Source organism: Bufo bufo, chromosome 3 (genome assembly GCF_905171765.1).
Source record: "Bufo bufo chromosome 3, aBufBuf1.1, whole genome shotgun sequence".
NCBI lineage: Eukaryota > Metazoa > Chordata > Amphibia > Anura > Bufonidae > Bufo > Bufo bufo.
This window is the reverse complement of record NC_053391.1, coordinates 226,195,135-226,267,223: the sequence shown is the minus strand read 5'-3', so window position 1 is coordinate 226,267,223 and position 72,089 is coordinate 226,195,135. Positions and strand designations below refer to the sequence as shown.

Here is a 72,089-nt window from a genome sequence, read left to right as displayed (position 1 = left end):
TCAATGACTGTGGTGATCACCCCATATAGACTCCCTGATCACCCCCCTGTCATTGATCACCCCCCTGTCATTGATCACCCCCCCCGTCATTGATCACCCCCCCTGTCATTGATCACCCCCCTGTAAGGCTCCATTCAGACATTTTTTTGGCCCAAGTTAGCGGAATTATTTATTTTTTTTCTTACAAAGTCTCATATTCCACTAACTTGTGTCAAAAAATAAAATCTCACATGAACTCACCATACCCCTCACGGAATCCAAATGCGTAAATTTTTTTAGACATTTATATTCCAGACTTCTTCTCACGCTTTAGGGCCCCTAGAATGCCAGGGCAGTATAAATACCCCACATGTGACCCCATTTCGGAAAGAAGACACCCCCAGGTATTCCGTGAGGGGCATATTGAGTCCATGAAAGATTGAAATTTTTGTCCCAAGTTAGCGGAACGGGAGACTTTGTGAGAAAAAAATTAAAAATATCAATTTCCGCTAACTTGTGCCAAAAAAAAAAAATTTCTATGAACTCGCCATGCCCCTCATTGAATACCTTGGGGTGTATTCTTTCCAAAATGGGGTCACATGTGGGGTATTTATACTGCCCTGGCATTCTAGGGGCCCCAAAGCGTGAGAAGAAGTCTGGTATCCAAATGTCTAAAAATGCCCTCCTAAAAGGACTTTGGGCACCTTTGCGCATCTAGGCTGCAAAAAAGTGTCACACATCTGGTATCGCCGTACTCAGGAGAAGTTGGGGAATGTGTTTTGGGGTGTCATTTTACATATACCCATGCTGGGTGAGAGAAATATCTTGGTCAAATGCCAACTTTGTATAAAAAAATGGGAAAAGTTGTCTTTTGCCAAGATATTTCTCTCACCCAGCATGGGTATATGTAAAATGACACCCCAAAACACATTCCCCAACTTCTCCTGAATACGGCGATACCACATGTGTGACACTTTTTTGCAGCCTAGGTGGGCAAAGGGGCCCATATTCCAAAGAGCACCTTTAGGATTTCACAGGTCATTTACCTACTTACCACACATTAGGGCCCCTGGAAAATGCCAGGGCAGTATAACTACCCCACAAGTGACCCCATTTTGGAAAGAAGACACCCCAAGGTATTCCGTGAGGGGCATGGCGAGTTCCTAGAAATTTTTTTTTTCTGTCACAAGTTAGTGGAAAATGCTGATTTTTTTTTTTTTTTTTCATACAAAGTCTCATATTCCACTAACTTGTGACAAAAAATAAAAACTTCCATGAACTCACTATGCCCATCAGCGAATACCTTGGGGTCTCTTCTTTCCAAAATGGGGTCACTTGTGGGGTAGTTATACTGCCCTGGCATTCTAGGGGCCCAAATGTGTGGTAAGGAGTTTGAAATCAAATTCTGTAAAAAATGACCTGTGAAATCCGAAAGGTGCTCTTTGGAATATGGGCCCCTTTGCCCACCTAGGCTGCAAAAAAGTGTCACACATCTGGTATCTCCGTACTCAGGAGAAGTTGGGGAATGTGTTTTGGGGTGTCATTTTACATATACCCATGCTGGGTGAGAGAAATATCTTGGCAAAAGACAACTTTTCCCATTTTTTTATACAAAGTTGGCATTTGACCAAGATATTTATCTCACCCAGCATCGGTATATGTAAAATGACACCCCAAAACACATTCCTCAACTTCTCCTGAGTACGGAGATACCAGATGTGTGACACTTTTTTGCAGCCTAGGTGGGCAAAGGGGCCCATATTCCAAAGAGCACCTTTCGGATTTCACTCGTCATTTTTTACAGAATTTGATTTCAAACTCCTTACCCCACATTTGGGCCCCTAGAATGCCAGGGCAGTATAACTACCCCACAAGTGACCCCATTTTGGAAAGAAGAGACCCCAAGGTATTTTGTGATGGGCATAGTGAGTTCATAGAAGTTTTTATTTTTTGTCACAAGTTAGTGGAATATGAGACTTTGTAAGAAAAAAAAAAAAAAAATCATCATTTTCCGCTAACTTGTGACAAAAAATAAAAAGTTCTATGAACTCACTATGCCCATCACCGAATACCTTAGGGTGTGTACTTTCCAAAATGGGGTCATTTGTGGGGTGTTTGTACTGTCTGGCCATTGTAGAACCTCAGGAAACATGACAGGTGCTCAGAAAGTCAGAGCTGCTTCAAAAAGCGGAAATTCACATTTTTGTACCATAGTTTGTAAACGCTATAACTTTTACCCAAAGCATTTTTTTTTTTACCCAAACATTTTTTTTTTTATCAAAGACATGTAGAACAATAAATTTAGAGCAAAATTTATATATGGATGTAGTTTTTTTTGCAAAATTTTACAACTGAAAGTGAAAAATGTCATTTTTTTGCAAAAAAATCGTTAAATTTCAATTAATAACAAAAAAAAGTAAAAATGTCAGCAGCAATGAAATACCACCAAATGAAAGCTCTATTAGTGAGAAGAAAAGGAGGTAAAATTCATTTGGGTGGTAAGTTGCATGACCGAGCAATAAACGGTGAAAGTAGTGTAGGTCAGAAGTGTAAAAAGTGGCCTGGTCTTTCAGGGTGTTTAAGCACTGGGGGCTGAGGTGGTTAATAATGGGGATGACAGAGGACGACAGACTGCGTCGATTTCTGGTGGGTGAGTTTGAAGGTCTCCAATATAACATTGTTAGTGTCCTAGAAGCTGGGATTATAAAAATAAAAGGCAGGAAATGCCCAATTAGTAATATGATGCACTTGGTCTGGGTTAATGTCAAAAAATTATTGGGCATAAATTATTCATTAAAGATTACCCCTATCTGGGGAAACATAAATTTAGGTGAGTTTCAGAGACTAGATGATTATGTATTCTGGGGAAAAAATGGCATTAAGTATATCTCACAGATTGAAGTGAAAGGAAAGATAAGGACACTAGAGGAAATGGGGCTTAGTATAGACTTAGACACTCTTACACGGTTTAGATATTTCCGATTAAAACATGCATTTGAGTCAACTAAGAATAAAGAATATTTTGTCACTAAACACTCAGAATTTGCAGAATTCTGTTATCACAGCAATGGGACTAAAATATTAATTTCACAGATATACAAAAAAATAAAAAGGGGGCTAGGGGGTGTGATCAAATTTAAAAGTGAAAGTAAATGGGCACTAGAAGTGGAGTCTGATAATTTCTCTTTATATATTTCCGTTATAAGATATGAAACAAGATAAGGATAGAATTTTGATGTTACTTAACGATAAGTATTTAACACATGTTTGAGTAGATTTTTGTATTTTTATTGTCTACCCTTTTTCTTGTTTTGCATTTTTATATGCTGAAAGTGAAAATAAAAATATGGAATATAAAAAAAAATTATGGGGATCACTATATACAGAAGAAGAAGAGGAAGACATTAGCTTTTGATTAATGTTGGCTAGTTCTAAAAGGGGTTTCCTAGTGTGAATAATGCTTAATATCTATATACAAGCCCTTCAAGAAATGTTGCCTAGTGTTTGCTCAAGTAGCCAGTCCGTAAACGGCAGTATTTCAATATTTAAAAAAATATATGGATAGTCATATGAATAATAATAATAATCATGGGACCCCATCAAACTCCCATACATCCAAATCCCACACTTCTCCATTATGTCTCCCCCAGGATGCGGCCAACTACCTCACCAGAAGTAAAAGTGGTCAGGGGACTCCCATTCTCTCAATATTTGCGGTCCCACCACACCTAACAGAATATATAACATATCTTTAAAGGGTTCTCCAGCTTTTAAACACAGTTTGCATTTCTTGCACTCCAGTCCCTGCTTGAGAAGATGGAGAACCCCTTTAACCGTTTTATTTAATTTTTAGAAACCCCCATTTTAAAGGTGTTTTTTTTCTGTTTCTCAGTCTACCCTAAAATGTTTTCTCTCTTTTTTGGGACACATGGGGCTTTATTATTATACAAAACTGGAGGGGATATAAATAAATTTTGTACATTTTGCCTTACAGAGGCATCGCCTAAGGCTACTTTCACACCTGCGTTCGGGTGTCCGCTCGTGAGCTCCGTTTGAAGGGGCTCACAAGCGGCCCCGAACGCATCCGTCCAGCCCTAATGCATTCTGAGTGGACGCGGATCCGCTCAGAATGCATCAGTCTGGCGGCGTTCGGGTGTCCGCCTGGCCGTGCGGAGGCAAGCGGATCCGTCCAGACTTACAATGTAAGTCAATGGGGACGGATCCGTTTGAAGATGACACAATATGGCTCAATCTTCAAACGGATCCGCCCCCATTGACTTTCAATGTAAAGTCTGGACGGATCCGTTCAGGCTACTTTCACACTTTGAATTTTTTCTAAGTTATAATGCAGACGGATCCGTTCTGAACGGATACAAACGTCTGCATTATAGGAGCGGATCCGTCTGAGCAGACATCAGACGGACCCGCTCTGAACGCTAGTGTGAAAGTAGCCTAAGTCTTGCAAGAACCTGGGACCCTACCATTGGTTGTTCCAAACATCTTGGAGAACTAATCAGAGATCTTCTGTGGTCTTAGACTTGTTCAGATCCTTCAGTTTCTTCATGTAATCCCTGATAGACTTGACACTGAGATCAGGGCTCTGTGGGGGTAGTTGTCCTGCTGCAGAATAAATGGGATGCCTCCCTGATGGTACTGCATGGAGGATAAGTATCTGTATTTCTCAGCATTCAGCACACCATTAATCCTGACCAAATCTCCAATTTAATTTGCTGTAATGCAGCCCAAAACTTGCACGGAACCTCCACCATGTGCAGGGACCTAGTGGTTCAATGCTAAATGGGTTAAATTGTCTAGTATGTACTTTGTGTCCCACAGGCTATGCATATAGAGGAGATAAGGATCATTAGCCGATCTTAGATACAGGTGCTTCTGCTAGCAGCCAGAGGGAGTAGAGAAGCAGCAGACAAAGATACACCAGACCTTTGAGCCAAGAGCTTCCAGAAATGTAACTGTAATAAGTGCCAGTCTCTTAGAGAGAGAAGTATTGAGCCTAGCAGAAGGTTTTGACTGTAGACTTCACTGCATTTTGGTTGGGGATATAAGTTTCAGGAACCCTACCATAGTAAAGAGACAGATTTGCCATCTGTTAAAGGACTATACCCACAGCTGGGTACTGTACAATTATAGACTGAAGGAGAGAATATATGTACACAGAGAGAATTTGCACCCCTTTGGCCAGATTGGAAAGGTTGCACATTTTAACTGGAAAAGGATTCAGAGGGAACCACTGTACAGTCTATCTCCTACACTGCGTGCAGAATTATTAGGCAAATGAGTATTTTGACCACATCATCCTCTTTATGCATGTTGTCTTACTCCAAGCTGTATAGGCTCGAAAGCCTACTACCAATTAAGCATATTAGGTGATGTGCATCTCTGTAATGAGAAGGGGTGTGGTCTAATGACATCAACACCCTATATTAGGTGTGCATAATTATTAGGCAACTTCCTTTCCTTTGGCAAAATGGGTCAAAAGAAGGACTTGACAGGCTCAGAAAAGTCAAAAATAGCGAGATATCTTGCAGAGGGATGCAGCACTCTTAAAATTGCAAAGCTTCTGAAGCGTGATCATCGAACAATCAAGCGTTTCATTCAAAATAGTCAACAGGGTCGCAAGAAGCGTGTGGAAAAACCAAGGCGCAAAATAACTGCCCATGAACTGAGAAAAGTCAAGCGTGCAGCTGCCAAGATGCCACTTGCCACCAGTTTGGCCATATTTCAGAGCTGCAACATCACTGGAGTGCCCAAAAGCACAAGGTGTGCAATACTCAGAGACATGGCCAAGGTAAGAAAGGCTGAAAGACGACCACCACTGAACAAGACACACAAGCTGAAACGTCAAGACTGGGCCAAGAAATATCTCAAGACTGATTTTTCAAAGGTTTTATGGACTGATGAAATGAGAGTGAGTCTTGATGGGCCAGATGGATGGGCCCGTGGCTGGATTGGTAAAGGGCAGAGAGCTCCAGTCCGACTCAGACGCCAGCAAGGTGGAGGTGGAGTACTGGTTTGGGCTGGTATCATCAAAGATGAGCTTGTGGGGCCTTTTCGGGTTGAGGATGGAGTCAAGCTCAACTCCCAGTCCTACTGCCAGTTTCTGGAAGACACCTTCTTCAAGCAGTGGTACAGGAAGAAGTCTGCATCCTTCAAGAAAAACATGATTTTCATGCAGGACAATGCTCCATCACACGCGTCCAAGTACTCCACAGCGTGGCTGGCAAGAAAGGGTATAAAAGAAGAAAATCTAATGACATGGCCTCCTTGTTCACCTGATCTGAACCCCATTGAGAACCTGTGGTCCATCATCAAATGTGAGATTTACAAGGAGGGAAAACAGTACACCTCTCTGAACAGTGTCTGGGAGGCTGTGGTTGCTGCTGCACGCAATGTTGATGGTGAACAGATCAAAACACTGACAGAATCCATGGATGGCAGGCTTTTGAGTGTCCTTGCAAAGAAAGGTGGCTATATTGGTCACTGATTTGTTTTTGTTTTGTTTTTGAATGTCAGAAATGTATATTTGTGAATGTTGAGATGTTATATTGGTTTCACTGGTAAAAATAAATAATTGAAATGGGTATATATTTGTTTTTTGTTAAGTTGCCTAATAATTATGCACAGTAATAGTCACCTGCACACACAGATATCCCCCTAAAATAGCTAAAACTAAAAACAAACTAAAAACTACTTCCAAAAATATTCAGCTTTGATATTAATGAGTTTTTTGGGTTCATTGAGAACATGGTTGTTGTTCAATAATAAAATTAATCCTCAAAAATACAACTTGCCTAATAATTCTGCACTCCCTGTATATACAGCCTTGGGAAAACTATTCCATGCAATATAGAAAGACTGTACCCATTCTTGCAAGTATGTTTGTGTACCAACTGCTAAATTTCTTTAGTAAAGTTCTGTTTACTGGTTTGCCGAAAACTGGCCTTATTATACAGTGGCGGAAATAATTATTTGACCCCTCACTGATTTTGTAAGTTTGTCCAATGACAAAGAAATGAAAAGTCTCAGAACAGTATCATTTCAATGGTAGGTTTATTGTAACAGTGGCAGATAGCACATCAAAAGGAAAATCGAAAAAATAACTTTAAATAAAAGATAGCAACTGATTTGCATTTCATTGAGTGAAATAAGTATTTGAACCCTCTAACAAAAAAAGACTTAATACTTGGTGGAAAAACCCTTGTTTGCAAGCACAGAGGTCAAACGTTTCTTGTAATTGATGACCAAGTTTGCGCACATTTTAGGAGGAATGTTGGTCCACTCCTCTTTGCAGATCATCTCTAAATCCCTAAGGTTTCGAGGCTGTCTCTGTGCAACTCTGAGCTTGAGCTCCCTCCATAGGTTTTCTTTGTCATTGGACAAACTTACAAAATCAGTGAGGGGTCAAATAATTATTTCCGCCACTGTATCTGTAAACCATCACCTGTATTGTCATAGTATTGCATTGTCCTGTGCACCAAATTAACTCCTGCCTTGCACCATAAAATCCATTAACACCAAGAGCACCCCACCAGGCAAACGTCAAAAAAGGGTGTGCCCAGAGGGGAAGAAAGGGTGCGTTCTTCCCTTAAAGAGGACCTTTCACTAGAATAAAAAATGTAAACTAAGTATACAGACATGGAGAGCGGCGCTCAGGGATCTCCCTGCACTTACTATTATCCCTGGGCGCAGCTCCGTTCTCCCGGTATAGGCTCTGGTATCTTCATATGTTCGGCTCAACTGGGTGGAGCCTGCCGGCGTCTCCTTCTCCCAGGCTGTAGCGCTGGCCAATCGCAGCGCTCAGCTCATAGCCTGAGAGAAAAAAACCCCTCTCAGGCTATGAGCTGAGCGCTGCAATTGGCCAGCGCTACAGCCTGGGAGAAGGAGACGCCGGCAGGCTCCACCCAGTTGAGCCGAACATATGAAGATACCAGAGCGGCACCCAGGGATAATAGTAAGTGCAGGGTGATCCCTGGGCGCTGCTCTCCATGACTGTATGCTTAGTTTACATTTTTTAGTCTAGTGAAAGGTCCTCTTTAAAGAGCCAATGGTGAAAAATGCCTTTCTACTTTAGTGTTACCTTTCACTTGAAATAAGAAACCTATTCCAAACCCAGGAAAACAGCTTCACAGCATTGCTCCTGATCCACCAAATTTTATAAGTAGGTACAGTACTGTACATTCTGCTAGGTAGCATGCTCAGGGCCTGTACTGCAGGGTACAGAAGTCTTTGGTGTTTTTCCTGTCCCTATTTCAGTGCCTGTCTGTGCTCATTACTTACCCTTCCTGTCAGTTTCATTACAAAGCAGTCTATTATTATTATTATTTTATGCACTTATAAGTTCTTTTGTAGGGGGCCCACTAGAAACTGGGCTCTTCAAAGGATCCCCTGGTAAGTCAGTCTGACATTGGGTATGTTCCTTTAATCATATCATATTCATTTGAGAGTATGAGACTAGGATCAGGGATTATAGTCTGTAACCTTGGAGCTGGAGACGCAATACAGTAGAATATACTTTATTCAAATTATTTGTAAAGTGGCTTTATTGTCAATAACAGATATATTGGAGCAATAAAAAATGGTTGCAAAGGTATATATAACCTTAAAGCACATGCAAGACATAAATCTATTCCCTCAAAGTGAAGGTTTCAGCTGGTGGGCCAAGAGTATGTTTTTGCACTGCAATTCACCATGTTTTTATGCAGATCTTGGCTGGAGAGGTTGTACACCAAAACCACACTGAAAAATCCCAGTAATTCAAGTAAACTGCAGGTAGTTTTAGGCCCCTTGCAGACGAGTGTGAGCGGATTAGGTCCAGATGCGTTGCGGATGAGTTCAGTGAAAAATGTGCGATTTTGCAAGCAAGTTAATTCAGTTTTGTCTGCGATCGGGTTCATTTGTTCAGTTTCTATCACGCGGGTGCAATGCACATTGCTGCCTTTTTCACAAGCGTGATAAAAAACTGAAGGTTTACAAACAACATCTCTTAGCAACCATCCGTGAAAAACGCATCGCGTTCACACTTGCTTGCGGATGCGATTTTCACGCAGCCCCATTCACTTCTATAGGGCCAGCTTTGCGTGAAAAACGCAGACTATAGAACATGCTCCAACTCTCATGTACACAGACCCATTGAAATGAATGGGTCCGGATTCAGTGCAGGCGCAATGCATTCAAATCACGCATTGCATCCGTGCGGAATACCTGCTCGTGTGAAAGTGGCCTTACTGTACGTTTTTTGTACAGCTGACAAAGACCAACATCATCTATTAGGCAGGAGAGGAGACTTGTCATTATTTGCAGTAATGCTGGATATTACCAGTGAGCATGTGTTTGTAAAGGAATTGAATCTAATAATGACATTATGGGTGGTGTCACACACAACTTTTTGTGCCATTTTTTTTGTTTTGAGCCAAAGCCAAAATGAACTGAAATGAAGGGAATGAGAAATATAAAAAAAGGCCTTGTACTTTTTATTCCTACTGGATTCAGTTTGGGTACAAAAATGCATGAAAAACTCCCACAAAAAGCTTTGTGTAACAAAACCATATATTATAGAACTAATATCTATGCAGTTGCTCTGTAGAGACGCACTCTGCTGACATAGGGAATGATAACACCAGTGGTGTATCATCAATAAAGGTAGACCACACGACTGCTAAGGGCCAGGGAGAGGAGGGCCAGCACTGAACTCCTCTCTTTCTTTCGTTCTGAGATAAAAAATATTGCAATACTCCCACCACTAGGGGAGCTCAGTGCAAAGACATTATTACAGCTTCTATTGCACTCTATAAACTCCTATGCACAAAGCTCCCCCTAGTGGTAGCTGCAGGCAGACAGCTTTGTAATACGTGGTGAAGATGGAGAATATAACAATGTATGTCAAGCCAGTTGTCTGGTGTAAATACATTAAGACATTTGCTGTTCAGGATGAGTGTTATATTTCTGACGCAACTATTCTACTTCTCCCGACAAAAAAGTCGGATAAAGTGAGTGAGGCTGACGGTGACTTTTTCTTTTGACAATTTTTTAGAAAATCGAATTTCTCCTGCTTAATTAAAAAAAATCATATATTTATCAGAAATATGGGGCATTGTGCCTTTCACATTGTCTTGGAGTGTTTGAAACATGCATACTGGGAAATTGTTGGTGTAGGGGGATCATAAAATTCTTTGTGAGATTTGTGTATGCTCCTGGGGAACGGCACAATGCAGAGTTCTAAGAAAAGATGCTTTAGCATTGTTCTGTCTTCATACACGTTCACACAGTGTGCAGTCCAGGGCCCTCTTTAACGCGGGGAAAAAGGGGCAGCTGACCCAGGCCCAGATGCTCCTGGGGGGCCCAAGGCAGCTGCCTCTTGAGCCCCGCTGGAGACTGCCCAGAAATTCAATGACATATATGATCCGGAGGACTGGCAAGCGGTGGAAGCTCTATACTCACATCTTCCTGGTCCTCGGCTCTCCGCTGTGAAGGCTGCGCACGTGAGGTCGCGCTGTGACCTCACGCTGTGCGCGCCACTTCACAGCACAGCAAACTGAAGAGGAGGAAGACCGACCGCGGGCGGTGAGGAGTGGCGGCATCTGGAGCAGGAAAGGTAAGTGTTTTTTTTGTTATTTTACTTATGAGGCTGATGGAGGCACTGGGGGCTGAAGAGAGGCATATGGGGGCTGAAGAGAGGCATATGGGGGCTGGAAAGAGGCATATGGAGGCTGACGAGAGGCATATGGGGGCTGATATGAGGCATAGTGCATGCGCTACTTTTTTTTGCGGTTCGGAGGCACAGCCAGAAGCACCACGGAAGCACTCTGTAGCACTCATATCCCGGATCCTGGACCCATTGAAGTGAATGGGTCCATGATGCGGGCTGCACACGGCTGTGTGCAGCCCGCATCATGGACCCATTCACTTCAGCATGCGCTACTTTTTTGCGGTGCGGGCAGTCGGATGCGGATCGCGAACCCCATTCATATGATGGGTCCGCGATCCTCATGCAGCTGCCCCATGGTCTGTGTCCGTGCATTGCGGACCGCTATTTGCGGTCCGCAGCACAGGCACGGCGCCCTTACATTCGTGGGCATGAGCCCAGAGTGTGTTTTTACATACTTTTATATGTACTTTCTTTTATTTGGATCTTGAGTATTATTTCATTTTATCTTTATCATTTTTTACTTTTATTAAACTTGTCTGCAGACATTACTTTTGCTGTATAAACACATGCCAAGTAAATGCTGATGCCAAATAATTGAGTCACCTGTAGAAGGAGGTAGAAGGAGGTACACTGACTCTGAAAGGAGGTAGAAGGAGGTACACTGACTCTGACTTGTAGCCTGCAGCGGTGTTCTGTCTCTGGCAGATTTCACTGCCTGGGAAGTTTTCAATACCCCTCGTCACAACGTCTATTAGAAGGTGCGTACTGCCGGCCCTACTGTGATGCGCGTGCGCTAATACTAGTTATCTTGCCTGTGGGACGCATTTGCGTTCCATAAAGCAAGAGAGGGCGTGTCTGCTAACTTGTATTAGCGCACGCGCATCACAGTAGGCCCTACTGTGATGCGCGTGCGCTTGCTTTGTGGAACGCAAATACGTCCCACAGGCAAGATTCGATTCCTCTGTAGTGCAGGATGGGTCGCCGTGGGAAAGAGTCGCATTGAAGGGTCTAAAGAGCCGCTTGTGGCTCGCGAGCCGCACTTTCCCGACCACTGGTCTAGAGTCAAGTTATAAGATTCATTATCCGGAAGGGCATATTTTTCTTTGAAGTCAATTAGTGAAATCAATTTTCCCCTAACCAAAAACCTATGAAGAGAGGAAAACCTATTAGAAATCCACCACTGAAAAGTATCCGCCCGGAGCCCCGGCGGGAAAGGCCGGGTTTCCAAACAGATAGAGAAGAGCCGTGTGTTTGGACTGTAACCCTGACTTAAACCTAACAGACCTCCAGATTTATAGAGAATGGTGAGATAATGGGGAATTGGACCGAATCACCGACGGTAGGGGGATAGAAGTCCAAAGCAGGGCTCTCCAAGACCAAGGGGTGAGGAGAGACTGTTCAGGGGAGACCCATAGAGGGTGTGCTTCTGGTTTTAGGTGAGTCAAGAACAATTGAGCTAGTCCCGCCGCTTTGTAATATCTTACAAAGGCGGGGACTGAGAGGCCACCCTGTGACTTATGTCGACACATTGTAATACGGGAAAAACGGGCACGTTTGTTACCCCAAATGAATCTCATCACATCTATTTGCAAGCTCCAGAGATCTCTACTGGGAATTTGAACTGGAAGGAACTGAAACAGATATAAAAGCCTGGGTAGGACCACCATTCTGACTATGTCTATTCTATCAATCCAGGAAACTGGTAGCGAGCTCCATGTTCTGAGGTCTTCCCTAATTTTGCGATATAATGGGAGGTAATTAAGTTTGTATTACATGCCTAATTGGGAAGGTATCAAGGTGCCCAAATATGGACTGTGGGTAGGCAGGTGTGAGAAGGGGAAGTTCTGTAATAGAAGGGATTTTAGCGGAGGGGGAGTATTACATAACAGGAGTTCCGACTTCCTATGGTTTATATGAAGTCCCGAGGCTGCAGAGAACGACTTCAAAAGTTGTAAAAGGATTGGGAGAGAGATGAGGGGGTTAGTAAGGGACAAAAGGAGGTCATCCGCAAATAAGCTAAGCTTATATTCAGTACCTCCCACCGTAAGGCCTGTAATATTTGGGTTATTCCTAATATGAATGGCGAGGGGCTCCATCGCAAGGGTGAATAAAGCAGGGGAGAGGGGGCAGCCCTGACGTGTACCCCTAAGGATCTGAAAGGGGGCCGGGTGTGTAGACGGGAGTTTAAGGTATGCTACCGGGGTGGAGTAAAAGGAATGGACAGCTTGCAAGAACGGCCTCTTATGCCCATGAAATGCAGAACCTTATAGAGATATTCCCATGTGACGGAATCAAAGGCCTTTTCTATGTCTAGGGCCAAAATCGCTAACGGAGTTGCCTTCTTATTAGCTACCTGTATTATATTAAGAATCTGACCATTCCAGATCAATCCAGTCCCATATTCAAGAGTTCCATGAAATTGCCAATAATATCAAGAAAGATGTTGATTCATCCTCTTGGTGGGACTGGTTATTGAACTGGCTGACGGATTTGAGTTGGTTAAGAACATTATTTATCAGTATTATAATTATAATTGCTTCCATAATTGTCATATGTTGTTGTATCCAATGTATTCCTTCCCTCATACAGATTTTTTGTGTAATGTGTCCAAAACCCACAGACCCTGGACAATCATATGCTACTTACCTCTCTATGAGAGAAAGAAGATAAGTCATATTCATGACTTAAGAGGGGATTGAAGGGTTAAATAGAATAAGCTATATGATCTGTATGAAGGACAGGATGCTGGGTGACATCTTACTAAAGGGAGAATGTGTTTACATTAGCCTTATGTCCATATAGGGAATGGATTCTGCCCAGCAACAGTGTATATGTTCATATCTGTTTTCAATATGTGTGGATGTATGTCTATAAAAGGCTGGATTCTAAGAATTTAATCAGAACTGTTTCAAGGACATAACGTCTGTGTGTATCATTGAAACAAGTTCTCCAGGTGCCTGTCTGTGGAGACAAAGGAGGAACCAGGGTGCATTCAGAAGCAAATTTCTTTTATAAACCTAGGACCCTGAGTCGCCCTGATAATCCCTCAAATAAAGAAAGGGCAGAGACGACCTGTTCATCCCCGACATGGATGAACAGGAGTCCCCACCGGCCTAGCTGCAAGGAAAATGTGGAGACCGTATATAGTAACTGGATCGGCAGGTAAGCACACCATACAACACACTTACCTGCCATAGCAACACTGACTGGAACCAGAGCATGAGTACTGGTGCCAACACACACCATACAGGACACAGGACAAACAACCACACCCAGGTATGTAGCACACCAGTTAATGCCTGGACCCCCATGCAAACAGGACGCATGGCGGCCCCAGGCAGAGCAGCATACAGACTTGTAGTTCCCCCTCCGGGGAACCCTGACACCCCCTTCAGGAGGAAATTTTGATAGACAGGGGAATGTCTAGCAAACATGTTGGACACCAAACACCACCAGACATGTAACCACGACCAGACATAACACCTACCCATACAAACGACACAACACATAAAAAAGGGTAGTGAAGGGAATGAGACACCGGAATGACATAGGAGAGACATAGCTAAGACCTTGATGTTCCACAAGGTGGCCCTCAAACACTGAGCAGATAGAATAAGCTGGACAAGAGCAAAGCTCCAGCACACACCAAGGCTGGAGGACAACTGGCTCCAGCCTGGCAATATAAACACCAAGTGGCCACACCTAGCCAGGAAGTTAACCCCTCCAGCACCAGACAGGGAAGGAACTAAGATGTAAGAGACAGTGCACACACATGCAGACATACCGACACGTTGACCCTGGCAACAGCATGCATGGCTAACGTGTAATGGAGTACAGCAACAAAACCGTGACACAGCCGTGACACTCCCACCCCTGAAAGCCCTCCCCAACTGAAAAGGGGAAACTAAGTGCAACACCCAAAACAAGGGGAGAGAGAGAAAAAAAAATGACAGATCTGCGTCAGCGCAAACAAGTCACACAAAACTGCCTGAACCACAAACTAGGAAACAGGCAGCCAGCCAACAAACAGTCAGGAGTGACCACACTGATCACTGTGTCCAAACTCAGACCCAGTTCAGACACAAGGTCGCTGCCAGCAAGCATCCCCGAACCAGCATACACCACAGCCAGTACAACAGTAATGCAGCCAGCACAAACGACACAAGAGTCCTGAACCACTGAGAAGTGGACGAAGGGAGACACAAACACTAGTAAACCGCACTGTAAACAAGATCTCCCCTTTCATCCTCCCTCCAGAGCACAAGCATGCACGCCACAGGCTGGGATAAGGGGGCAGGTCACCTCCTATTCCATCCCTATTGCTCGCCCTAACTCCTCACCATATGAGCGGACCTGGATGGTAGGACGGGTCATACCCAGGAAACTTAGGATCCTGAGTCGCCCTGATAATCGCTGAAATAAAGAAAGGGCAGAGACGACCTGTTCATCCCAGACACGGATGAACAGGAGTCTCCACCGGCCTAGCTGCAAGGAAAAAGTGGAGATCGTATATAGTAACTGGATCGGCAGGTAAGCACACCATACAACACACTTACCAGCCACAGCAACACCGACTGGAACCCGAGCATGAGTACTGGTGCCAACACACACTATACAGGACACAGTAGTAACAACCACACCCAGGTATCCAGCACACCAGTTACTGCCTGGACCCCCATGCAAACAGGACACATGTGCAATGAGCAGGATATGGGGTTACGCTGACACCACTTATGCAGTGGGCCAGGATATGGGTGGATAATAGTTTATATTTGTTCGTGACGCCAATTGCAGCGTGTGCAGGGTACCATCCCAGGGCTCTTCCAAGGTGTTATAACGCACGTCCCGGATTAGGAATGCCAAAGTGGTGTAATGACCTATAATGTCTCTATAGGGTGGTTATAATTGTGTCAACGGTGTCTCCTACCTGGGTAAGGCTGGACTCCTGGCTCACTTGCAATAAATTTGTGTAGTGATAGTAGGAGTAATAGAGATATTTGGCAGCAAAAATTATGTCCAGACCTTTAGGTGAAGTTAAAATGTTTCTTTACTGAAGATAACTTGTATCCAAGCAGTATTCAGCTTTGGTCTCTGGTCCCAGCAGGTTTTGGCAATCATTGGCAGGAATAAACACTTCAGATTTAAAGTGCAGGAGCTAGCAGGATAATTTGTCTGCTTGGTAGCTCGGTAACTGTGTCAGGAAGTAATCTTCTGCACTTTTCTGTACCTTCTGCTTTGTGGGGACAGACTAGCTGAGGAGGAATGGCTTCTCCTAGGTCTCTGGACTTTACTCACAGATAATTTCTCAGGGGATGCTTTCTTCCTGGAACTCTGGAGGTTGTCTGCTTTCTTCATCCAGCTGAGGCTGAAGGTTCTCAGACTGGGTATTTGATCAGGTCTCAGCCAAGACAAGATCCTTGCTTTCTTCCCTATGCAGGGGATCTCCTGATGGCTATCACACAGCCTTTGCCAAGCAGGGGGGAGGCTACACTGACTCTAACTTCCTTCTCCACCCATGCTGCAGGATGTCGGCACAGCCCACTCTGCTCACAGAGGGGGAGCTAAACTGGAATAATCCATTCCAGCCTAGATATACTAAACTATGACTAGTTCCTGGCCAATGCGTTGCTGCCACCTGCTGGTAAACCTGGAAAATTACAAGGAACAATTACGTTTAACATATTTTTACATGCACAGTTGTGAAGACATAATACAAATTACATTAGATGACAGTGTGAAAGCTCTTAGAAGATAGTAGCGGGGTAGAGGCGTGTAGTAACACAATTCTGGGGAGTTACATTCCCCCTTACTTTGAGTTAAGCCACCCTCGGCTTATGCTTAGGGTGAGAGAACAAGCTCTGGGGTACCCTATTAAGTACAAAGTGCTGCATGAAATACACATAAATACATACAAAGACAAACATAAAATGGCTACCCTGAGGTTCCTGCCCGCATGAGTAGGGTGTCCTAAGCAACAGTTTCCCTCTCGGTATAACCAGTGAACCAAATGTCTGCAGTAAAAGCAATCACTACTGGCTAACTTTGAAGTGTTCTGAGCTCTGTAAACATCAAAGGAAGCATGGGGGTGTCTTTACTCTGTAGTCCCACCATTATGTAATGAAATGCCCGCAAATAGAAGGGTGGCTTTATCCTGTATTCCCTTCCCTGCACCAAAGTCTAAATATAAGACTTATAGCACAATCACTATGGTTACCATGGGTAGCAAAAATGGCTCTAAGGTTGAGGCGCCATACCTTAGGCAAAGGCACAGAAGGGGGAGGTATCAGCTTCTCCATGCGCTTCTGGCAAAGTCACAGGAGGAGGGTATTCTAATCCCATGAAACTCCTGGAAGACACCTCTGGATGGGAGCAATCCTGAACAAATAACAAACGGGAAGGAGGGGTCAAAAACTCCTCTAACCATTCCCGAAGCAGCGGGGTTACACCTGTAGTTACTGGACCTGCCTGGGACTTACCACTTATCTTACTCATGCACTATGAGTAGGCCATTAGTATTTAGCGTCCGCAGAGGCAGTCCGTATAAAGAGAACAGAGCTGTAAGGCAAGGCAAGCAGAAGTAAGGTACTACTGATCTGGCTAAAGGCAAAAATTAGTGAAGTTTCACAAACAGTGCATGAATTCACATTGCGGCATCTGTAAAAGAGTCCATACAATGGGCATATGATACTTGAACGTTGCTTAACCTGTAAACATTAGTGCAAAAATATAGTGCAATTATATTAGTGCAATAATACGCTCAAATATGACTTGAGTCCTTTTTTCTTGAAGTGCTTGATGTAGAATCCTCTGGAAACAGATAAAAGTAACTTGTAATCCACGGAAACAATAGAGTCAATTGTAATCCAATAGGAGGTATATTTGTAATCCAAGGGATGGTATAAAATTTTATATAAAAGCACATATCAAATAGCAGCATGATGAGAACCATAGTCCCATGAGGCTCTCAAGTAACCTGAGAAAGGGGGTAAAACAATGTAAAACTTGGTTGTAAACAGTTAAAGTAGTTGGGGGGAGTCCTGACAAACCATGTCCATCTAGGTGAGGAACAAACAAGGGCAACACACACGGAACAAATGGTCAACAGATCTTCACCCATAAAGTGCAGTCCATGTTGTGGCTCCAAGTAATCTTTATTTTAAGCTGGAAAGACATTTAGAGAAGGATTTGCAGGTCCTCCTTACTGCTGGAGCTGCTGAATCTCATCAGGGGGCGCTCATGCCTTTGGTAGCTCATCTTAGCAGCTGTAGTGGTGCGCCACTGCCCTCTTGTGGTACTTTTAGGTACTGTCTGAGCAGTTAATTAAGAGAATGCAGCTGCAACATGCTGCAAGCCGGAATCCCTTGCCGGTGCAAAGGTGGACAAAACCTCTGGCTGGAGAGGCTCTGGGAGGCAAACTGGTGGTGCCTGTGGTAGCTTCCAGGGCAGGACGTATGGCTGCACCCTGGGATTGAAGGTCAAGACAGAATTGTTGATCTGGCCCACCCGTAGTGTTGGAGGTGCTGCCAGGTCAGGGTTCAGGGGCTCTGGTTCCGGGTGTGCTTGCTCCCTGAATCGCAACCTGCCGTCTGGGGTTTCCTGTAAACATCTGACCCTCCCTGCAGAGCCTGGGTCTTCCTGCCAGGTCTCTGGGGTAAATGCAGGGGATAATGGTTTGGCCAACAAAGTCACTCCTGCGGCAAAGGGGCCTTGAAGGGACCGCATTGGGATATACTAAACCTGGTCGCCCACATACAGGTTGTGGCGGGCCTGCGGCAGATAAGTGCGCTTAACAGAGCGGCAGCCCACAAATACCTTGGCTCCAGAGTAATTGTCTTGGAGAAAGCCAACTTATCACTCCACAGAAAACCAGAGTAGTGTCCCGGTGCGTCTGGTAAGTTTAGGGTCGCCTGGCTGGGGTCATCCAGGACCTGCTTGACCCACTCTTCCACTGCGGTCTTGTACTCCCACGGGCTTTGGGCGTGACCGGTTATCTCCAGTGGGACCTCAGGGTTAAGGTGGTTTGGCCTGGGGCTGTCTTTCCTGGGCGGCGGAGTGGAAATTCCTGCCGCCTCCGCCGTGCCATCGGGCATGCGGAGTGGAGCTTGTTCAGCCCCATCAGAAGTGTCGGGACCCACCGGGTGCGGTGCAGGGGCAGCTACGGGCTGGACGGGGCCTCAGGGAGCAGGACTGCTTCTACCTGATGTTGCGGCCGGTTCCGGTGTCTCCTGCTAGTGCTCAGCGGCGGTCTCTGTGGTTAGTAGTGTAGTCGTGGCTGTCTCCAAAGCTGAAGTCAACTCTGCAGGGGTCGTGGCTTGCTTCTGGGCCGGGACGCTGGGGCACTTGGCGGTGCAGACACTTCCAATGTCTGGACGACTTGGCAGTCTTCCGCGGGAGCAGGTTTAAGTGTGGCGGTCATCTTGGCGGACATCTGGGCTGCTGGTTCGGCAGCCGCGGAGGGATCCACTGCCTCCGGGATCGCGGTAAAGACTGAGGGGTCACTTTTCCTCACCAGCTGGGAGACTTTGATCTCTGGCGGGTGGTCCTCATATACGGGGTCGCCTCTGATGACCATCTGGTCCCATCTTGGCTTTTGGGGTTGCGCCATCTTCTTTGCTTCTTCTGTCACAATCAGTACAGGAAATAAGGGTGGAGCCCACGAGGAGGAGTCCTCGCTCCCTTGGCTCACATTGCAGAGTTCTTGGTGGGCAGTCTTCAGTTTTCCCGCTTCTAGGGGGCGTAGTCATCATTTTCGCGCTCCCGAGAGGGCGTTCCTGCGTTTTCCCGCTTCCAAAGGGCATGAAGAAGCGTCGCCATTACACAAATATGGCAAAATAACCCTTGAAGTGCTGTTGTGCGCTTTCTGGCACGTCTATTTTCGTGGTGTTTACACAGTCTGTAGGCCTTGTAGCAGGGATAGGCACACAATCAGATCCTGTTTTAGCAGGGATAGGCGCACAATTCGATCCTGTTCTAGTGACGCCAAAAAATGCAATGAGCAGGATATGGGGTAACGCTGACACCATTTATTCAGTGGGCCAGGATACGGGTGGATAATAGTTTATGTTTGTTCGTGACGAAAATTGCAGCGTGCGCAGGGTACTATCCCAGGACCCTTCCAAGGTGTTATAATGCACGTCCGAGATTAGGAATGCCAAAGTGGTGTAATGGCCTATAAAGTCTCTATAGGGTGGTTATAATTGTGTCAACGGTGTCTCCTACCTGGGTACAGCTGGACTCCTGGCTCACATGCAATAAATTTGAGTGTAGTGATAGTAGGAGTAATAGAGGAATTTTGCAGCAGAAATGATGTCCAGACCTTTAGGTGAAGTTCAAACATTTCTTTACTGAAGATAACTTGTATCCAAGCAGTATACAGCTTTGGTCTCTGGTCCCAGCAGGTTTTGGCAATCATTGGCATAAATAAACACTTCTGCACTTTAAATATGGAGCTTGCAGGATAATTTGTCAGCTTGGTAGCTCGGTAACTGTGGCAGGAAGTAATCTTCTGCACTTTTCTGTACCTTCTACTTTGTGGGGACAAACTAGCTGAGGAGGAATGCCTTCTCCTAGGTCTCTGAACTTTACTCACAGATAATTTCTCAGGGGATGCTTTCTTCCTGGAACTCTGGAGGTTGTCTGCTTTCTTCATCCAGCTGAGGCTGAAGGTTCTCATACTGGGTATTTGATCAGGTCTCAGCCGAGACAAGATCCTTGCTTTCTTCCCTATGCAGGGGATCTCCTGAAGGCTATCACACAACCTTCCCCAGAGTGTGAAAGCTCTTAGAAGATAGTAGCGGGGTAGAGGCGTGTAGTAACACAACTCTGGGGTGTTACACATGGCAGCCCCAGGCAGAGCAGCATACAGACCTGTAGTTCCCCCTCTGGGGAACCCTGACACCCCCTTCCAGAGGAAACAATGATAGACAGGGGACACAGCCATGACAGTTCCCTAGAGGTTTCCCCTACTGGGGGTTTTTCCTCTCCTGAGTGCTGAAAGCCCGACTTCATGAGTCAAAGGCCCATCAACAGGGCCACATTTAAGACCCGTGCCCTAACTTTTTATGAAAACATCTACTGTACAGTCGTGGCCAAAAGTTTTGAGAATTACATAAATATTGGAAATTGGAACAGTTGCTGCTTAAGTTTTTATAATAGCAATTTGCATATACTCCAGAATGTTATGAAGAGTGATCAGATGAATTGCATAGTCCTTCTTTGCCATGAAAATTAACTTAATCCCCAAAAAACCTTTCCACTGCATTTCATTGCTGTCATTAAAGGACCTGCTGAGAGCATTTCAGTAATCGTCTTGTTAACTCAGGTAAGAATGTTAACGAGCACAAGGCTGGAGATCATTATGTCAGGCTGATTGGGTTAAAATGGCAGACTTGACATGTTAAAAGGAGGGTGATGCTTGAAATCATTGTTCTTCCATTGTTAACCATGGTGACCTGCAAAGAAACGCGTGCAGCCATCATTGCATTGCATAAAAATGGCTTCACAGGCAAGGATATTGTGGCTACTAAGATTGCACCTCAATCAACAATTTATAGGATCATCAAGAACTTCAAGGAAAGAGGTTCAATTCTTGTTAAGAAGGCTTCAGGGCATCCAAGAAAGTCCAGCAAGCGCCAGGGTCGTCTCCTAAAGAGGATTCAGCTGCGGGATTGGAGTGCCACCAGTGCAGAGCTTGCTCAGGAATGGCAGCAGGCAGGTGTGAGCGCATCTGCACGCACAGTGAGGCGAAGACTTTTGAAAGATGGCCTGGTGTCAAGAAGGGCAGCAAAGAAGCCACTTCTCTCCAAAAAAACATCAGGGACAGATTGATCTTCTGCAGAAAGTATGGTGAATGGACTGCTGAGAACTGGGGCAAAGTCATATTCTCCGATGAAGCCTCTTTCCGATTGTTTGGGGCATCTGGAAAAAGGCTTGTCCGGAGAAGAAAAGGTGAGCGCTACCATCAGTCCTGTGTCATGCCAACAGTAAAGCATCCTGAGACCATTCATGTGTGGGGTTGCTTCTCATCCAAGGGAGTGGGCTCACTCACAATTTTGCCCAAAAACACAACCATGAATAAAGAATGGTACCAAAACACCCTCCAACAGCAACTTCTTCCAACAATCCAACAACAGTTTGGTGAAGAACAATGCATTTTCCAGCACGATGGAGCACCAAGCCATAAGGCAAAAGTGATAACTAAGTGGCTCGGGGACCAAAACATTGACATTTTGGGTCCATGGCCTGGAAACTCCCCAGATCTTAATCCCATTGAGAACTTGTGGTCAATCCTCAAGAGGCGGGTGGACAAACAAAAACCCACTAATTCTGACAAACTCCAAGAAGTTATTATGAAAGAATGGGTTGCTATCAGTCAGGAATTGGCCCAGAAGTTGATTGAGAGCATGCCCAGTCGAATTGCAGAGGTCCTGAAAAAGAAGGGCCAACACTGCAAATACTGACTCTTTGCATAAATGTCATGTAATTGTCGATAAAAGCCTTTGAAACGTATGAAGTGCGTTTAATTATATTTCACTACATCACAGAAACAACTGAAACAAAGATCTAAAAGCAGTTCAGCAGCAAGCTTTGTGAAAACTAATATTTGTGTCATTCTCAAAACTTTTGGCCACGACTGTATATTTTATACCTTGCAGAAGTCAAGAAGTTAATGTGTATTAAGTAGTGGTGCGTTTGAGCCTCTTTATGAATCTTCATAGTCAACTGGATGGGGTGCAGGGTCTCGGACCCTTGCTGATCAGATAGTGATGGCCTTTCTTGGTTTTAGGGTGCAGAACGAATCCGGGCACATTCATTCTCTATGGCGCCGAAAGAGATAGGGACAGCACACAGTGTGCTGTCCGCATCCGCATTTCCAGAGCGCGGCCCCGATTTTCCGTTCCGCGGCTCCCGAAAAAAATAGAACATGTCCTATTCTTGTCCGCAATTGCGGACAAGAATAGGCAGTTCTATAGGGGTGCCGGCCGGGTGTATTGCAGATTCGCAATACACTATGGACGTGTGAATGGACCCTTACAGCAAAGCTTATTTTTTTATCCCCCGTGATTTGAAGACTGCAAAATGGATATGGATGTCTGTATGGGGCCTTCTACAGATTATACTGAAAAAAAAATCAAGAGGTACAGTGAGCAGTGTACCTCCAACGGAGGCAGACCACGCAGCTGCTATGTGGCCCCTGGAGGAAAGGGGCCCGGTTTTGGACAAAAGGCCCCGCCTCCTAATTGCAGGCTTGCAGAGCCTGCTGTTGATTGGCTTGCCTAGCATCCAGCAGAGAAACTTTAGTGTCCTGTGCCACGAGAGTCAGGATTTAATTTCTCTGCAAGCAACTTGCAAGTGACAATGTAGAGGATGGTCAGAGTGACTTCTGAGGAAACAATGACTTTAGGTGAGAAGTGACTTTGCTGTCAGTAACATGTGTTTTGGGTGTGAAGTGAACCCCTCATTTCCAGTGCTGAACCCCCAGTTCTGACACAGAGTTCTACTCTCTCAGCGTTGCAGATGTACCCGAATCTTCACCCTCTCAGTCACCGGCAGAGTGTAACGCCACCATGCCCTGCTCTGTGCACTCAGGTACAGTAAGTGTCTCAGCTTCATGCACTGTAGAGACACATTGTTTGTCCTGCTTTACACTGCAGCTTAGCTCCGTAATGGCATTACTATGATCAGTGTCGGACTTGAGTGCTTTGCGCCCACCAGTAAAATTTATTTTGGGGGCCCACAGTATGGATACATTCAAATATTACCTGCCCACACAGCAATAAGATGCTACCAGATGCTTGAATATGGGGGTCTCTGCAGCAGCTTTGAGAAGGTAGGTCCTGGGGAGAAGAGGATACTGGTAGCTTTCCTCTATACTTAGAAGTCATCTCAGCTCTGATTGTGTCTATAATAATAAACTGGGGAGTTTATTTAATAATCTATCAGGTTTTTTATATGAACATAGGCTGGTTGAGGGGCTGTACATTGAATATATGTATGTAGGTCAATACGTGTACTGTGTAATGTGCCACTTGTGCAGGGGGTGGAGACTAGGGGCCCACCTTGCTCAGGAGCCCACCAGGGGATTCACCTGTATCCCTGTGGGCCATTCCAGGCCTAAGTATATGAAGTTTATATCTTAATACACTGGTTTATGGACACATGAAACTCTTGTATTGAGCAGAAATCATGGTGTAGAAATCTAGGAATGAATAGTGAGAAATACTAATAACTGTGCCAAGCTTCATTGCTCTCAGTCTAGAGGAAGTGGGTCAGGGGAAATCTTTAAAGGGAATGTGTCACCTATTTTGAGCATATAAAACTGTTAACATAGCAATGTGCAATAAAGTACCTTCATTCCAGCATGTGTCTTCTTTCTTAATAACGCCCCTCTGGGCACCTTGAGGCTTAATTAGCATATCAGAAAAATCGCTTTTTCATCTAAATGAAAAGTTGAATAAAAGAAAGAAGACACATGCTGGAATGAAGGTACTTTATTGCACATTGCTATGTTAACAGTTTTATATGCTCAAAATAGGTGACACATTCCCTTTAAGGAACTCCCCTCGTAACAGAAGCCCTGCCTTTAGACTTCATTGATATCCAGTTAGACCAGCCCCATCCAGGCCCCACACTGCAGAAGGCTCAGACTCCACACTGTAGCAGATCTAATGCTCTGTGAATGTCAGCTTCTCTAGAGCCTAGGCTACATACATACCAACATGGCATTACTGAAAAAAGCACTGATTGCCCTGCTCGGGATCCTACTGGCTGTGTACTTCTACTCTGGCAAAGAGGAGTTTAAACCTGGTACGTACTCAGACCTCCCAAGTGTCCCTCTTTTGGTGGGAGAGTCCCTGTTTTTAACCCAAGTCCCTCTTTGCACCTTAACAGTCCCTCTTTTTGATCTGAGGTATAGAGTTACATTGTTACATTTACAATATTGATCCAGAAAATGTTTGTCTGATTCCTGTCTGTATATTAGAGCCCCCTTGTATTTTATTTCATTATTTGAGGCTATTTGGATTTTAGAAATTTCTATATTGAGATAATTTTTGTGTTATTGTGCGCTAAGAAAACGATTAAGGCTACTTTCACATTAGCATTTTTTGCGGATCTGTCATGGATCTGCAAAAACGCTTCAGTTATACAACCGCATGCATCCGTCATGAACGGACCCAGTTGTATTATGTCTTCTATAGTCATGACAGATCTGTCAAGAACAGCATTGAAAGTCAATTGGGGACGGATCCGTTTTCTATTGTGTCAGAGAAAACGGATCCGTCCCCATTGACTTACATTGTGTGTCAGGACGGAAGACTGGTTTTTCTCTGCACTACTTAGCGGACAGAAAAACGCTGCAAGCAGCGCTTTGGTGTCCGCCTCCAGAGCGGAATAGTGACTGAACGGTGGCAAACTGATGCATTCTGAGCGGATCCTTTTCCATTCAGAATGCATTAGGGCAAAACTGATCCGATTTGGACCGCTTGTGAGAGCCCTGAACGGATCTCACAAATGGAAAGCCAAAACGCTAGTGTGAAAGTAGCCTAAAGTGTCAAATATGCGGGGGAAATGAATCCTTCACACAATGAACCAAAAGTGTCCCTCTTTGACTGTCCAAAAAGTTTGGAGGTATGTCATGTTTCTGTACAGTTTTTCTTAACCTATCAAAGGGAATCAGTCACCTTGATTTTGGAGCATTATCTGCAGTAAGAAGCCCAGATCGCCATTTTTTATTTTTCTACTGCCCCCCCATTCCCAAGTTGTCAGCTCTCAAAGTTGCACTGAAATACACAGAGAGGACTTCTGCTCATGCACAGCAGTCCTGACACTGTATTTCAGCAAAGCTTTAATGCTGACAGCGGGGGAACAGGGCAGTAGAAATAGTGATTTGAACTCCTTATGTGCAGCACTACTATTACTGCAGACAATAGTCCAAGTTTTTCACGCATCACTTGTGTGTTGCGTGAAAATCGCAGCAAGCTCTATATTGTGCATTTATTCACGCAACGCAGGCCCCATAGAAGTGAATGGGGCTGCGTGAAAATCGCAAGCATCCGCAAGCAAGTGCGGATGCAGTGTGATTTTCACGCATTGTTGCTAGGAGACGATCGGGATGGGTACCTGATCTTTATTATTTTCCCTTATAATAACATGGTTATAAGAGAAAATAATAGCATTCTTAATACAGAATGCTAAGTAAATTAGGGATGGAGGGGTTAAAAAAATAAAATAAAAATTAAACTCACCTCATCCACTTGTTCGCGCAGCCCGGCTTGTCTTCTTTTTTCTTCCTTGAGGACCTGGGAGAAAAGGACCTTTGGTGATGTCACTGCGCTCATCACATGGTCCATCACCATTAACGATTTCATTAATGATAGATTCAGACAGGCGGTTAAGAATAATGCTTTAAGTTATAGGAGATATTAGCACATGCTTGACAGGAAAGCCATAGGGAAATAATTCATGCAAGATAGAGCGCCTGCCATTCAGGAAGAGGGTACACATTCTGTGTAATACATAGCATAGTATACAATCATGTTCTTTTTGCATGCCTGGATAAAATCATCGTTTGCCGGCGGCAGATTGTGCTGTCTAATAATGATCTGCCGCCGGCAAACCACTATACAGGATGGGGACGAGTGATGGCATGCAGATCACTCCTCCCTATATTGTGGAGGAGATGCCTGCATGTAATAGCAGCGGTCTCCTCCATAGCGAGTAGGCGATTGCCGGGAGGGAATACTTCCCTCCCAACAAGCACTTGCTCAATCGGCCTGTGTAATACAGGCGAGGACACCATGGAGTTTTTTTTTATTCTTGTAAATAAAAGTTAGGTTTTATTTTAATAAGGCACTGGATCTATTGAAAATTTGTTACTGAGGTCTCTCATGACCCCAGATCCGGGGGATTCATCAGTGTTACCGTTTTCTTCATATTATGGGAGTGTCTGGATTATGCAAATTTAGGGTGAGCTGTGCAAAAAGATGTTTTGTTTTCTCAGGCTTTAGGGAAGCCATACTATTGTGCGGCATCTATTCACAACCTCACTGTACTCTATACAGAGCGACTTATGGGAGGAATTTATCTTGAGAGGAATTTTTGAAGTCAGCCTTGATTTGGGTCTCTGTTGGCGTAATTTGCATTAAAGGGGTTGTCTCACTTCATTAAGTGGCATTTATCATGTAGAGAAAGTTAATGCAAGGCCTCACAGGTTTTTTTTTTGCCTTCCTCTGGATCAACTTGCAGGATAACAGGCCGAACTGGATGGACAAATGTCTTTTTTCGGCCTTATGTACTATGTTACTATGTAAGGCACTTACTAATGTGTCTTTATTATCCATATTGCCTCCTTTGCTGGCTTTTTTTCATCACATTATACACTGCCCGTTTCCATGGTTACAGACCACCCTGCTATCCATCAGTGGTGGTCATGCTTGCACACTATAGGAAAAAGCGTCAGCCTCTCTGGTGGCAGGGACCATGCGCACATAGGCTAGTGTTTTTTCCTATATTGTGCAAGCATGACCACCGCTGATAGATTGCAGGGTGGTATGTAACCATGGAAACGTGCAGTGTATAATGTGATAGAAAAATGAATCCAGCCAGCAAAGGAGGCAATATATGTAATAACAATATATTAGTAAGTTTCTGGTATTAACTTTTTCTACATGATAAATACCACTTACTGAAGTGAGACAACCCCTTTAAATGTATCAAATGTGGCATTTTGTTTGACAAAATTGGCACATATGTCTAGAGATGTTATTCCAGTTTTTATGCCATACCCACTAGAATAAGATTTTACCATTTTTAGAAATTTTTAAAGAGAACCTGTTTCTACTAAATGCAGTGAAGAATGCAGGCATCATGTAGAGAGCAGGAGGAACTGAGCAGATTGATATATAGTTTTGTAGGGAAGAAAAATCTGAAAAACTAGTAAGTTATACATTTAAACCTCTTTCTGACCTTAAGATCACCCCATGCACAACTATCTATAATCTAACTATACATATTTACACAGGGAATGCTATCAAACACTGATAACACAGCCCCATCTACAATGCGCATTACCAGCTGCAACAGCTGGAATACCAAAAGGTTGTAACTACCACAAATGGGGGTTTCTTTGATTAAACCAAAGTCTGAAGTGAACATTATTTCTAGTCCTGTCTTGATTATATTTTTTAATTTAACAACTTTTTAATGAATAACTTGACAGTGACTTTTTAATAGATATGACATTTTTTGAACAATTCCAAACTTTTGAATGGTAGTGTAAATGCCATCAACATGACATGTAATCTTTAGAGGTCAACTATTCGGACCTATACTGATGAGTAGAATCTGGGGATCATGGCTGTTAGGCTTTTCTCAGAAACAGCACTACTCTCCTTAGGGTATGTCCGCACGGGATGACTCCGCTGCAGAACTTCTGTCACAGACATTCAGCATCGTGTTTCTCTGAAATCCACCACTGCAAAACCCACCTGAAAAGGCCTTGTTTATAGAGCAGAGTAATCATGGAGTAATCCTAGCTGGCATTCCACACTTCATTTAACATTTACACTGTAAAGCTGCAGCATAAATTGATATCAGTTTAGGCAGCTACATTTTCCCGCAGCATGCTGATGATATTTCTGAAATCTCATCCACTTTTCTGGTACTTTTAAATAACTTTTTGCAAGTAATTTCACTTCTGAGAATCCACAGCATTTTAACCACATGTGGCCATACCCCTAAATTTCCAAAAACATGATTTCAGAAATTATATTTTATGCCCTTATAAAATGAATGTATACACTATTAAATTTCTCTAGATTTCAATTTTAGCATACTGTAGGGGGTCATTTATTAAGACCAGTGTTTTAGACACCGATCCTAATATCCCCTATAGCTGGTGCAGGATCCGCCAGAGTTATGAAGAGGTGCCGGCCTCTACAAAACTTTGGCGGATCCACCACCATTTCTGAATGTAAGACAGCTTCCTAGCTGTCTTACATTTAGACCATTCCACACCCAACCCACGCCCACTTTTTAGACCTTTGCGCCGCAATCTATGCCAGAAATACACCTAATATAGGCATATTTCTGGTTAGTAAATGACCCCCATAATCTCTATGTACCATATTTTTTGTTTTATAAGACGCACTTTTTCCCCCCAAAAGTGGGGGGGAAATGGCCCTGCGTCTTATAAAGCGAATACTAGTGAGCGCTTCCATTATGGAAGCGCGCAGGAAGAAGACAAAGCGCGCTGGAGGTGAGGATCAGTGGAGTCCAGAGCAGGAGAGGTGTTTATTTTATTTTATTTGATCTGTGGCATGGGAGCTCAAAGCTGGCACTGGGGCTTACAGATGGCATAGGGGCTCATAAATGGTATGGGGGCTCATAATGGAGGCTCATAAATGGCACGGGGGCTCATAGATGGCATGGGGGCTCATAATGGAGGCTCATAAATGGCACTGGGGCTCATAGATTGCATAGGGACTCATAATGGAGGCTGATAAATGGCATGGGTGATCTCATTGAGGGTCTTATTAACATTGGGGGTCTGATTGGGGCTGTCAGATGAGGGCTGATTAACATTGGGTGTCTGATTGCTGGCCTGATCGGAGGTCTAATGAAAAATATTTTTTTCTTATTGTCCCCCTCTAAAACCTAGGTGCGTCTTATAAAGAATACGGTAATTGCTTCATACTCTTCATTAAGGGGAACACTTATCAAGACCAGCGTTTTTTCCACTGGTCTTGACTTCCCGCCAAATTTATGCTGAGGCGCAGCATCCTAGCTGTCTTCATTAATGCCGGAAGTCTGGCATAAATGAAGATAAATGTGCCAGGCCTGCTGGCTCCACTCTACCTGACCTCCTTTTTTGGAAAATGGCAATGTTAGTGTAGAAACATCACGTGTGACAAGTGGAGTTTAAAAATTCACAAACACAGGGCTTGCGACCTTTACGCCAGAAAACTGCTGGCATGGGCGAAATGATAAATTCCCGCCTAACTTTATAGTGTCAATAAATTATTGTTAATTTTAATGACACCTTCCATGATAACTAGTTTGCAAAACTGCAGATAAGACATTCATAGTACCTTATCTTTACATTTTCTAGGCAGCTATATAACAAAGCACACATCTTAGTAATCATCAACCAGCAGATGAATCTTTGACACTAGACTATCATGTGAAGGTGAACACATGTAGGTCAAAAGTCTTTAGGTCTTATGGCTTTTTATGCCGAGCACTTTCAAAGATGTTGATATCATATACATTTGGTCTGCACTGTTACTATTATACTTACATAACCACAAAGACTACTTATTGGGTCATTTATCAAGCTGGTGTAAAGTAGAACTGGCTTAGTTGACAATAGCAACCAATAAAATTCCACCTTTCATTTTTGCCAGCTCCTGGAATGTACTGTTTCTGTCTTAACCCCTTAATGCTGTACATGTACAGCATCATACACCGGGAATTGTGTGGAGTGAGCTGCTGCACTGAGCCCATTCTCTACACAGTGGGGTGCGGGCTGTATAATACAGCAGGCACCTGGCAGCAATGACGGGGAACAGCGATCACACCAAATCTAGTCAATTAACCCACTCAGATCGGGGCATTTGTGAGGTTAGGCAGAGGGATGAAATAGCGGGGCTTCGATAGGTTACCATTAGGGATGAGAGAATCAACTTCGGATGAAACATCCGAAGTCGATTCGCAAAAAACTCTGTTCCAATACTGTATGGAGCAGGAGCTCCGTACAGTATTAGAGTGTATTGGCTCCGATGAGCCGAAGTTATTGCTTTGCGAAGTCTTGCAAGACTTCGGGCAATAACTTCATAAATTAATTTGTACTGTAAAAAAACATTTCCCAAACTCGGGTGTGGTTCCAATTGATTAATTTGTACTGTAAAAAAATATTGGAACCGAACCCAAGTTTGGGAAATGTTTTTTTACAGTACAAATTAATTTATGAAGTTATTACCTCAAGTCTCGCGAGACTTCGCAAAGCAATAACTTTAGCTCATCGTAGCCAATACATTCTAATACTGTACAGAGCTCCTGTTCTGTACAGTATTGGAATAAAGTTTTATGCGAATCGACTTCGGATGTTTCACCCAAAGTCGATTCGCTCATCCCTAGTTACCATGACAGCCTAGGCCCTGCTGGAGGTCCCCAGGCCTGTAATAGTAACCTGCCTGATAAGCTGTGCACGAAGCACAGCTCAGCAGGTAGAGCGGCAGAAACCTATTCACCATAATAGATCTCTATTCAGGTGAATGGAACAAGGGATCAAAAGATCCCAGGTTCTATCCCTCTTATTGTGAAAAAAGTTTAAATCACCCCCATTCCCAATTTTACATATAAAAATATATAAATAATAAAAAATAAACATATCAGGTATCGCCATGTCTGAAAATGTTGTACTATAATATTGTAAACACGGAAAAAACAATAAAAAAGTCAAATAACAGTGATCAAAACATTGTATGTACCCAAAAATGGTACCAATAAAAACTACAGTTCGTCCCGCAAAAAATAAGATCCTCATACAGCAGTGTGGACAGAAATATTAAAAAGTTATGGTTGTCAGAAAATGGCGATGGAAAGAAAATAGATTTTTTTTTCCAAAGGTTATATGTTTTTTTAACCTCTCCAGGACACAGGGCGTACCGGTACGCCCTGATATCCTGGTACTTAAGGACACAGGGCATACGGGTACGTCCTGTGTATTTCCGATCACCGCCGCCCGTCGGGCGGTGATCGGAACCTGGTGCCTGCTCAAATCGTTGAGCAGGCACCTTGGCTAAATGCAAGGGGGGGGTCCCGTGACCCCCCGTGTCGGCGATCGCCGCAAACCGCAGGTCAATTCAGACCTGCGGTTTGCGGCTTTACCTGCGGTTTGTGGCGGCGATCGGCGGTGCCATCGGGTCCCCATGCGGCTGTAGGGGGGACCCGATGGCATGGAAGACAGCGCGATGCCTAAGGAAGGAATCGCGCTGCCTTCCGGTGATGAGCCTGTGAGATCCAGCCCCCTGGATCTCACAGGCCGGAAGCTGTATGAGTAATACTCACTGTATTACTCATACAGCCAATGCATTCCAATACAGAAGTATTGGAATGCATTGTAAAGGATTAGACTCCCAAAAGTTCAAGTCCCAAAGTGGGACAAAAAATTAAGTGAAAATATGGCTCAGAATATGGAGACACTAAAACATAATTTTTTTTGTTTCAAAAATAATATTATTGTGTAAAACTTACATAAATAAAAAAAATGTAAACATATTAGGTATCGCCACGTCCGTATCGACCGGCTCCATAAAAATATCACATGATCTAACCCCTCAGATGAACACCGTAAAAAATTTAAAATAAAAACTGTGCTAAATAAACAATTTTTTGTCACCTTACATCACAAAAAGTGTAATAGCAAGCGATCAAAAAGTCACACGCACCCTAAAATAGTGCCAATAAAACCGTCATCTCATCCCGCAAAAATCATACCCTAGCCAAAGTAATCGCCCAAAAACTGAAAACATTATGTCTCTCAGACTATGGAAACACTAAAACATGATTTGTTTTGTTTCAAAAAAGAAATCATTGCGTAAAACTTATATAAATAAAATAAAAGTATACATATTAGGTATCGCCGCATCCGTGACAACCTGGTCTATAAAAATATCACATTATCTAACCTGTCAGATGAATGCTGTAAATAACAAAAAATAAAAACGGTGCCAAAACAGCTATTTCTTGTTACCTTGCCTCACAAAAAGTGTAATATAGAGCAACCAAACGAAAAAACAATCTCAGAATGGCCCGGATAAGTCAAAGCATTTTAAAGTTATCAGCACTTAAAGTGACACTGGTCAGATTTGCAAAAAATGGCCTGGTCCTTAAGGTAAAATAAGGCTGTGTCCTGAAGGGGTTAAGTAATAAAAAATATATATATATATATATATATATAAATTTGGTATCGCCGTAATCGTATTGAGCCGGAGAAGAAGTATGACATGTAATTTTTAGTGTACAATGAATGCCGTAATGTCAAAATCCAAAAAACCTTGCACGAATATTTTTATTTTTTTTTCTGTTTTTTTTTTCTGTTTTACCCCACAAAGATTTTTTTTCCGTTTTCATATACAAGATATGGTACATTAAATGGTGCTATTTAAAAGGCATCCTGTCCCTCAAAAAATAAGCCCTCATATGGCTATGTGAACAGAAAAATTAAAAGGTTATAGCTACTGGAATGTGGGGAGAAGAAATAAGAAACACAAATAGGCTCGGTCCTTAAGGGGTTAATTAGATCTAGTTCTGTTCAGCTTAGCAAAATGGAGTCATAGCTTTCCTTGTTTTAAGGCCTCATGCACACGACCATATTATGTATCCATGTCCGATCTGCATTTTTTGCGAATTGCACACGGACCCATTCATTTCTATGGATGTCATTTGTGTGCTCATTCCACAAAATGCAGTCTGTGGCCCCATTCAAGTTAGTGGGTCCGCAAAAACTGCTGATCACTCAAGAAAGCCATTTGTATGCTATCCACACTTCGCACACTTGTTGCCTAGAAACTCAAGGGACAGCCCTCTGACCCATGTACAAACTCTGCAAACTGTGCAGACTGGCCCAGGATGTTGACCTTTCCTCTGAAAATAAATAAAACTTCAACAGGCTGATCACCTTAGTGCAGGAGCTTCTAGAACTGTGAGACATAAGGAGCAACACATACCACAACTGTGACCGTAAGAATCAGTTTTAGTGCTCATGCACACGACCGTACGTATTTTGCGGTCCGCAAAAAATACGGACGACATCCGCGTGCATTCCGTATTTTTCAGAACAGAACAGCTGGCCCTTCATAGAACTGTACTATCCTTGTCCGTAATGCGGACAATAATAGGACATGTTCTATTTGTTTGCGGAACGGAAATACGGACATATGGAAACGGAATGCACACGGAGTAACTTCCATTTTTTTGCGGACCCATTGAAGTGAATGGTTACGCATAAGGTCCGCCAAAAATCTGAACGGACACGGAAAGAAAATACGTTTGTGTGCATGAGCCCTTAGGAGGAGATGACCCGGGAGCTCAAAAAATCCTTGTGGGAGAATGCCAGCCGGGGCCAGCATCAAAAACTGGGTAAGGGCCTACACTGTCATATATTTATGTAAACCTATTGCATCCTAAAGTACATTAACTCCCTCTATTACACCATAATGTACAGGGAGTGCAGAATTATTAGGCTAGTTGTATTTTTGAGGATTAATTTTATTATTGAACAACAACCATGTTCTCAATGAACCCAAAAAACTCATTAATATCAAAGCTGAATATTTTTGGAAGTAGTTTTTAGTTTGTTTTTAGTTTTAACTATTTTAGGGGGATATCTGTGTGTGCAGGTGACTATTACTGTGCATAATTATTAGGCAACTTAACAAAAAACAAATATATACCCATTTCAATTATTTATTTTTACCAGTGAAACCAATATAACATCTCAACATTCACAAATATACATTTCTGACATTCAAAAACAAAACAAAAACAAATCAGTGACCAATATAGCCACCTTTCTTTGCAAGGACACTCAAAAGCCTGCCATCCATGGATTCTGTCAGTGTTTTGATCTGTTCACCATCAACATTGCGTGCAGCAGCAACCACAGCCTCCCAGACACTGTTCAGAGAGGTGTACTGTTTTTCCTCCTTGTAAATCTCACATTTGATGATGGACCACAGGTTCTCAATGGGGTTAAGATCAGGTGAACAAGGAGGCCATGTCATTAGATTTTCTTCTTTTATACCCTTTCTTGCCAGCCACGCTGTGGAGTACTTGGACGCGTGTGATGGAGCATTGTCCTGCATGAAAATCATGTTTTTCTTGAAGGATGCAGACTTCTTCCTGTACCACTGCTTGAAGAAGGTGTCTTCCAGAAACTGCCAGTAGGACTGGGAGTTGAGCTTGACTCCATCCTCAACCCAAAAAGGCCCCACAAGCTCATCTTTGATGATACCAGCCCAAACCAGTACTCCACCTCCACCTTGCTGGCGTCTGAGTCGGACTGGAGCTCTCTGCCCTTTACCAATCCAGCCACTGGCCCATCAAGACTCACTCTCATTTCATCAGTCCATAAAACCTTAGAAAAATCAGTCTTGAGATATTTCTTGGCCCAGTCTTGACGTTTCAGCTTGTGTGTCTTGTTCAGTGGTGGTCGTCTTTCAGCCTCTCTTACCTTGGCCATGTCTCTGAGTATTGCACACCTTGTGCTTTTGGGCACTCCAGTGATGTTGCAGCTCTGAAATATGGCCAAACTGGTGGCAAGTGGCATCTTGGCAGCTGCACGCTTGACTTTTCTCAGTTCATGGGCAGTTATTTTGTGCCTTGGTTTTTCCACACGCTTCTTGCGACCCTGTTGACTATTTTGAATGAAACGCTTGATTGTTCGATGATCACGCTTCAGAAGATTTGCAATTTTAAGAGTGCTGCATCCCTCTGCAAGATATCTCACTATTTTTGACTTTTCTGAGCCTGTCAAGTCCTTCTTTTGACCCATTTTGCCAAAGGAAAGGAAGTTGCCTAATAATTATGCACACCTGATATAGGGTGTTGATGTCATTAGACCACACCCCTTCTCATTACAGAGATGCACATCACCTAATATGCTTAATTGGTAGTAGGCTTTCGAGCCTATACAGCTTGGAGTAAGACAACATGCATAAAGAGGATGATGTGGTCAAAATACTCATTTGCCTAATAATTCTGCACGTAGTGTATGTTAACTGCTTATTGCATAATCAACTGTTAACCTCCTAGTGCACGATGATGTACACTACACACAAAAAGTTAGGGATATTTGGCTTTCGGGTGAAATTTCAGGATGAACCTAAAATGCACTCTAACCTTTACAGGTGAACTTAGTGTGATCTTCTCTAAATGTTTAAATGCATATGTCCAACTGTTCAATGTTTCAGTACTTTTTGCACAACTTGCTGTTCTCTAACAAGGAGCTTAACGGCAAAATTCACAACAGGTGTTTGATCCATGAATCGCCCCAAAAATGTCCTGGTTTAATTAGAATTGATATTTAAACGGTCCTCCTCATCATGCTGTTCGCATTTTGACATTATGAGGCCAAGGCGACACCTAACAATTGATCAACAGTACCTTGCCATTGTGAGGCTTCACGCAGGATGTTCTCAGACAGAAGTGGCCACTGAACTTAGAATGCCACAGAATGTCATCAGCAGGTTGCAACAGAGATACAAAGGCTGGAAGAGTCACAGAAAGGCATATAAGTGGACGTCCTTTGGCCACATCCCACACTGATGACCACTTCATTGTGAACAATGCCCTGCGGAACCAGATGATGAATGCCACACAACTCCAGGCACATTTAAGGGAGGTGAGAGGCACCCAAGTGTCACATCAGACTATTCAAAACCGTTTACATCTGCGTGGTCTGCGTGCTAGACAACCTGCATGGGTACCTGATCACACCACCAAGCAGAAATTATGTCTGCCAACGATGTTGGAGAAATCAAGGAAAGCGCTATGCATCAGCTACTGTTTTGCCTTTGGTGGTGGTGGTGTTACAGTGTGGGCAGGTGTATCTGGTCAATACAGAGCTGCTCTACACTTTGTGAATGGTTCAGTGACAAGCCCATAATACTTGAATAACATCATTAATCCAGTAATTGTGCCTGTGCATGAACAACACAGGCCTAATTTAATCTTCATGGACGACAATGCACCAGCTCATCGAGGTCGCATCATTAGGGAATGGCTGCTGGACACTGGGGTACCTCAAATAGAGTGGCCTGCACTTTCTTCAGACCTGAATATTATTGAAAAACTATGAGATCAGCTGAGTAGCCGTGTAGAGGCTCGTAACTCTGTACCCTAGAAACTCAATGACCTGAAGGCCGCCCTTCAAGAAGAATGGGATGCCATGCCTTAGCAGACAATAAGTCGACTTGTGAACAGCATGAGACGTCGTTTTCAAGCTGTAATTGATGCTCAAGACCACATGACAAGTTATTGAGACATTGACATTTTTGTGGAGGTATACTCACCAGTGTTGTTGGCTTTTGTTTCAATAAATTGTGTGAGATGAGGAAATCACCACTGCATGCTTCTACTTAAATGCCCTACTTTCATAATATAATATCACTGTAGCATGAACTTTTTACGTTTTCTATAAATTTCACCAAAAGCCAAATATCTCTTACTTTTTGTGAGTAGTGTATGTTAACTCCCTATTGCATCATCAACTATGTTAAAGGGGTTGTCTCACTTCAGCACTTCAGTGGAGCCCCAGTTATGGGTCTTCAACACAGTGAAAGATATCCCTCCAGGGAAGGAAAACCAAGAAAAGGGGTGTCCTCGTTTTAGAGATCACCAAATCCCCCATATTAAATGGCCCCTATGTTAAAGGGGTTATTCGAGAGAATAAAAAAGGCCCCCCACATTGAATATACCGTATTTTTCGCCCTATAAGACGCACCGGCCAATAAGACGCACCTAGGTTTTTGAGGAGGAAAATAAGAAAATAACTATTTTGAACCAAAAGGTGTGCTTTTGGTGGGTTTTGAACTAATGGTGGTCTGTGGATGACACTATTATGGGGGATCTTTTGATGGCACTGTTATGGGGGCATCTGTGGATGGCACTGTTATGGGGGCATATGTGGATGACACTGTTATGGGCGATCATTATGGGGGCATCTGTGGATTGCACTGTTATAGGGGCATCTGTGTATGGCACTGTTATGGGTAATCATTATAGGGGCATCCGTGGATTGCACTGTTATGGGGGCATCTGTGGGTGGCACTGTTATGGGGGGATCTGTGGATGACATATATAGCATCTTATCTAATGTGTCATCCACAGATCCCCCATAACAGTGTCCCTGTGTAGTGAATGGGGACCGGCATCTGGTTTTGTAATGGCAGTGGGGCCCGGTGCAGTCACTGTATTCTACTACACCGGGCCCCGCTCACTCTAGTATAATCATATCTAACTTGAAGGTATTGTTAAACTATTCAAATCATCTGAAATCCAGCGCATGAACTACTTACTACTAACTTCGTAGCAGCCAGGAGGCCGAGCGGGCGCTGGCAGCGTGACTCACTACATCACGCACCTGCGCCGCCTGCTTCATTCATAAAGTGGGCGAAGCAGGCGCGTGACGTAGTGAGTTACGCTGCTGCCCGTCTGGCCTCCTGACTGCTACGAAGTTAGTAGTAAGTACTACAAGTGCTGGATTTCATATGATTTGAATAGTTTAACAATACCTACAGGTTAGATATGATTATACTACTGTGAGCGGGGCCCGGTGTAGTAGAATATAGTGACTGCACCGGGCCCCGCTGCCATTACAGAACCAGATGCCGGCCCCTAGCCCCTCCTCCCTCTCAGCCGATACACCCGACGGCCGCAGCATTAGCCCCAGAAGACGCACTGCTATTTTCCCCCCACTTTTGGGTGGGGGGGGGTAGGGGGTCTTATAGGGCGAAAAATACGGCACTTACCCAGCAGCAGAGGCGGTGCGGGGACAAGGAGCGGCGCAGGGAGCGGGAACCCGGGTAAGTATATTCAATGTGCTGGGCCCGGCATATGGGGGGGGCATTTTTATACTCTCGGATAACCCCTTTAAGATCTAACTTTGTTACAAGTCTTAAGGATGTAACAAAGGAAAATACCTAAGCCAGTTATCCATCCAAAAACAGCTCTTTCGGGGTGTTGCCCCTCATCAGTGTGGAGTAGGTTTCTGGCTAACCAGGAGCAATGCCTAGGAGACTACTGAAACAAAACAATAGCTGATCTTAAGGAAACCAGCTACATAAAATACTATGGAGCCTCATTTAAGAGTCTCAACACAGGAATCCAAAGTGCAAAGCTCCCTGGGAAACTGTAATATGCAAAATAACCGTGGAGCCACAGTTATGGCTCTTCAACACAGTGAAAGTCAGATATCCCTCCAGGGACTATTTCGCTGTTGTCTCCCAATAACCATTGGGGCTATTTATCAAACTGGTATAAAGTAGAACTGGCTTAGTTGCCCACAGCAACCAATCAGATTCCAACTTTCATTTTACAAAGGAGAGGTCAAAAATAAAAGATGGAATCTGATTGGTTGCTATGGGCAACTAAGCCAGTTCTACTTTACACCAGTTTGATAATTGACCCCATAAATCTTTTTTTTTCTTTTCCATCGGTGTCATAGTATGAGGGTTTGGGTTAGTGTTTTTTTGCGGGACAAGTTGTAGCATCTCAGAGCTCTTGCTGAAATTGGGGAAGGCGTTCCATAGTAGTAATAGATCTGAGCCTGTACAAGGCTTCCAGGCCTATTACTGGTATATTCCAATTCTGTCCTGCAGGTGGCAGCACTTCATTGGAATATACTAAATCCTGAGTTCTGTAATAACTAAAAAATACATTACAGAATACAAATAGCAATCTAATGATTGCATGTTATAGTGACCTACAATGGCTTAAAAAAAGGAAAAAAAATGTTTTAAAAAAATAAATAATTTTTTTTTATTAGCCCGCCCTTTCCCCAGAATTAAAATAGAAATAAACTATAAAGAAAATAAACATAATAGGCATCACTGCATCTGCAAATGCCCGAACTATTAAAACAAAAATGTATTTATCCCATACGGTGAATTCAGTAACAGAAAAAAAATCTAAATGAACGATCATTGTTTTTTGCAGTTTTAGGCCCCTTTCACACGGGCGAGATTTCCGCGCGGGTGCAATGCGTGAGGTGAACGCATTGCACCCGCACTGAATCCGGACCCATTCATTTCTATAGGGCTGTGCACATGAGCTGTGATTTTCACGCATCACTTGTGCGTTGCAGTGCGATTTTCACAGATTTTTTTTTAACTCACCTTAATCCACTTGTTCGCGCAGCCGGCATCTCTTCTGTCTTCCTTTGTGAAGAATAGGACCTTTGATGACGCCACTACGTTCATCACATGGTCCGTCACATGATCCATCACCATAGTGATGGATCATGTGACGGACCATGTGATGAGCGCAGTGACGTCATCAAAGGTCCTATTCCTCACAGAACAAGACAGAAGATATGCCGGCTGCGCGAACAAGTGGATTAAGGTGAGTTAAAAATGTTTTTCTTTTTTTTTTAACCCCTCCAGCCCTATTGTACTATGCATTCTGTATTCAGAATACTATTATTTTCCCAGGATTTTTTTTCATCCCTTTCTCTATAGGAGAAAAAAAAAGGCTGAACAAAAAATACCATTAAAAAAGCACCATAAAAATATATATAAAAAAATAAATGTCTATGGCATTTTTTTTATATTCAAAAAACGATGTGTAGCCATCCTAATGGAAGAACATTGTATACAAAATATTGCGCACATGGTTGTAAAAAATGTCCTTACTACATACTATGGCCCTTAAATTATAATCACCGAGCAATTTTTTGGATGTGCTTTTAAATCCAGAGGGAAAAAAAAGCAGGCTGGTTTGAGATCTGTATTTATACAAGCAGGCAAATTATGTGAGTTTGTGAGCGTTGGTGTGTTTGAGTTCAAGTGTGTGTTTGTATTAAGTGTTTTACTTAGATTACTTTAGATTATGTCACTTGAAATTCAGGGACTTTAGGAGGGGACTACAGTCAGTTAGATTCTAATCACTGCACTATATTGTATTTTTCTCTTTTCTTGCGTAATCCCCATTTAGTATGTGTTCCATTATTGACAGCGCAGTCCAGTGCACATCGTGTCTAATATATGCAGTCCTGGAACAGCCGTTTTAGGGTGCATATCTTTGTTCAAAATGTGAGCAAATTGCCCGTTTGAAATCGCACATCGAGTATCTAACCTGGCAAATTTTAACACTGAGAAGCGTTGACAATTTGGAAAAGAGTTTGCTCCTCACTGAACAAGCACTCTATGGGGTAGGTGTGGGGAGGGTGGTAGCGAGGAGGCTCAGGAAAGTGAGGTAGCTAGCTGGGTAAAAGTTAGAAAGCGGGTAGATGGAAGAGTGCCAGAGAGGCTAGCCCTGATCGGACACACCCCAACAAGTTTGCAAGGTTGGCAGATGAGGGGGATGTCGGTTCAGGAAGAGCACTGCTGCAGCCAGACACTTCCTCTGCCAGTCAGGGGAATGTGAGCTCCAGTAAGCAGGGGACCAGGGAAGGCCAGACAGGTGCTGGTAGTGGGAGACTCAATTATTAGGGGTACAGATAGGGCAATCTGTCACAAAGACCGGGATCGTCAAACGATGTGTTGTCTTCCTGGCGCTAGAGTTCGACACATCGTGGAACGGGTTGACAAGATAACTGGGAGGGGCTGGAAAAGATCCAGCTGTCATGGTCCATATCGGAACCAATGACAAAGTTAGAGGCAGGTGGAGCGTCCTTAAAAATTATTTTAGGGATTTAGGTCAAAAGCTTTGGGCAAGGACCTCAAAGGTATTATTTTCCGAAATACTACCGGTACCAAGAGCTACACAAGAAAGGCAGCTGGAGATTAGGGAGGTTAACAAGTGGCTCAAGAACTAGTGTAGGAAGGAGGGATTTGGGTTCCTGGAGAACTGGGCCGACTTCTCTCTTGGCTATAGGCTTTATCGTAGGGATGGGCTGCACCTCAATGGGGAAGGGGCAGCTGTGTTGGGGGAGAAGATGGCTAGAAGTTTGGAGGAGTGTTTAAACTAGGGACTGGGGGTGAGGGTAATTACGTTATAGGATGGGAAGATAGTACAGATAGAGACCGGGGGCAAGGTAATGGCACTGGGGGAGGAATGGATAGAGGGACTATAAAAGTTCAGAAGGAAAGGTGTAGGTTAAAAAATATACATAAACCTCTTAAATGTATTTATACTAATGCCAGAAGCCCGACAAATAAAAATGGGGAACTGGAATTAGTGATGTGTGAGGAGGACTATGACATAGTGGGAATAACTGAGACATGGCTGGACGCTAGCTATGACTGGGCAGTTAATGTACACGGTTACAGTCTGTTTAGAAAGGATCGCCAAAACAGGAGAGGGGGAGGGGTCTGCCTTTATGTAAAGTCCTGTCTAAAGCCCACAGTCCGAGAAGATATAAATGAGGGACATGAACATGTAGAGTCACTGTGGGTAGAAATACATAGACGCAAAAACAATAATAAATTACTAATAGGAATTTATTATAAACCACCTAATATACCAGAGTCCACAGAAAATCTACTACTAAACGAGATAGACGAGTCGAAAGATCATAATGAGGTCGTTATTATGGGGGACTTCAACTACCCAGATGTAGACTGGGAAACTGAAACTTGTATATCTCATAAAGGAAACAGGTTCTTGGCAATAACCAAAGACCTTTCCCAACTGGTTCAGGACCCGACTAGAGGGACGGCCATACTGGACTGAGTATTAACCAATAGACCTGACAGAACAACAGATGTGCAGGTCGGAGGACACCTGGGAAATAATGACCATGAAGTAATAATTATCATTCAAAAGAGTGTTTCTTCTGGGAGGAACAAAAATACCAAACTTCAAAAAAGCTAAATTTAGCTAACTAAGAGAGACCATAGGCCTAACTAACTGGGACAAAGTCTCACAAATAAAAAATACAGCCACAAAATGGGATATTTTTAAAAGCATCCTAAAATCTAATTCTGAGAGGTACATACCTTATGGGATCAAAAGGTTAAGGAACGAGAAGAAACCAATGTGGATAAATAGAACTGTAAAGAAATCAATAAATGACAAAATACAAAAACATTTAAATCACTAAAACAGGAGGGTAGCGAGGAAGCACTGAAAAACTATAAGGAAAAAATAGAATATGTAAAAAACAAATAAAAGCAGCCAAACTAGAGACCGAGAGAGATTAATTACCAAAAAGAGCAAAACTAACCCTAAAATGTTCTTTAATTATACAGGGAGTGCAGAATTATTAGGCAAGTTGTATTTTTGAGGATTAATTTTATTATTGAACAACAACCATGTTCTCAATGAACCCAAAAAACTCATTAATATCAAAGCTGAATATTTTTGGAAGTAGTTTTTAGTTTGTTTTTAGTTTTAACTATTTTAGGGGGATATCTGTGTGTGCAGGTGACTATTACTGTGCATAATTATTAGGCAACTTAACAAAAAACAAATATATACCCATTTCAATTATTTATTTTTACCAGTGAAACCAATATAACATCTCAACATTCACAAATATACATTTCTGACTTTCAAAAACAAAACAAAAACAAATCAGTGACCAATATAGCCACCTTTCTTTGCAAGGACACTCAAAATCCTGCCATCCATGGATTCTGTCAGTGTTTTGATCTGTTCATCATCAACATTGCGTGCAGCAGCAACCACAGCCTCCCAGACACTGTTCAGAGAGGTGTACTGTTTTCCCTCCTTGTAAATCTCACATTTGATGAAGGACCACAGGTTCTCAATGGGGTTCAGATCAGGTGAACAAGGAGGCCATGTCATTAGATTTTCTTCTTTTATACCCTTTCTTGCCAGCCACGCTGTGGAGTACTTGGACACGTGTGATGGAGCATTGTCCTGCATGAAAATCATGTTTTTCTTGAAGGATGCAGACTTCTTCCTGTACCACTGCTTGAAGAAGGTGTCTTCCAGAAACTGGCAGTAGGACAGGGAGTTGAGCTTGACTCCACCCTCAACCCGAAAAGGCCCCACAAGCTCATCTTTGATGATACCAGCCCAAACCAGTACTCCACCTCCACCTTGCTGGCGTCTGAGTCGGACTGGAGCTCTCTGCCCTTTACCAATCCAGCCACAGGCCCATCCATCTGGCCCATCAAGACTCACTCTCATTTCATCAGTCCATAAAACCTTAGAAAAATCAGTCTTGAGATATTTCTTGGCCCAGTCTTGACGTTTCAGCTTGTGTGTCTTGTTCAGTGGTGGTCGTCTTTCAGCCTTTCTTACCTTGGCCATGTCTCTGAGTATTGCACACCTTGTGCTTTTGGGCACTCCAGTGATGTTGCAGCTCTGAAATATGGCCAAACTGGTGGCAAGTGGCATCTTGGCAGCTGCATGCTTGACTTTTCTCAGTTCATGGGCAGTTATTTTGCGCCTTGGTTTTTCCACACGCTTCTTGCGACCCTGTTGACTATTTTGAATGAAACGCTTGATTGTTCGATGATCACGCTTCAGAAGCTTTGCAATTTTAAGAGTGCTGCATCCCTCTGCAAGATATCTCACTATTTTTGACTTTTCTGAGCCTGTCAAGTCCTTCTTTTGACCCATTTTGCCAAAGGAAAGGAAGTTGCCTAATAATTATGCACACCTGATATAGGGGGTTGATGTCATTAGACCACACCCCTTCTCATTACAGAGATGCACATCACCTAATATGCTTAATTGGTAGTAGGCTTTCGAGCCTATACAGCTTGGAGTAAGACAACATGCATAAAGAGGATGATGTGGTCAAAATACTCATTTGCCTAATAATTCTGCACGCAGTGTATAAATGGTAAAAAGCATAAATCTGAAGGTGTCGGCCCTCTACAGAGTAATGAGGGGGGAGTTGCAGAGAGCGATAAGGAGAAAGCAAAGCTATTAAGTATTTTTTTCTCTCCACTGTATTCACTGAGGAAAATAAACTGTCAGATGAAATGCAGAATGTAAAAGATAATTCCTCATTAAAAGTGGCCTGTCTGACCCAGGAAGAAGTACAGCGGCATCTTAAAAAGAATAAAATAGACAAATAGCCAGGACCAGATGGCATACACCCCCGTATCCTAAGATAATTAAGTAATGCCATAGCCAAACCCTTATTTCTGACTTTTTTTAAACATATTTTAAATAAAGATGAAACAAGTTGTTCTATATAAAAAGTACTTTATTTACTACGTCCAGTACTCTATTTATTATGCCACATATTCTTTCTCCTATAAGAGCTCTTCTATAAAATTTTATATATAAAAATTCTCTTCTGGTGATTTTGTAATGCCCGCCTGTCCAAGACAGTGAAAGGACAAAATAGGAAGTGCTTCCATTTACTATCAGCCTGCAGTTCCATCACAACCTCCCTGGCAGAAATCATCAGAGAGGGATAACCACGTGACATGCCAATTTCGTATAGGATAATGTGGTACACTGAACTTACATAACACCACTTGGGACGCCGAGAGCTCTAAGCGTGCTGAACTTACACAGCACCACGTGGGACGCTGTACCTGCCTGCCGCGTGTAAGGAACCAGTGAACACAAGAAGACGTCAGTAAGGTAATAGCAGGCAGTGCAATACTCCCCTGTGGGAAGCCACAGGAGCAATACAAAGAACACTGCCTGCTACTGGTCTTTAAGAACTTTACTGTGACCTACTGTGATTGTTAACAGGACTATTGGGTTTCACTAATTCTCTGGCCAAACAGGACTATTTATTATTAACTCTCTGGCCAAATCAACTATCCTCTGTGGCAACATTGACTACTAAAACACCCTTGTGGTAACATTGACTATGTGGTAACATTGACTATTATTTATATATTTTTACCTATTTTTGAAGACTCATCTTACCATTTTTATATTATTTTCTATTTTTATATATTTTTCTAAATATATATTTTTATTATTTTTCCATATATTTTTTTTTTTTTCACTTGCAAATGTGCATTTCTTAATTTTAATTAAAAAGATAATAGGGAGAATAAACTACTATTAATTCAAACATCACTTGCCTGTCCTCTACTTGTTACCAGATATAGTGTGCCAGTCTATCAACAAACCTCTTCCTATATCCCTCTCTTGACTGGGTGACTCAGTCAGACTTTGAGCACCTTACATGACAATAGACGGGTGAGCATCTATATAACCTTGTGTTTTTATAGGGCAAGGTTGTCAGCAGCCAGATGATTAATCTTCAGATTCTCCAGCAGATTGTATACAAAAAAAAAATCTCATGCCACTATCAAAGTTTATAATCCTGTGCAAAATCCAAGGCCACAACAGTAAAGATATATAAATGTGTACATTCTTTCAGAAGAGCAGTTACTGGTGGCTACAGGCCATACTATGTATGGCGGTTGTCATTTAGCATCTAAGGAAGGAACACATCCCTGGAACTAGTTTGATCTTCTGAGTAGCCAAGAATAAATTTTATAGAAAACAAGCTAAATTTGTAGGCAGTAGCAGCACATTTCTAAACACATTGGCTATAGGATCTGTCAAGGTCCCTCAGGTGACTGGCGTCAGGAGATCAGAGAGACTGGCTGAGCGTGGAGGAATCTAACTGCCTCCTTGATTTCTCTTTATTCAATGTTGAGAGTTAATGACCACTTCCCTTTTCTCAGCTGTTGCTCAGTGGTCATCACTTCTACCCTTTATAGTCTGACGCCACCCTTCTGACGGTGCGGTAGATAGCTTCATTTGGGTTTGGCTGAGCTGGTGTGAGGTTGTCTCTGGTTTTCCTGTTCTTCCATCTCTACAGAAGTTAAGTGTCGCGTTTGTTTGTATTTGTTATATTCCCTGTTGTTGTATCTGGGCCTGAGACAGAGACTTCCATTTGTCCATCTGGGGAGGAATGGGTTGTCTCTGGTCCTTATTCCAGGGCCTTATAGGGAAATCAGGGCCTAGGTATGCTGCATATGAATATTCCTACCTTCAAGGTCTATTCAAATTGATAGGTAGTCAGGGCCCGGATTAGGGTTGTCTAGGAGGTGACCTGTTTCTTCCCTAGTTTCCAGGCCCAGTTACTGTGGCTGTGTTCAGTGTGGAGTCCCCCCCCCCCCCTCCCACTTAACGTGACAGGATCATTTGTCAAGCCCAGCCTCTAGACAACATTTTTTCCCTCATTTGCACTGGACGTGATCCCTATAGGTAAAAAAGAATTGCATGCAATGTAGTCCTGATTTTTCTTTTTTCTTTAGAAATGCTTAAAGGCAAAAGGGTGATTATCACTGGTGCAAGTTCTGGCATTGGTGAACAGATGGCATATCACCTGGCAAGGATGGGATCCCATGTACTAATAACGGCTCGTACAGAAGAGAAACTTAAGAAGGTAATACTATTGTGCTATTTGTTTTTTGCACTAATTTCAGTCAAGTCAGTTGTCATACACATCATGATTGCCTTGTCGAATGCCATAATAGAAATTCCTAACATGCACAAAGCAATATAACGATAAAAAGAATACATCCCGACAAACAGAACCCTTGAAGAACCAGATGTATTAGGTATCAAAAATAAAGTTTTGCCGGTATGCAGCTATATAGCAGCACATTCTATTCATTTAAGGGTTGGTTCACGTTACATTTTTATCTTTACATTTAGCATGTACGCTGGGAAAGATCCTTACATACACGCTAAATGTGTCTATTGCTTTCCACCGTCAGACAAAAGAATGCCTTTTTGGCCCCATACGTTTATGGTATACCATAAACATACATGTTACTTTTTTTTTTTTTTTTTTACATGGTAGCCTTTGGGTGACTTTTCCAGTACATGGACGCTATTATGAATTATCTATTAAACAGACGATGGCATATGGATGACAGATATGTTATGCCTAACAGTGCCATCCGTTTAATAGACATGTCATAGTAACATAGTAACATAGTACATAAGGCCGAAAAAAGACATTTGTCCATCCAGTTCGGCCTGTCATCCTGCAAGTAGATCCAGAGGAAGGCAAAAAAACCCTGTGAGGTAGAAGCCAATTTTCCCCACTTTAGGGGAATAAAGAATTCCTTCCCGACTCCAATCAGGCAATCAGAATAACTCCCTGGATCAACGACCCCTCTCTAGTAGCTATATCCTGCAATATTATTACACTCCAGAAATACATCCAGGCCCCTCTTGAATTCCTTTATTGTACTCACCATCACCACCTCCTCAGGCAGAGAGTTCCATAGTCTCACTGCTCTTACCGTAAAGAATCCTTTTCTATGTTTGTGTACAAACCTTCTTTCCTCCAGATGCAGAGGATGTCCCTTCGTCACAGTCACAGTCCTGGGGATAAATAGATGATGGGATAGATCTCTGCACTGACGCCTGATATATTTTTACATAGTAATTAGATCTCCCCTCAGTCGTCTTTTTTCTAACGTGAATAACCCTAATTTTGATAATCTTTCAGGGTACTGTAGTTGCCCCATTCCAGTTATTACTTTAGTTGCCCTCCTCTGGACCCTCTCCAGCTCTGCTATGTCTGCCTTGTTCACTGGAGCCCAGAACTGTACACAGTACTCCATGTGTGGTCTGACTAATGACTAAGCTATTGAAAAGTTCATGACCTATCCATTAAATGGGTGCCAATATAGCATATGGGTAATAGATGCCATCCTCTGTTTAACACATATTGTATTTAACCCCTTCCACAGCAATTTTTTACTCCCTGCCTTCCCGGAGCCATAACTTTTTTATTTTTCCATTCACGTATCTATATGAGGACTTGTCTTTTGTGGAACAAATTGTACTTGCCAATGGCACCATTTAATATTGCATAGAATGTAGTGGGAATCTGTAAAAAAAAAAAAAAATCTAAATGGGGTGGAATTGGAAAGAAAAATGCAATTTCGTCACAGTTTTATGGGTTTTGTTTTTAAGGTGTTCTCTTCGTTTTCCAGGTCAGTACAATTACGGCAATACCACATATTTTTCTTGCGTTTTAATACTGAAAAAGCATTAAAACTTTTGAAAACATAAATTTATTTCTTTTCATCGCAATATTCTAACCCCATAACTTTTTTATGGTTATGGCTACGGAGATGTTTGAGGGTTCATTTTTTTGCACAACAATCTGTAGTTTTTGATAATACTCATTTTGGGGTGTGTATGACTTTTTGATCACTTTGTATTTTATTCTTTGGGAGGTAAAGTGATTAAAAAAAGACGGCAAATCGGCCATTTTTTCACAGTATGGGATACATTTTTTTTATATTTTAATAGTACTAATGTTTTTGCACGTGGCCATGCCCATAATGTTGATTTTTGTTATTAAGTATTTTTATTTTGAGGAAATAGGGGGTGATTTGAATTTTTTGTTTTTAAACTTCTTTTTAGGTCCCTAAGTGGACCATGAGATGCATTTTGTACAGAATAATGGAATTTTCTCCATTATCCTATACAGAAATAGCTATGTTACGAATCAGTGCTGTCACCTGCTGGCCTGAATTTTAACATACAAGCAATGAGTCTGGAAGCCTAGTACAGACTCAGGCTCATTACTCACATGGAACGCCCTCCCCGAAATTGAGATGTGAGCATCACTTTAAAGGAGTCAACAGGGTGGTGATTCCAAGAGACCTGGGAGGTGTGGTGGTGGCAGTGAAGTAATAGAGCTGGAACCCAGTGGCGGTGACCAGGTAAGTATAATCACCACCCTAGGTTAGGCCACTCTGTGAGGTCTGTTAAAAAAAAAAAAGTTTAAAGTTGCACAACCCCTTTAACCCCTTAAGGACCGGGCTCATTTTCACCTTAAGGACCAGGCCATTTTTTGGAAATCTGACCAGTGTCACTTTAAGTGCTAATAACTTTAAAACGCTTTGACTTATCCAGGCCATTCTGAGATTGTTTTTTCGTCACATATTGTACTTCATGACACTGGTAAAATGAAGTCAAAAAAATTATTTTTTTTGCACAAAAAAATACCTAATTTACCAAAAATTTGGAAAAATTTGCAAATTTCAAAGTTTCAGTTTCTCTACTTCTGTAATACATAGTAATACCCCAAAAAATTGTGATGACTTTACATTCCCCATATGTCTACTTCATGTGTGAATTGTTTTGGGAATGATATTTTATTTTTTGGGGATGTTATAAGGCTTAGAAGTTTAGAAGCAAATCTTGAAATTTTTCAGAAATTTACAAAAACTAAATTTTTAGGGACCAGTTCAGGTCTGAAGTCGATTTGCGAGGCTTACATAATAGAAACCACCCAAAAATGACCCCATCTAAGAAACTACACCCCTCAAGGTATTCAAAACTGATTTTGCATACAATATTAACCCTTTAGGTGTTGCACAAGAGTTATTGGCAAATAGGGAGGAAATTTGAGAATTTAATTTTTTTATCAAATTTTTCATTTTAACCCATTTTTTCCACTAACAAAGCAAGGGTTAACAGCCAAACAAGATTGTATCTTTATTGCCCTGACTCTGCCGTTTACAGAAACACCCAATATGTGGCCGTAAACTACTGTACGGGCACACAGCGGGGCGTAGAGTGAAAGGTGCGCCGTATGGTTTTTGGAAGGCTGATTTTTATGGACTGGTTTTTTGACACCATGTCCCATTTGAAGCCCCCTGATGCACCCCTAGAGGAGAAACTCCCTAAAAGTGACCCCATCTAAGAAACTACACCCCTCAAGGTATTCAAAACTGATTTTACATACGTCGTTAACCCTTTAGGTGTTGCACAAGAGTTATTGGCAAATGGGGATGAAATTTGAGAATTTCATTTTTTTGCCTAATTTTCAATTTTAACCCATTTTTTCCACTAACAAAGCAAGGGTTAACAGCCAAACAAGACTGTATCTTTATTGCCCTGACTCTGCTGTTTACAGAAACACCCCATATGTGGCCGTAAACTGCTGTACGGGCACACAGTAGGGCGTAGAGTGAAAGGTGCGCCGTTTGGTTTTTGGAAGGCTGATTTTGCTGGATTGGTTTTTTTGACACCATGTCCCATTTGAAGCCCCCCTGATGCACCCCTAGAGTAGAAACTCCATAAAAGTGACCCCATCTAAGAAACTACACCCTTCAAGGTATTCAAAGCTGATTTTACAAACGTTGTTAACCCTTTAGGTGTTGCACAAGATTTAATGGAAAATAGAGACACAATTTCAAAATTTCAAATTTTTGGCAGATTTTCCATTTTAATATTTTTTTTCCAGTTACAAAGCAAGGGTTAACAGCCAAACAAAACTCATTATTTATGGCCCTGATTCTGTAGTTTACAGAAACACCCCATATGTGGTCGTAAACAGCTGTACAGGCACACGGCAGGGCGCAGAAGGAAAGGAATGCCATACGGTTTTTGGAAGGCAGATTTTGCTGGACTGGTTTTTTTGACACCATGTCCCATTTGAAGCCCCCCTGATGCACCCCTAGAGTGGAAACTCCAAAAAAGTGACTCCATTTTAGAAACTACAGGATAGGGTGGCAGTTTTGTTGGTACTAGTTTAGGGTACATATGATTTTTGGTTGCTCTATATTACACTTTTTGTGCAGCAAGGTAACAAGAAATAGCTTTTTTGGCACGTTTTTTTTTTTTGTTATTTACAACATTCATCTGACAGGTTAGATCATGGGGTAATTTTATAGAGCAGGTTGTCACGGACGCGGCGATACCTAATATGTATACATTTTTTTTTATTTATGTAAGTTTTATACAATAACTTCATTTTTAAAACCAAAAAAATGTTTTAGTGTCTCCATAGTCTAAGAGCCATAGTTTTTTCAGTTTTTGGGCGATTATCTTGAGTAGGGTCTCATTTTTTGCGGGATGAGATGACGGTTTGATTGGCACTATTTTGGGGTGCATATGACTTTTTGATCGCTTGCTATTACACTTTTTGTGACGTAAAATGGCAAAAAATGGCTTTTTTCACACTGTTTTTATTTTTATTTTTTTACGGTGGTCATCTGAGGGGTTAGGTCATGTGATATTTTTATAGAGCCGGTCGATACGGACGCGGCGATACCTAATATGTATACTTTTTTTTTATTTATGTAAGTTTTACACAATGATTTCATTTTTGAAACAAAAAAAAATCATGTTTTAGTGTTTCCATAGTCTAAGAGCCATAGTTTTTTCAGCTTTTGGGCGATTATCTTGAGTAGGGTCTCATTTTTTGCGGGATGAGATGACGGTTTGATTGGTACTATTTTGGCGTACATGCGACTTTTTTGATCACTTTTATTACCTTTTTTGGGAAGTAAGGTGGGCAAAATTTCAATTTTCTCATAGTTTTTATTTTTTTATTTTTATGGCGTTCACCGTGCGGGGAAAGTAACATGACCATTTTATAGATCAGGTCGTTACGGACGCGGCGATACCTAATATGTGTAGTTTATTTTATTTTTTTAATTTTTATTCCGTGATAAATGTTCTTTTTTTATCTTAACTTTTTTCACTTTTTTTTTACATTTTTTTGACCCAGACCCGCTTGGTTCTTGAAGATCCAGTGGGTCTGATGTCTGTATAATACAGTACAGTACAATATATATTGTTCTGTACTGTATTTTACTTACACTGAACAGATCTATGCTTTCAGCATAGATCTGTTCAGCACCATGGACAGCAGGACGCCTGAGCAGGCGTCCTGTTGCCATGGGAACCCTCCCCGTCTGCTCAGAACTTCGCAGACGGGGAAGGGTAAGCACGGGGCTGAGGGGGGCTCTCTGGGGGCTCTCTCCCTCTCCATCGGGGGGCTGCAAAGGCACAGCAGCCCCCCGATGGAGAGGGAGTGAGCTCCCTGACCGATGACAGTTAACTTTTTCCATACAGCGGTCCGTACGGACCGCGTTATGGAAAGGGTTAAACGGCTGACATCTGCAAAGATGTCAGCCGTTTATACCAGGGTGCCAGCAATGTGCTGGCACCCTGGTATAACCACTAGAAGCCAACGATCATTCATGGGAGGCGGGCGGGGGATCGCGATCCCGCCTGCCGCACCGCCCGCCTCCCGCACCGCATGCGACACCCCCCCCCGCACCACCCGCCGGCATCAAATCATGCAGGGGTGCAGGGGGGGGTAAAAAATATAGATTTTAGCCACTCTAAAGTTTCTGATCCCCGCGGTCAGGGACCGCGGGCATCAGAAACTGCAAAAAGCGCAGCAAACCGCAGGTCTGAATTGACCTGCGGTTTGCTGCGATCGCCGACACGGGGGGGTCACATCACCCCCCCTGGCGTTGTCACAGGATGCCGGCTGAAGGATTTCAGCCGAAATCCCGTTCCGTTTAACCCCTCGGGCGCCGGAATCCCGATTTAAAAGTTAGGACGTAAGGGAAATAGGGCGTACCGGTACGTCCTATGTCCTTAAGGGGTTAATACAACTTGAGAATGAGTCCTATGAACCTATAAAATAGCATGCTATAAATAATTTAAAAAGGCAAAAAAGTAAATAAAATACAAGCATGACTAAGGCATATAAGATATCTATGCAGGATTTGGCAATTCATTTTTTTTAATTTATCTCAGGTGATTGAAAAGTGTTCAAAACTGGGTGCAGCTTCTGCCTATTACATCCCTGGAAGTATGGACAATATGACTTTTGCTAAGCATGTGGTGCATGAAGCTGAACGTTTGTTTGGTAAGAGACAAAAAAAATTTGAGAGGAATATTTGAAGTCAGTTTTGCCTGAGTCTGTGTATAGTTTTGTATATCAAATGTGCACACAATTCAAGCCTGTGTGCAAAATCTTGAAACTGTGTGAATTTTTAGATGCACTGACATTTGTTGTGTCAGCGCAAAGTGCAGATGACAGGTGCAATGTATTTGAATGGAGGAGACATCACATGGAGGTGATCTGTCTGGTCACATGACCCTCATCAGCAGCCATTAAATGGACAAGACCTCTGTGAGGATAGCACAAGGGGGCATACCTTATAAAATATATTTAAAAAAATGTTAACAAAGCCGAAATTAGTAAGTGCCATATAGCCATCATACAAACACATTGGTCACTAGTAGCCAGAAATTGGCGAACCCCTTTAAATTATGTCCTTCATGGCCGATATCAAAAGTCAGATTACAAATCTAAACATACAGTCAGGTCCATAAATATTGGGACATCGACACAATTGTAACATTTTTGCCTCTATACACCACCACAATTGATTTGAAATGAAACGAACAAGATGTACTTTAACTGCAGACTGTCAGCTTTAATTTGAGGGCATTTACATCCAAATCAGGTGAACGGTGTAGGAATTACAACAGTTTGCATATGTGCCTCCCACTTGTTAAAGAACCAAAAGTAATGGGACAATTGGCTTCTCAGCTGTTCCATGGCCAGGTGTGTGTTATTCCCTCATTATCCCAATTACAATGAGCAGATAAAAGGTCCAGAGTTCATTTCAGGTGTGCTATTTGCATTTGGAATCTGTTGCTGTCAACTCTCAAGATGAGATCCAAAGAGCTGTCACTATCAGTGAAGCAAGCCATCATTAGGCTGAAAAAAACAAAACAAACCCATTAGAGAGATAGCAAAAACATTAGGCATTGCCAAAACAACTGTTTGGAACATTCTTCAAAAGAAGGAACGCACCGGTGAGCTCAGCAACACCGAAAGACCCGGAAGACCACGGAAAACAACTGTGGTGGATGACCGAAGAATTCTTTCCCTGGTGAAGAAAATACCCTTCACAACAGTTGGCCAGATCAAGAACACTCTCCTGGAGGTAGGTGTATGTGTGTCAAAGTCAACAATCAAGAGAAGACTTCACCAGAGTGAATACAGAGGGTTCTCCACAAGATGTAAACCATTGGTGAGCCTCAAAAACAGGAAGGCCAGATTAGTTTGCCAAACGACAACTAAAAAAGCCTTCACAGTTCTGGAACAACATTCTATGGACAGATGAGACCAAGATCAACTTGTACCAGAGTAATGGGAAGAGAAGAGTATGGAGAAGGTAAGGAACTGCTCATGATCCTAAGCATACCACCTCATCAGTGAAGCATGGTGGTGGTAGTGTCATGGCGTGGGCATGTATGGCTGCCAATGGAACTGGTTCTCTTGCATTTATTGATGATGTGACTGCTGACAAAAGCAGCAGGATGAATTCCGAAGTGTTTCGTTCAATATTATCTGCTCATATTCAGCCCAATGCTTCAGAACTCATTAGACGGCGCTTCACAGTGCAGATGGACAATGACCCAAAGCATACTGCAAAAGCAACCAAAGAGTTTTTTAAGGGAAAGAAGTGGAATGTTATGCAATGGCCAAGTCAATCCCCTGACCTGAATCCGATTGAGCATGCATTTCACTTGCTGAAGACAAAACTGAAGGGAAAATGCCCCAAGAACAAGCAGGAACTGAAGACAGTTGCAGTAGAGGCCTGGCAGAGCATCACCAGGGATGAAACCCAGCGTCTGGTGATGTCTATACATTCCAGACTTCAGGCTGTAATTGATTGCAAAGGATTTGAAACCAAGTATTAAAAAGTGAAAGTTTGATTTATGATTATTATTCTGTCATTACTTTTGGTTCCTTAACAAGTGGGAAGCACATATGCAAACTGTTGTAATTCCTACACCGTTCACCTGATTTGGATGTAAATACCCTCAAATTAAAGCTGACAGTCTGCAGTTAAAGCACATCTTGTTCGTTTCATTTCAAATCCATTGTGGTGGTGTATAGAGCCAAAAATGTTAGAATTGTGTTGATGCCCCAATATTTATGGACCTCACTGTACATTACCCAGAAACCAATTTCTACATATACTGTAAAAGATGCTATTTTCTTTACAAACAGGCGGACTGGACATGCTAATCCTGAACCATGTTGGTTTCACCTACTTTAATTTCTTTGATGGCGATGTGGATCACGTGCGGAATCTCCTGGAAATCAATTTTCTGAGCTACGTAACCATGACAGTCGAAGCTCTGCCAATGTTAAAAGCTAGTGGTGGCAACATTGTAGTAGTCTCTTCATTTGCAGGTAACTTTTCAGTAATGCTTTTGGAAATATGTACGAGTGAAGGTGCAGAAAGTTGTCATGGGGAAGAATTGAGATCTGACGAATTTCCTTTAAGATGTTTTTCAGTTTTTTACTGTTTTAATTTGGGTAGATCAGCCATAACATTAAAGGGGTATTCCCAACTTCAATATTTATGGTAGATGAGGTTCCCACCTCTGGGAGAAGGGGTTCCTTAACCCGCTTGGTGATACAAAGAATGAATTGATAGATAGCCACGCAAATGCATGTCTCTCTCCATAAATGTCCAAGTTGTCAGAACCCCTTTAAAACAACTGAAAGGTGAATAACATTATATTGTTGTAATAGCACCAATTGGTATATATTAGGTAGCAAATGTGCATACAGTTCTTTAAATTGAGGTGTTGGAAACAGGAAAAATGGCAAAGTGTAAGGATCTAAGTGATAAGGGGCAAATTGTGATGGCTAGACCACTACATCAGAACATCTACAAAACGACTGTTCTGTATTCCCAGTATGCCGTGGTTGGTACCTACCAAAAGTAGTTCACCTGAAGTAGAGTTTGCCCCAGGATGCATTAAGGGGAGAAGGCAAGACGCCCCAGGCAGTGTGATGCTCTGGGTAGTAATCTACTGGGAAACTTTGGGTACTGACATTCATGTGGATGTTACGTTGACATGTACTATCTACAATAACCGTAATCCCTAATGGCAGTGACCTCTTTCAGCAGGATAATGTGTCTGCCCACCAGAGAACATTTTATCAGGAATACCCCATTAAAGGGTCTGCTAATGACTTGGTATCAGACACCACATGACACCTTAGGAAGTTTTGTGGAGTTCATGCCTTATCAACTTCAACTTATTAATTCTGCCCTGTTCCTGTGCCACTATTATCTGGTCCCCACTGTTTACATGACATGACTGCGGTAGGCATGTGCTGACCGCTGATGTTTTGTTTAATGGATATCATATTGTCTTATGAAGGGGAGAATACTTGTCCTACTGAATAATGGAGACCAGCTACCATCAGCCAGAAAAACTGAGCTCCAACCCCTATAAATACTAAAAAAGCTGGTTAGATGTGGACATTCAGATTCTTTTCATCTTAAGCACTCGACCGTAGCCTGTTTTGCAGTCCGCATCTGACCCGCATTTTTTGATGCAGAAAAATATACGTTCATGTGCAATAACCCTTAATGTGATGAAGACAGGTTCTTGAATAAAGCGCAGAAGATGTACTGTATATTTTGGTCTTGAAACAATAATATTGCTTCTCAACATTTACATTACAGGCAAGGTTGGCTTACCTTTGACTGTGCCATATTCAACCACTAAATTTGCCCTGGATGGCTTCTTCAGTTCTCTTCGAATGGAGTTCTACCAGCAAAAAGTTAACGTTTCTATTACATTGTCCGTTATCAGCTATATTGACACAGGTAACAACAATCTACAAGCAAAATCAAATAACATGCTGCTTACTGTCAATTATGAATTACTAAAACAGCAATTGAGATGTATGACTGTTTGGCTGTAAGTGGATCTATCAGGTCTCATATCTGAGCTTCACAGGGGGAGATGCTGAGCTTGGGCATATATACAGCTGAAACTCGAAAGATTAGAATATTGTGCAAAGTTCATTTATTTCAGTAATGCAACTTAAAAGGTGAAACTAATATACGAGATAGACTCATTACATGCAAAGCGAGATATCAAGCCTTTATTTGTTATAATTTGAATGATTATGGCTTACAGCTTATGAAACCCCAAAGTCACAATTTTGAGGTACCCTTTGCTCAGGGGGTATGGATTAATAGCTGACTAAAGTGTGAGACTTTGAGCCTAGAATATTGAACCTTTTCACAAAATTCTAATTTTAAGCTGCATTAATGCAATTCCTTTTAATTTGCATTACTGAAATAAATGGACTTTTGCACGATATTCAAATTTTTTGAGTTTCACCTGTAGTTTTTTATACTCTGATCCAGTATTTTTAGGTAAACCATTGTTTAAATGCGGTCAGTAAAAAAATGTATTCAACTACTGTATACACAATATGAAGTAGCAAACACATGCATAAAAATCCTGGGTCAGATAATAATATGTGGCTCAGTCATATTACATCCCACTGACAGGTGGATCAGTGGCAGGGGTTAGATGTCTATATTTTAGGAGATTTATTATTGGAAAGATAGAGATGTATTAAAGGGAACCTGTCATGTTAACCCCTTCAGGACACAGCCTTATTTCACCTTAAGGACCAGGCAATTTTTTGTAAATCGGACCAGTGTCACTTTAAGTGATGATAACTTTAAAACGCTTTGACTAATCCAGGCTATTCTGAGATTGCTTTTTCGTCACATATTGTACTTCATGACACTGGTAAAATGAAGTAAAAAAAAAATCATTTTTATTTATAAAAAAAAATACAAAATTTACCAAAAATTTGAAAAAAAATATAAAATTTCTAAGTTTCAATTTCTCTACTTCTATAATACATAGTAATACCTCCAAAAATAGTTATTACTTTACATTCCCCATATGTCTACTTCATGTTTGGATCATTTTGGGAATGATATTTTATTTTTTGGGGATGTTACAAGGCTTAGAAGCAAATATTAAAATTTTTCAGAAATGTTCAAAAACCCAATTTTTAGGGACCAGTTCAGGTCTGAAGTCACTTTGCGAGGCTTACATAATAGAAACCACTCAAAAATGACCCCATTCTATAAACTACACCCCTCAAGGTATTCAAAACTGATTTTACAAACTTTGTTAACCCTTTAGGTGTTCCACAAGAATTAATGGAAAATAGAGATACAATTTAAAAATTTCACTTTTTTGCAGATATCCCATTTTAATAATTTTTTTCCAGTTACAAAGCAAGCGTTAACAACCAAACCAAACTCAATATTTATCGCCCTGATTCTGTAGTCTACAGAAACACCCCATATGTGGTCGTATACCGCTGTGCGGGCACACGGCAGGGCGCAGAAGGAAAGGAATGCCATACGGTTTTTGTAAGGCAGGTCTTGCTAGACTGGTTTTCTTGACACCATGTCCCATTTGAAGCCCCCCTGATGCACCCCTAGAGTAGAAACTCCATAAAAGTGACCCCATCTAAGAAACTACACCCCTCAAGGTATTCAAAACAGATTTTACAAACGTCGTTAACCCTTTAGGTGTTCCTCAAGAGTTATTGGCAAATAGAGATGAAATTTCAGAATTTAAATTTTTTGCCAAATTTTCAATTTTAATCAATTTACACCATGTCCCATTTGAAGCCCCCCTGATGCACCCCTAGAGTAGAAACTCCAAAAAAGTTACCCCATTTTAGAAACTACGGGATAGGGTGACAGTATTGTTGGTACTAGTTTAGGGTACATATGATTTTTGGTTGCTCTATATTACACTTTTTGTGAGGCAAGGTAACAAGAAATAGCTGTTTTGGCACCATTTTTATTTTTTGTTATTTACAACATTCATCTGACAGGTTAGATAATGTGATATTTTTATAGATCAGGTTGTCACGGATGCGGCGATACCTAATATGTATACTTTTTATTTATTTATGTAAGTTTTACACAATGATTTCTTTTTTTAAACAAAAAAAAAATCATGTTTTAGTGTTTCCATAGTCTGAGAGACATAATTTTTTCAGTTTTTGGGCGATTACCTTGGGTAGGGTATGATTTTTGCGGGATGAGATGACGGTTTTATTGGCACTATTTTGGGGTGTGTTTGACTTTTTGATCGCTTGCTATTACACTTTTTGAGATGCAAGGTGACAAAAAATTGCTTTTTTTACACCGTTTTTATTTTTTTACGGTATTCACCTGAGGGGTTAGGTCATGTGATATTTTTATAGAGCAAGTTATTATGGATGCTGCGATACCTAATATGTATACTTTTTATTTTATTTATGTAAGTTTTACACAATAACAGCTTTTTTAAAACAAAAAAATGATGTTTTAGTGTCTCCATATTCTGAGCCATAGTTTTTTTAATTTTTTGGGCGATTGACTCAGGTAGGGGCTCATTTTTTGCGGGATGAGGTGACGGTTAGATTGGTACTAAATTGTTTATTTAGCACAGTTTTTATTTTTTACAGTGTTCATCTGAGGCGTTAGGTCATGTTTATAGAGCCGGTTGATACGGACGCGGCAATACCTAATATGTATACTTCCCCCCCCCCCCCTTATTTTTTACCAATTTTTTTTTTACTTAATTTGAGGAAAATTACGTTTTTGTTTATTTTTACTTGAAACTTAATATTTGGGGGGGAAAACTTAATTTTTTCACTTTATTTTTTGTCCCACTTTGGGACTTCAACTTTTGGGGGTCTAATCCTTTACAATGCATTCCAATACTTCTGTATTGGAATGCATTGACTGTATGAGTAATGCAGTGTGCATTATTCATACAGCTTCCGGCCTGTGAGATCCAGGGGGCTGGATCTCACAGGCTCGTCACCGGAAGGCAGCGCGATTCCTTCCTTAGGCATCGCGCTGCCTTCCATGCCATCGGGTCCCCCCTACAGCCACATGGGGGCCCGATGGCACCGCCGATCGCCGCCGCAAACCGGCGGTCTGAATTGACCTGCGGTTTGCGGCGATCGCCGACACGGGGGGTCACGGGACCCCTCCGTGCATTTAGCCAAGGTGCCTGCTCAACGATTTGAGCAGGCACCAGGTTCCGATCACTGCTCGCCGGGCGGCGGTGATCGGAAATACACAGGACGTACCCGTACACCCTGTGTCCTTAAGTACCAGGACATCAGGGCGTACCGGTACGCCCTGTGTCCTGAAGAGGTTAAAGGGTTTCTAGCACCAGAAATACTGTTATGTAGCTGACTGACATTAGCGATGCGCTAATGTCAGCACTACATAACAGTATGTTTTTTACCTTTCTCCCTGCAGCCATTTTGGTAAAAAAAAAGCACTTTCATAATATGCTAATGAGCCTCTAGGTGCTATGTGGGTGTAAAATCAGCACCTAGAGGCTCCTTCTACTCACCCTTTATCCCGCCTAGGTCCCCTGTTCTACCTGCCCCGCTCCTCTTGATTGATGGCACGGTCCGCCGCATCGCTGCCGAAATCCTGCGCCTGCATCGTTCACTTCTGTATTCGGCGAAGGCGCAGTGAGTGAAGGCTGCTCTCCTGATGCCGGCTTCCTTACTGTGACGTAATCCGGCACCAGGAGCGCATCATTCACTCACTGCGCCTGCGCCGAATACAGAAGTGAACGGCGCAGGCGCGGGATTTTGGCAGCGATGCGGCGCACTGTGTCTGATATGCTCCCATTGATGAGAGACAACCCCTTTAATGTTAGGTGTTTTGTTGCCATAGATTGTTTTGTTTTGTTGCCAGAATACATGCAAAAAATTCTGTGTGAACATATGCTTATAGTTTCACATTTATGAGCTCATTGCTTCTTGGGTTTGGTAGAAATCCCTGTGGTTGTACCTCTAACCAATTACACACTGATGGTATATCAGTTACAGTTGCAAGAAAAAGTATGTGAACCCTTCGGAATGATATGGATTTCTGCACAAATTGGTCATAAAATGTGATCTGATCTTCATCTAAGTCACAACAATAGACAATCACAGTCTGCTTAAACTAATAACACACAAAGAATTAAATGTTACCATGTTTTTATTGAAAACACCATGTAAACATTCACAGTGCAGGTGGAAAAAGTATGTGAACTTTATAAATGTATCTCCAAAAGCCTTGCTGTTCATCAGTCCACGGTAAGACAAATTGAGATAAATGGAGAAAGTTCAACACTGCTGCTACACTCCCTAGGAGTGGCCGTCCTGTAAAGATGACTGCAAGAGCACAGCGCAGACTGCTCAATGAGGTGAAGAAGAATCCTAGAGTGTCAGCTAAAGACTTACAAAAGTCTCTGGCATATGCTAACATCCCTGTTAGCGAATCTATGATACGTTAAACACTAAACAAGAATGGATTTCATGGGAGGATACCACAGAGGAAGCCACTACTGTCCAAAAAAAACATTGCTGCATGTTTACAGTTTGCACAAGAGAACCTGGATGTTCCATAGAAGTACTGGCAAAATATTCTGTGGACAGATGAAACCAAAGTTGAGTTGTGTGGAAGAAACACACAACACTATGTGTGGAGAAAAAGAGGCACAGCACACCAACATCAAAACCTCACCCCAACTGTGAAGTATGGTGGTGGGGGCATCATGGTTTGGGGCTGATTTGCTGCGTCAGAGCCTGGATGGATTACTATCATCGAAGGAAAAATGAATTCCCAAGTTTATCAAGACATTTTGCAGGAGAACTTAAGGCCACCAGCTGAAGCTCAACAGAAGATGGGTGTTGCAACAGGACAACGACCCAAAGCATATAAGTAAATCAACAATAGAATGGCTTAAACAGAGGAAAATACGCCTTCTGGAGTGGCCCAGTCAGAGTCCTGACCTCAACCCGATTGAGATGCTGTGGCATGACCTCAAGAAAGCGATTCAGACCAGACATCCCAAGAATATTGCTGAACTGAAACAGTTCTGTAAAGAGGAATGGTCAAGAATTACTCCTGACCGTTGTGCACGTCTGATCTGCATCTACAGGGGATGTTTGGTTGAAGTTTTTGCTGCCAAAGGAGGTTCAACCAGTTATTAAATCCAAGGGTTCACATACTTTTTTCACCTGCACTGTGAATGTTTACATGGTGTGTTCAATAAAAACATGGTAACATTTAATTCTTTGTGTGTTATTAGTTTAAGCAGACTGTGATTGTCTATTGTTGTGACTTAGATGAAGATCAGATCACATTTTATGACCAATTTGTGCAGAAATCCATATCATTCCAAAGGGTTCACATACTTTTTCTTGCATGTGTATATATTACATACAATATGGTATAGCAGTGGAAGGAAAACCTTATTAACCACCTCCGGACCGCCTAACGCAGATTCGCGTTCCGGAGGTGGCAGCGCTGCGCACAATCACGCATATACGCGTCATCTCGCGAGACGCGAGATTTCGCTCAAAGCCGGCCCGCGCATGCGCATCGCGGGCTGGCAAAATTAAAAGAACAAGTTCGTCACCAGCCTGCCAGCAACGATCATTGGCTGGCAGGCTGGCGATTTTCAAAAAATCCAATCAAAAGTCATATAACAGATCATATTAGTAAATATGATCTGTTATATGGCTTGTCTGCTCCTCTGCTGGTCCTTTTCGTCGGTTGGATCCAGCAGAGGAGCAGACTGAACTGTGAGTACACCAAACACTACACCTTAGCCCCAGATCACCCCCCTGCACCCCAATTAACCCTTTGATCACCCCTTTGATCACCCCTGTCAATCACTATTGAAAGGAAAAAAAGTGATCAGTGTAAACTGTCACTTTTTTTTTTTCACTAGTATTGGCTGTTAGGTTTTAGGGATAGTTTAGGCCCCTTGGTTAGGTAGTTTAGCGTGAGTTAGCGCCCAGCCCACCGCACCGCAGTCACTTATACGCTGTTTAGCGTATCGCTAATCAGCATTTGTACTTTTATAGTATCTGTAAGTGATCAAAACTGATCACGGTCAGATCTATAATAGTATTAGTGTCACCTTAGCTCGCCCTCCACCCAAAACGCAGTGTTTGCCCGATCAGGCCTGATCGGTCGCCCACATGTGCGTTCACCCACGCCCGCCCCACCACAGTGACAAAAAATATATATTTTTTGATCACTGCACATTCATTTTACACGCACTGCGGCGATAAAAAAATCAGTTTTGATATTTTTTATCAACCGCAGCGGCCTCCGGTACTTCGCTAGCCTCCCCTTTGTAAGACAGGCTTGCTTTTTTTCTTGGGTAGTCTCAGGGAATACCCCTAAATTTAGTAGTCCAAAATGTCAAACAGGGGGTACTCTTCTGAAGAGGCCTACAGGATTCTGACCCAGTCGGATGAGGAGTGGGAACTCTCATCTGACGAATCTAGCGGGTCAGAATATGAACCTGTAGAAAGCAGTGGCTCTCTGACCCAAAGTTCGGACGAGGAGGTTGAGGTCCCTGGCAGCACCAGGCGTACCCGGCCCCGTGTCGCTAGACCACAGGTTATGCAGGATCCGCTTCAAGAGCAGCAGAGTGGGGCTGTCGCTGCCGGATCACGTGGTGAGGCATACACCAGCAGCGCAGCCCTCCCTGGACCTAGTACCAGCACTGCCGTACAACATGGTGACGTGGCGAGCACCAGAAGGGCAGTTGAAGCTGGTACGGTGGCACATGCAGTAGTTACCCCGTCGCAGCCACCGCACAGACAGGCCCGTAGAGCCCCTAGAATCCCTGAGGTGCTGGCAAACCCTGATTGGCAGTCACCAACTTCAGCCGCACCATTAGTTCCCCCTTTCACCGCCCAGTCTGGAGTTCGGGTTGAGACGGCTCAAATCGGTTCGGCCCTGGGATTTTTTGAGCTGTTCTTGACTGCGGAGCTCTTGGACTTAGTCGTGGCAGAGACAAACCGGTATGCCACACAATTTATATCCGCCAACCCGGGAAGCTTTTATGCCCAGCCTTTCCGGTGGAAACCAGTCCAAGTTTCCGAACTTAAAATTTTTTTGGGCCTTCTCCTCAACATGGGCCTGACAAAAAAGCATGAATTGCGGTCATATTGGTCCACGAACCCGATTCATCACATGCCCATGTTCTCTGCTGCTATGTCCAGGGCACGATTTGAGGCCATCCTCCGTTTCCTGCATTTTAGCGACAACACCACCTCCCGTCCCAGAGGCCACCCAGCTTTTGACCGGCTCCACAAAATTCGGCCCCTCATAGACCATTTCAACCAGAAATTTGCAGATTTGTATACCCCCGAGCAAAACATCTGCGTAGACGAGTCCCTAATACATTTTACCGGGCGCCTTGGCTTCAAACAATACATCCCAAGCAAGCGTGCCCGGTATGGGGTCAAATTGTATAAGCTCTGTGAAAGGGCCACAGGCTATACCCACAAATTTCGGATCTATGAGGGAAAAAATCAGACCCTGGAGCCGGTCGGTTGCCCTGACTACCTGGGGAGCAGTGGGAAGACAGTCTGGGACTTGGTGTCACCCTTATTCGGCAAGGGGTACCATCTTTATGTGGACAATTTTTACACAAGTGTGGCCCTCTTTAGGCATTTGTTTCTAGAACGGATTTGCGCCTGTGGCACCGCGCGAACTAGTCGCGTGGGCTTCCCCCAACGGCTTGTAACCACCCGTCTTGCAAGGGGGGAGAGGGCTGCCTTGTGTAACGAAGAACTGCTCGCGGTGAAATGGAGAGACAAGCATGACGTTTACATGCTCTCCTCCATTCACGCAGACACGACAATCCAAATTGAGCGAGCAACCCGTGTCATTGAAAAGCCCCTCTGTGTCCACGACTATAATGCGCTCATGGGAGGGGTGGACTTCAATGACCAGATGTTGTCTCCGTATTTAGTTTCCCGCAGAACCAGACGCTGGTATAAGAAGGTGTCTGTATATTTAATTCAATTGGCGCTGTATAATAGTTTTGTTCTCTACAGTAAGGCTGGGAGAACAGGATCCTTCCTCAAATTCCAGGAAGAGATCATCGAGAACCTCCTTTACCCAGGAGGTTCCGTGGCCCCATCCACCAGTGTAGTTAGCCGTCTACACGAGCGACATTTCCCCAGTGTCGTTCCTGGTACCTCAACCCAACCGTCACCCCGAAAAAGATGTCGTGTCTGTAGCAGGAGTGGAATAAGGCATGACACCCGCTATTTCTGTCCTGACTGTCCTGACCACCCTGCCCTATGCTTTGGTGAGTGTTTCCGGAAGTACCACACACAGGTACACCTAGCATAGGGATTGCATCTCACAGGACAGGCACACAGGGCTATTAGGGCCCTTTTACTCACAGCTGCTGCAAACCTCTCCTTTCACCTGGGATAAAGTGCATAACGTACTTTGCCACATCTTTGGGCGATTTGCGCTTTGCACATTGTCCCATGGGGAAGGAGAGGTTTGTTCTATAAAGGTAAAAAAAACTAAACAAAAAAAAAATTACCGGTAAGTAAAAAAGTTAAAAAAAAGTTAATATGTTCTGTTCTAAAGTTAATAAAGTTATTGCGTTGCGGCCTGGTTTTTTCTTTTTTGTTTTGTTTTTTTTACCTTTCAGGTGGACCAACCGATCGACTAGCTGCAGCACTGATGTGCATTCGGACAGAAGCATTGCGCTGCTGTCAGATTACACGCAAGTCGGTGTATGCGGCGCTGCAAGACGAGATTTCTCCTCTGCAGTAAAAGATACGTTTGCCGAGGCATATGAGCTGAGGAGGTGGCGGTGTTCATATACTTTGGCAAACACTTTGTATATATAAAAAAAAAAAACCCGGCAATGATTTATTCATCCACATCAATTGATGTGAATGGAGAAATCGGGTTTGCCAGGGCATACGAGCTAAGTGGGTATGGATGTTGGGCGGAGCTCCTATGTCCTGGCAGACGCCTTTCCCCTCCTTTTTCTTTTTTTGGCAGAGATTTTTTCATCCACATTGATCGATGCAAATGAAGAAATCTGTGCCGTTCATTTTTTTCTTTCAGCCCAGAGGCTGAACGGAAAAAAAAAATCTCATTACCTGTATGCTCAATATAAGGAGAATAGCAGAAACTCCTAATGCTGGGCATACATGTAATGATTGCGGAGACCCTCAAATGCCAGGGCAGTACAAACACCCCACAAATAACACCATTTTGGAAAGAAGACACCCCAAGGTATTCGCTGAGGGGCATATTGAGTCCATGAAAGATTGAAATTTTTGTCCCAAGTTAGCGGAAAGGGAGACTTTGTGAGAACAAAATCAAAAAAATCAATTTCCGCTAACTTGTGCCAAAAAATTATTTTTTCTATGAACTCGCCATGCCCCTAATTGAATACCTTGGGGTGTCTTCTTTCCAAAATGGGGTCACATGTGGGGTATTTATACTGCTCTGGCATTTTAGGGGCCCCAAAGCGTGAGAAGAAGTCTGGTATCCAAATGTCTAAAAATGCCCTCCTAAAAGGAATTTGGGCACCTTTGCCCACCTAGGCTGCAAAAAAGTGTCACACATGTGGTATCTCCGTATTCAGGAGAAGTTGGGGAATATGTTTTGGGGTGTCATTTTACATATACCCATGCTGGGTGAGATAAATATCTTGGTCAAATGCCAACTTTGTATAAAAAAATGGGAAAAGTTGTCTTTTGCCAAGATATTTCTCTCACCCAGCATGGGTATATGTAAAATGACACCACAAAACACATTCCCCAACTTTTCCTGAATACGGCGATACCACATGTGTGACACTTTTTTGCAGCCTAGGTGGGCAAAGGGGCCCACATTCCAAAGACCACCTTTCGGATTTCACAGGTCATTTACCTACTTACCACACATTTGGGCCCCTGGAAAATGCCAGGGCAGTATAACTACCACACAAGTGACCTCATTTTGGAAAGAAGACACCCCAAGGTATTCCGTGAGGGGCATGGCAAGTTCCTAGAATTTTTTATTTTTTGTCACAAGTTAGTGGAAAATGATGATTTTTTATTTTTTTTTCATACAAAGTCTCATATTCCACTAACTTGTGACAAAAAATAAAAACTTCCATGAACTCACTATGCCCATCAGCGAATACTTTGGGGTCTCTTCTTTCCAAAATGGGGTCACTTGTGGGGTAGTTATACTGCCCTGGCATTCTAGGGGCCCAAATGTGTGGTAAGGAGTTTGAAATCAAATTCTGTAAAAACTGACCAGTGAAATCCGAAAGGTGCTCTTTGGAATATGGGCCCCTTTGCCCACCTAGGCTGCAAAAAAGTGTCACACATCTGGTATCTCCGTACTCAGGAGAAGTTGGGGAATGTGTTTTGGGGTGTCATTTTACATATACCCATGCTGGGTGAGAGAAATATCTTGGCAAAAGACAACTTTTCCCATTTTTTTATACAAAGTTGGCATTTGACCAAGATATTTATCTCACCCAGCATGGGTATATGTAAAAAGACACCCCAAAACACATTCCTCAACTTCTCCTGAATACAGAGATACCAGATGTGTGACACTGTTTTGCAGCCTAGGTGGGCAAAGGGGCCCATATTCCAAAGAGCACCTTTCGGATTTCACTGGTCATTTTTTACAGAATTTGATTTCAAACTCCTTACCACACATTTGGGCCCCTGGAAAATACCAGGGCAGTATAACTACCCCACAAGTGACCCCATTTTGGAAAGAAGACACCCCAAGGTATTCCGTGAGGAGCATGGCAAGTTCCTAGAATTTTTTATTTTTTGTCACAAGTTAGTGGAAAATGATGATTTTTTTTTTTTTTCATACAAAGTCTCATATTCCACTAACTTGTGACAAAAAATAAAAACTTCCATGAACTCACTATGCCCATCAGCAAATACCTTGGGGTCTCTTCTTTCCAAAATGGGGTCACTTGTGGGGTAGTTATACTGCCCTGGCATTCTAGGGGCCCAAATGTGTGGTAAGGAGTTTGAAATCAAATTCTGTAAAAACTGACCAGTGAAATCCGAAAGGTGCTCTTTGGAATATGGGCCCCTTTGCCCACCTAGGCTGCAAAAAAGTGTCACACATGTGGTATCTCTGTATTCAGGAGAAGTTGAGGAATGTGTTTTGGGGTGTCTTTTTACATATACCCATGCTGGGTGAGATAAATATCTTGGTCAAATGCCAACTTTGTATAAAAAAATGGGAAAAGTTGTCTTTTGCCAAGATATTTCTCTCACCCAGCATGGGTATATGTAAAATGACACCCCAAAACACATTCCCCAACTTCTCCTGAGTACGGAGATACCAGATGTGTGACACTTTTTTGCAGCCTAGGTGGGCAAAGGGGCCCATATTACAAAGAGCACCTTTCGGATTTCACTGGTCAGTTTTTAGATAATTTGATTTCAAACTCCTTACCACACATTTGGGCCCCTAGAATGCCAGGGCAGTATAACTACCCCACAAGTGACCCCATTTTGGAAAGAAGAGACCCCAAGGTATTTCGTGATGGGCATAGTGAGTTCATCGAACTTTTTATTTTTTGTCACAAGTTAGTGGAATATGAGACTTTGTAAGAAAAAAAAAAATAAATAAAAATCATCATTTTCCGCTAACTTGTGACAAAAAATAAAAAGTTCTATGAACTCACTATGCCCATCAGCGAATACCTTAGGGTGTGTACTTTCCGAAATGGGGTCATTTGTGGGGTGTTTGTACTGTCTGGGCATTGTAGAACTTCAGGAAACATGACAGGTGCTCAGAAAGTCAGAGCTGCTTCAAAAAGCGGAAATTCACATTTTTGTACCATAGTTTGTAAACGCTATAACTTTTACCCAAACCATTTTTTTTTTACCCAAACTTTTTTTTTTTATCAAAGACATGTAGAACAATAAATTTAGAGCAAAATTTATATATGGATCTCGTTTTTTTTGCAAAATTTTACAACTGAAAGATGTCATTTTTTTGCAAAAAAATCGTTAAATTTCGATTAATAACAAAAAAAGTAAAAATGTCAGCAGCAATGAAATACCACCAAATGAAAGCTTAGTGAGAAGAAAAGGAGGTAAAATTCATTTGGGTGGTAAGTTGCATGACCGAGCAATAAACGGTGAAAGTAGTGTAGGTCAGAAGTGTAAAAAGTGGCCTGGTCTTTCAGGGTGTTTAAGCACTGGGTGCTGAGGTGGTTAAAGGGCACTTGTCGGCAGATTTATACCTATTAAACAGGCTGACCTTGATTGCTGAGAAAAATGATATTTAAATACAGAATATGCAAATAAGCCTCTAGGAGCAACGGGGGCATTGCCATTACAGGCTCTGCTGTCTTTGCAACTGCCACACCCTCTCCAATTTATTTGACAAGGCCAGGCAATGAAAATATCATGCCAAGCGCACATCATAGGTACAAATCTGCTGACAGATGCCTTTTAAACTGCCTTCTGGATTATCTGCCTCACTCACAATAGCACTCTGGTATTATATGTGAATGGAATAATTCCCATTCAGTTTCTCAATGTATATTGCCATTGACCATAACATTTCAAATTTATTATTCCAGACACCGCTTTGAAGATAGTGTCAAAGGTAGTCCAGCAGCCCGCAGGTCCAAAAGAAGACTGTGCACTGGAGATCATTAAAGGTGGAGCCCTGAGACAACGAGAAGTCTACTTCCAGTATCATGCCACCAAGATTCCAATGCTGCTTAGAGACTGGGCACCACATTTCTTAGAATACCTTGTCCTTAAGAATTATAATTTCGAGGCAGTGGAGAAGAAGCAGTGATGATGTGATTTTAAACCAAGGAAAGACAACATTAGGATACATCAGGGGAAACTATAAAATACACAAGTGGTAACCACAAAGATCATCAAAACAGCTGAAGACTTTATCTTCCTTTCCATCACAATTTTTATACTATGTCTCATTTTACTGGACAACACAGAAGAATATAAGTGATCAAATAGAGAAACCATGGCTGGAATTAAGCGTTTACTAATAATTTGCTGCTCTGATTTCTTCTCCTTACCTAGATGCCTAACTGTACTTGAGACATATGTAAAACAATGCAGGAAGCAGGGCCGTCTTTAACGCGGGGCAAAAGGGGAAGCTGCCCCGGTCCCAGTTGCTCCTGGGGGGCCTAAGGCAACTGCCTCTTGAGCCCCGCTGGCAATTGGAGGACCTTTCATGGGTCCATACTTTAATAACTAAGTAGCAGGACATGTAAGGCATACGTGGTGGATGTCCCTGCACTTACTATTATTTCTGGGCGCCGCTCCGTTGTGCCACTGTGGCCCCCGAAACATTCTTCCGCGCTGTATGCTAAGTAACAGCATCGGAACACCAGGGAGGAGACATCAGCTTTAGCTGTAGCGCTGTCCAATCACAGCGCAGAACGTCACAGCCAGGGAGAAAAAAAACTCACCTTCTCCTTGTGACGTTCTGCGCTGCGATTGGACAGCGCTACAGCTAAAGCTGATGTCTCCTCCCTGGTGTTCCGATGCTGTTACTTAGCATACAGCGCGGAAGAATGTTTCGGGGGCCACAGCGGCACAACGGAGCGGCGCCCAGAAATAATAGTAAGTGCAGGAACATCCCCCATGTATGCCCTACATGTCCTGCAACTTAGTTAATAAAGTATGGACCCATGAATGCGGCAGCGGCACTTGTGTTCTCCCTCTTGCCCAGGGTCCAATCAATATTAAAGACGGCCCTGGCAGGAAGGAATAGAGAATACTACTGGTTACAATAGAAGAAATCATGTAATCTATAGTTCTACCTAGCAGATCCCAAGTGGGGTATCTAAGGAGGGTTTAGAAGTGTCTAATGCTTGAAAATACATTAGGGGTTGTCTCATGAAAAATATTCTAAATTTTTCAAACCATCCTCTTGTAATTGCATGAAATAAAAAATTTAGAATAGCCACTGAGTTATTCAATAAAATGCATCTGTATAGCGCCACCTGCTGTTCACTCTTTTTCTACATTCTCTGTCCAGCTCACTGAGGTCGACCTACATGCTCCGTTCCATCCTTCAACTGCCACTAGCTGCAGCAGACAGGACACACTCCCTGAGAAAGTGCATCCCCCTGAGCTGCCAGCTTGAAAGAAATCAATCAGAGCAATAAATGGTGAGATCTCAGGATCCATGTGAGGTACAGGACTGGTTTTAGCTTTGTTAGAGAGAGATTGTCATGTACTATATATCAGATTTTCATTTCATTTTTTACATTAAAGAGGACCTTTCACTAGAATAAAACATCTAAACTAACTATACAGACATGGAGAGCGGCGCCCAGGGATCCCCCTGCACTTACTGTTATACCTGGGCGCCGCTCCGTTCTCCCGGTATAGGCTCCGGTATCTTCATAGTTAGGCTCCACCCAGGGGAACCTGCCGGCGTCTCATTCTCCCAGGCTGTAGCGCTGGCCAATCGCAGCGCTCAGCTCATAGCCTGAGAGAAAAAACAGCCTCTCAGGCTATGAGCTGAGCGCTGTGATTGGCCAGCACTACAGCATGGGAGAATGAGACACCGGCAGGTTCCTCTGGGTGGAGCCTAACTATGAAGATACCGGAGCCTATACCGCGCGAACGGAGCGGCGCCCAGGTATAACAGTAAGTGCAGGGGGATCCTTGGGCGCCGCTCCACATGTCTGTATAGTTAGTTTAGATGTTTTATTCTAGTGAAAGGTCCTCTTTAATCATGGGATAACGCCTTTAAAGAGGTTGTTTCATTTCAGACATTGGTGGCGTATCACTAGGACATACCACCAACGTCTAATAGGTACAGGTCCCAGGAGAGTGCACCACGCAAGCATGGCCACTCTCCATTCATTACTACCAGAAATGGCCAAGTGCACTAGGGGGAATGGAGGTGGGCTGCACTTCTCTGCTCCCTGCTCATCTCTACCTCCTGGACGATCCCGTCACACAGGAAATGACAGCTCAGCCAATCACTGGTCACAGAAGTAACCTTTCTAAATAGTTATTTCTTGTGTGCTGAAAGCGACCAGAAAATAGAGACCAGCAGGACCCTTCTTGAAAAAAAAATATTTACCAACTGAATAACCCCTTAGTGACCAGCTTGTTTTGTCCGTTGGTAAAAAAAAAATAAAAAACTGCTTGGTCACTATCACTTTCCAGGGGCTATAACTTTTTTACTTTTCTTTCAATGTAGCTGTATAAGGGCTTGTTTATTACGGGACAAGTTGTAGTTTTTAATGGTGCCATATTGGGGTACATATAACTTACTGACTAACTTTTATTTACTGTTTTTGGGAAGGGAGTGGGAAAAAACAGCAACTGCCGCTGAGTTTTAATGTTATAAAATAT

General features: G+C 42.7%; 1 protein-coding gene across 1 annotated transcript; it reads left to right on the top strand.

Moving 5' to 3' along the window:
* Window positions 1-24,259: 24,259 nt before the first annotated feature.
* On the top strand, window positions 24,260-69,954 carry HSD11B1 (hydroxysteroid 11-beta dehydrogenase 1). The gene is made up of 6 exons (XM_040421852.1): window positions 24,260-24,448; window positions 46,522-46,652; window positions 52,799-52,910; window positions 55,074-55,259; window positions 56,551-56,694; window positions 69,320-69,954. Exons 1-6 carry the CDS (start codon window positions 24,361-24,363, stop codon window positions 69,541-69,543), a joined length of 885 nt encoding a protein of 294 aa, XP_040277786.1. The 5' UTR covers window positions 24,260-24,360; the 3' UTR covers window positions 69,544-69,954.
* The last annotated feature ends 2,135 nt before the right edge of the window (window positions 69,955-72,089 follow it).

What these genes read in the sequence shown, in the direction of transcription:
- HSD11B1 (XM_040421852.1), top strand. Translation starts at nt 24,361, where the DNA reads ATGGCATTACTGAAAAAAGCACTGATTGCCCTGCTCGGGATCCTACTG. An exon ending in CAGAAGAGAAACTTAAGAAG is followed by an intron (nt 46,653 to 52,798) that starts GTAATACTATTG and finishes AATTTATCTCAG; the next exon opens with GTGATTGAAAAGTGTTCAAA. An exon ending in AGTAGTCTCTTCATTTGCAG is followed by an intron (nt 55,260 to 56,550) that starts GTAACTTTTCAG and finishes TTTACATTACAG; the next exon opens with GCAAGGTTGGCTTACCTTTG.